This window comes from Lactuca serriola, chromosome 2 (assembly GCF_051521515.1).
Source record: "Lactuca serriola cultivar US96UC23 chromosome 2, Lser_US96UC23_V15, whole genome shotgun sequence".
In the NCBI taxonomy this organism is placed as follows: domain Eukaryota; kingdom Viridiplantae; phylum Streptophyta; class Magnoliopsida; order Asterales; family Asteraceae; genus Lactuca; species Lactuca serriola.
Window position 1 is genome coordinate 126652525 of NC_136409.1, and position 72089 is coordinate 126724613.

A 72089-nucleotide genomic window follows, 5' to 3' on the forward strand; every position below is an offset into this window, starting at 1 on the left:
GAAACATTGGACATCAAGTCTCTTGGGCCAAATTCTATTGGATTGATCAAACAAAACCGCAAGGGCAAATATACCTTTGAAGGAAAGTACCCTTTGGTAAAATTCGGTATGTTTATAGAATCCAGTGAAGCCTCTGCTTCTCATGAGTCATCTAACCATATGACTGTAGACGAGGATGTGATCACGGTGTCAGATCATGATGAAAACAGGGTTCCTCCGGTTGCAACTATAGCCGAGGAGCATGAGTTGACCTCTGTTCATGTTCAGAGTGATTATAGCAGAAGTGCGGATGCTGAAAATGATGATGAAGATTCTGAAGATGTTGATTCTCTTTTTGGAGGTAGTTTGTCTCCTCATGGTAATGACGATTTGGATATGAGTTTTATCGACAATCTGTACTTGTCTCGTGAAGATATGGAAACAATCTATAAGATTTTTGGTGATGAAGTTCAAGAAACAATGCCTCCAGTACTAAATCAGACTGCCGGTTCTTCAAATCCTATGGATACAATTTCAAGACTTCCTCCCCCGAATGTTGTGATTCCTACAAACTTGGCGTCTACGAGTGATTCACTTGAGACTTATATCTATGTGCCTGTGATTAAAAGAAGAAGATTAGATCCAAGGCCAGGGGTACGGATTCAGGACATAGTTCAACCCATTCAACCTGTGCTGACCACCTCAACTACAACTCCAACAACTACTACTGAACCTGATCTTGACCTACCTAGAACAACTTTTGAAGCTAGAAGTTCTTCAGCTCCTGAGCATGTATCCCCTAGAAGGCCTAAGCATGATATTGCCTCAGAAAGGCTTGCTAGGTTCTTGGTTGAAAACGAAGCAGATCTTCCTTCTAGCGGTAAAGGTGTATCTATAGGGGAAGGCAACTTGAAGGGGGATGATTCTTCTAATCCAGAGCTCCAGAAGGAGATTACTGTTCTCAAACAGCTGAATATAGAAAAGGATCTTCTAATTGAAGATCTTGATGCTTGACTCTCCGAGCTCGAAGCTGAAAATTCTTTAAAAACTGATCAAATATCTGCGCTTCAGCAAGAAAATGCTCAGAAAACCGAACAAATTTCTGATCTTCAAATTAATCTTGGTGCTCTTTCAGCCGACTACTTTGATCTGAAGAATAGACTTATTGCTGAATTTTGAGATATTTTTCAATCATCAGCTGAAGGCCCAAGTGTTTCTCAAGTTCCTACAACTGATCCAGCCACTTCTTCAACCTTTGAACAGACCGAAAACAGGCCAGTTAGAACCACAACGGTCATTGACCGTTTTGAGAAGGAACCGGTTCAAGCTCCACCCGGAATCACTATCAAGCGAGGAGGGAGAACAGTTACATCTCAGAAAAGAGGAGGTCTGCTTTTCATGAAAAATAATGATCAAAATGTTTGTGGTGATCATCCTCAATTAACCGTGACTGACCTTGAAAAGAAAAAGTTCCACCACAAATATGGAGATAGGTCAGGAGTCCATATGTGGGGTTATCACGATAAACTAAATTTTTGGCTGGTCAAGAGAGAGCAACACATTGGAGTACTACAAACATCAATATGACTTCTCTTCGCTTACCAAGGTGGATCTAACAGAGTTGTCTGCTGCTCCATTCTACAATCCCTCAAATAATTCACAGGCAACGACTTTCAAGCTTTTTCTAGAAAATCAGGTGAAAAGAGGATTTGATGGTATGAAGACTGCTGAATCATTCTTGAAAACCTCTAAACATGTGTCTGATCCTTCCACCAAGAAGAAAATCAAAACTGTCATGTGGCCTCCTACAAAGTAGTTGACAAAGATCCCTATCATTAAAAACTTCTGTGATGGATCTTTGCGCAACATGCTATACTGGGTTTATGATGAAGCAATGGCCTTAGTAGTCATCAAGTTCGAAAAAGGCTCATTTCGTTTAATTGAGAAGAAGGACCTTTTGCAATTTGGTAAGGAGGACATTCACACGTTGGCTGGTCATCAAATCATTTGTGAGCAAGAAGTTTTGGAGCCTGCTGCTAAAGAATTTACAAGCATGATCTCTGATATAATCAATAAGAGTATGTGGCTGGGTACGATGGGGAGATCAGATGTGTTGGTTATTGAGAAGGACTGAAATTATGCTAGCTTCAAACCAAGGGGGAGATTGAAAGGGCATTATTTTGTGGTTTGAGCTAGGCAATCATTTGTACAAGTCATGTTAGGTTTTTAGTCAAGTTTAGTGTGTTTTGTTGGTGTTTACGGCCAGCAGTATGTGTACGGCCGTAAACAGGTTTACGACCGTAAACCTGTTTACGGCCAACTGTTCCTTATATATAGGGTGTGTCAGTATTGTATCAGGGTTGTTGGCGAACGAGAGTCCATAGAGTGTACGGTTCCCAAGGTGTATCAAATGTTTATTTGATTAACAAAACGTGTGCATAGGGATGAGCATTTGAACCGCCGGAACCGGAACCGGAACCGGACTGGAACCCAACCAGAAACGGACCAAAACCGGAACCAGGATTGGTAACAAGGTCCGGTTACCGGTTCTCCATTTTTATGAAAACCGGTCCCGGTTCTAAAAACCGGAACCAGTTTGACTTTTTTTTTTCGTTTATAAAATACGCATAACTCACTCATATGAAGTTGGAATTATTTGATTTTTTTTCCAACATGTAATTTGGAGTTTGTAGTTCATTTTTACTATACAAACATATTTTTTGGTTAGATATTGCATCATACACATGTCCCAAAAGAAAGAATATCGATGCTGCGTTTTTTCTATTTCAACATTTTCTGTTTTTTTTTTTTAATCTGTCATATTTTTTTAAATGAGCATAACTTATTCATATGACATCGGAATTACTTAATTTTTTTCTAGCATGTAATTTGGTGTTTTTAGTTCATTTTAGACTATAAAAACACATATTTTGGTTAGATATTGAATCATTTATAGAGCTCGGAAGACAACATATCAATGATGCGTATTTTATGTTTCGACATTTGTTTTTTGAAATCTGTCCCGCTTTTAAAATGCGGATAACTCACTCATATGAAGTCGAAATTACTTGATTCTTTTTTCATCATGTAACTTAGTGTTTGTACTTCAATTTAGAATGTAAAAAGTAATAATTTGGTTAAATATTGAATCATTTACAAGCTCCGGAAGATAAAATATCATCTATAATATTTTGAACCGGTTCTATTTTGAAAAATAACCGAAAAACTGGGACCGGAACCGGAACCGACGCTAGAACCGGTGGTCCGGTTCCCGGTTCTTATAATATACGAAAATCAGTTCTGGTTCCGAACCGGTCCGGTTCTAAAGCTTATCCATACGTGTGCATGCTTGGATTGTTTCTGTTCTTCTACTACATTCTTACTTGATTGATTGGTGTTTGTTTGATAACTGCTGGATTCACTGTTTTGGTACTTACACACAATAAATAATTTTATTAACTTTATCAAACCAAACAAACCCGATTACCCGTTCCCGTTATCCTCACTTTACGTCCTAAAACATGTAACACAAGGGATCTAGTCTAAGGACTTTCATCGGGGTGACAACACTTCTTCGGGGGTTCCTCAGCAATTTATGTCAAATAAGGCAACCATGTGGGGGATGGAGTACTGCTGGTGAACACCAAATTCAAATAAACTCCTACAGGTTGCGAGCCTGCTAGCTTTCCACTAGATTGTCTAGAATAGTTCGTAGTTGTCATCTATACTCCGCTAGATGACTGGATCATCTTAACACATTGAGACCTTTCATCATTTTATCATACATCGTCTATTACATCTACCCATGTTTTACCCAACACATTTATTAGATATAAAATACATATACAGTTTAAATAATTTGAAACATGTATAAAAATCGTTCATCTAGCATAGATAACGAGTATATAGATAATATGCACACATAGCACGTAATTTATATAAAATACTTCATATCTATGTGTAAAATGAAAGGAACTATGTACTCACCTGTTAAGGTGGTGATTCCGAACTCAGACAGCGCTTCGCTTCTATTAATTTATTTTCTTTCGACGAAACCTAGTATCATTATCACTAGATTTTAGTCTAATATTCATTACGACTAAATATTGGTCTAGATTCATCATTAACTCTGAGTCTACTTCATGATCTATCAAGTAAGGAACAAGCAGGTAGGATCATATCGGAGTTAGGCTCCGTTTGGTATAAGAAGTATACTGTTTGGAAATCCCACTATAAGCACCTCACTAAATCACAGCCTAGACATCATCCCCGTAAGTGGATCAATCAGTATAACGACTTTGAATCACTGATAAATTTTATTTATAGGTTCATAATAACGATATTATAAGCTATATTTAAAGTAGGGCAGCATAACTTACTTAGCTAGGAGTTGGGCTCTGCAGGGGTAGAACTTCGTTGCTAAATCTTTCTAAGAAAGATTTTTGCAACGCTTCAGCACTCACCTTACTATACTAGAAACTACAAAAAGAGAAGCCGAATCACGAGGGACCGAAATGCTCGGGGGATAAGAAGAGAAAGACTCTTGAATCAAGAGAATGGTGTAAGAAATATGAGAGGCTAGAGGCTCTTATTTATAGAAATTGAATTTTCAAAAACTACCATCTATATTTACTTAAATGACAAAACACCCCTTTATAATAGTAGTTTTAAATAGATTTAATGATATTTGCATTAAACTAATGTCGAAAGTACTCAACACTAGTCTCATAACGACCGCATCGTCAAATACCTTTCTAACGATGTATATATATATATATATATATATATATATATGTGTGTGTGTGTGTGTGTGTGTGTGTTTGTGTATATGTATATATGGTTTATACTTTATTTTAATACGTAAATGTGCTATTAAAAATTATAACTCGTTCATACGAACTCCATTTTTGACGTTCAATATATCCATGCGTAGCTATCAACGATATCTACAACTTTCGTTTAGACTCCGTCGGCTAGTTTTGAATTTATATTTTTGTCCCTATTTTTATAAAATTGAATGATTTTGCTAAAATCATAACTATCCCATACGAACTCTGTTTTTAACATTCTTTTTCTCAAAATTCCTATTTTAAGGAGTACTACGATTTTCATTTTGGTCGTATTAGCTAAAAGTCAATCGTTCTCTTGGTAGCTTTTACGTCACACATTCCTTGTGCGTGACTGACTTTTATATTTTATAAAAATCATATCTAATTCATACGGAGTCGGATTTCTACAAAATTTATATTTTCGGGAATGAGAAGACGTGTACTTTCTAAATATTTAATATATATATATATATATATACACACGTTTTGGCGCACTTATTTTTACGATTTACGGACGATTCGGTTGATTTTTCCTATTTTATTATATTATAATAATCATGAAACACATAATATTCATATAATTCTTCTTTATTACCTCAAATAGGTTACAATTGTTGACCCTAACTATTACATCATCACATTAACGTTTAGCCTAGAAACATGGGTGTTACAACTTATGATACATGATCAACTAAGTTTATGGAAGAATCCATAAAGATTTAGCCCACTTAAATCATGGATCATAGATAATAAGCCCCAAGAGTATGGATTATGGTTTTACCCATGACTCTTGGATTCTTAACATATATATATATATATATATATATATATATATATATATATAGAGAGAGAGAGAGAGAGAGAGAGAGAGCATCCCATAGCTAAATTCGTGGCCAATATGATCTTAGAGTTCATAACCGATTTTATGTGCAAGAAACTCTCTTAAAAGTCATCCTTTGTCTAAGGTGTGTTTTGAACCATTTGAGGTGCAACATTTGGGGCACAAAGTTCTTAAAGGCCAAATACAACAAGTTATACAAGCTACATAAAGAGGTAAACTCCTAACTAGTATTCTTATGTTGTTTATGTCATTTGTATGCTAGTTGTAGGCTTAATGCTTTGGAAACAATATTGCATGTGTAATTAGAGAAAACATAGATCCAAAGCATTTAGGGTTGTATGTGCACCATATGATGTTGTAGTATACAAAACCCAACAGTGGTATCAGAGCCTAGGATTTTTTTTTATTATATTTGATGCTTGCTTAAGTTTCAAGGCTGGAAAAATCGATTTTTCTGCATTCTGTCTGATGAACTCGCCGAGTCCATGAACTGAATCGACGAGTCCACTTAGTAAAGCATGAAATCGGCGAGTTCAGTTCATGAACTCGTCTAGTAGGTGCTCTAGGGTGCAAATTTTCGATTTTTGGCTAGGAAATGGATAGGATCATTACCGTAAACTGTTTTTTGAATCATAAAATCTGTTTTTTTATATAGTAATGATCATGCTCATCCAATTAAATGATAATTTTCATAGTTTCAAGATTTGTATTAGTTTATATGATAGGCTAATTTCTTGCAAATAGGTGATGCAAATTATCTTGACTTATAAGTTTAACTAGATCATAGACAAATTGTTTGATTTTGTTAGTTAGAATACTTGTTCTAAATGATTTTAATGAAATTGATAAATTGTCCTCAAGTTATGGAAAATGAAAAGTCTTATTTTTAAGTCATTTTAAATGGTTTTAAAGTCTTCCATAACTTGTCCTCAAGTTATGGAACATGAAAAGTTTTTCATAAAAACCACATTAAACTCATAAGTTATGAAAACCAAAAGTTTTGACAAGTTTCAAAACTTGCCCTCAAGTTTCGGAATTTGTAAAGTCTCACTTTTGAATACTTTAGTTCCAAACCCTAGAGATTTAAAAGTTAAAATTCAACTCTTATATATATATATATATATATATGTATATATATATATATATATATATATATATATATATATATATATATATATATGACAAGTCAGTCTTACCGTTAGCAGGCCTCATTCACGAAGCCGATCTATAAGGGGGTATAAGGTTACTGCCTATAAAATGACAGTTTAATGGTTGTCCACTGTCACCCACCGCTTCCTTGACTGGTGGAGGGTCATTAGCCGAACGGGTAGGATAGGACATTAATTTTCATTAAAAGTATAATGATAATTATAATTTAACTAAACTTATAAATTCCCAATCTTAGTTACTTAGGAAAAATCTAAATTTGGTGCTAACCCATGAAATTGCACTTTGCACCTTGTTAAGTTGTTAGTGGAGCGTGTGTGGTTAACCTGCACACTAATTTGGGACTGACAATGCATGACAAAGGGTAGCTTGATGTTAATCATAGATTAGTGGAGTGTGTGTGGTTAACCGACACCTTGATTAGGTGATCTGTAACATTAAGAGTACCAAGCACATTTGCATGGTAATTCACACCTTGTTTGTGATCCTCGGTATCCCAATCACAAACTTGAAGGGCACAATCGACATTTAAACTTGCCATTGAAAAGTTCAATGAATCTCAAAGGATCTAGGAATTTCAATTCATTTAAAACTTAATAATTAATTTCATTTTTCATGGTGGAAATTGGTAAATCGTCATTTACCTATCTTCAAATATTTTGCAATTGGACTACGACATCCCTCTTCCGAATTGTAAAATATTGTGTTGGGTCCTAGTGTTAATATTTTATTTAGGTGTTATATTAAGGAATTAAATCAACTAAACTTGAATTTCTCCTGATTGGATGTCAAGTTCTGACAACTACGGTCTTCCTCATCCTTTTGGAAATGGATTTCATCATAAAGATGATTTTCCACAAGATGATCAAGGTGAAAGATTAATCCCTTTTTCGTGCTGATGTAGAAATTCACTTCCTCCAACTCTTCTAATAATTCTACTTGACCCACAAGTTTAAGGTCACTCAAGCCCTATTGGGTAGCAAAAACTAAGATGGAAGGTCTGTGTGTGCACTTGTCTTGGAGATGAAGTCGCACATTGACATGATGAGAATGTTGGGTGTCGTGGTTTCAAGGAAGTTGGCTGTTGACTTGGTTCTTCAATCACTTCCTAAGTTATATAGCGGGTTATATAAGGACTACCATATGGGAGATCATGACATGACCCTTATTGATATAACATATTTTCTTGTTGCTACTGAATCAACAATGATTTGGCGCATTGGTAAAGCAAATTTGATTGGAAGATCTACTTCCCAACCTTCCATAGACATTGGAAACATTGGAAGTCTAGAAAAGTCTTCTCTTCCCAATGGAAAGGGATTGGCCAAGGTCAAGTCATTTGACCAAATCGTAAAGAGAAAGGCTAAGTATGAGATAGTCGCATGTGCCATTTCCAAAGAATCCATATGTTTCTATTGCTAAAAGAAGGAGCATTAGTTGCGAAGCTGCCATATTTACCTAAAAGATCGCAAGGATGGTAAAGTTAAAAAGTTTGACTCTACTTCAAGTAAATCCATTATCTAACTCTATTATGTTCCTATTTGGAGATTCTTAATACATGATGTAACGTAATTACATTTTGATGTTTTGTAGAATCGAAGAAATGAAAGGAAACTTAAAGGAAGAGCAAGCTGATTCTAATCGTGAAGAGATGGATTTTGATCGCATGGTTCGATGATCAGAATTTTGAGCTACTACTTAAGAGTTATGATAGATTGCTTAGGAATAGATAACAACATATTTTCATATGTATTTACATTATAAGGATAAGTTTTCCTCAATTTTTATAAATAAAGAAAATTTTGAAATTTATCTTATTTTAAATTTTCCTTACAATGACATTTGTGAAAATTGTTGTTTATATGTTTCCATTGATAGCAATATTGGAAAATGGATTTGATTCTTTCGTTTGTGGTAGTGTCATAATTTACCAAAAAGGAAAACTTCTCATCACCCAAGTTTCAGTTGGATAGAAACTTGGAATCATGCAACTTGTATTGTGTGATGAAAGAGAATTTCATCTTTGGCAAATTAAGACTAATTCCTTATTCACATATTTTCTTAAACGTAAAGTTTAGTTAAATACCGCAGTGTATAGTTTAATACATAAAACTATATATTGAAAACCACTGGGAATTACCATCCAGTATAACAGTAGATATTTTTAATACATAAAAATATTGATTGAGAACCATGGGTATACTATCCCATACTAGATATAAAATAGCTTTTAATACACAAGACTATAGATTAAAAGCCATGGGAATACCATCCCGTACTAGATATAGATATAGATTCAAAACCATGGGATTACAATCCCGTATTAGATACAGATTCAAAACCGTGGGATTACCATCCCATACTAGATATAGATTCAAAACCATGGGATCACCATCCCGTACTAGATATAGATTCAAAACCAGGGGATTACCATCCCGTACTAGATATAGATATACATTCAAAAACCATGGGATTACCATCCCGTACAAGATATAGATTCAAAATAGATATAAAATCAAATCCATGAATAAACTTATATTAATACGTACTGTGAGTCGGGTAACCATGCTGATACGACACCGAGACCTCCTTGACGCTCGTTAGACGTCGGACGATATCCAAAATTTGTCACCCCAGGCGTGCCCGCCTAACTGTAGCTAGCAGTTTAGGTGTGGGATAGTCAGTCCCGAATAGATCTATTCACAAATTCCACACTCTCCCTCCAGAAGACTCAGGTTACACTTCCGGGGAGGATTTACTGATAACCCAAAAAGGGTAATGACGAATCTCACAAGCTAGTATTAAATTATTCACGGTGTTTTCAGACATTATCAAACATACTAATCGTTTTGAAACATAATACAGTGAAAACAGTTAAATATAATGAAATTATCTGGCTATATACTCTAAATTAAACAGAGATAAACTGAATCAGACATAGTTTATCTAATAACTTTACATAAATCTGTGCTCGTTAAACATGAACTAAAGATTCCAAATTATTCCCATAATAATTTGATTGTTACTTATACTTTAATTGTAATCCATGTACTTATGTTCAATAAAACATCCCTTATGCTTCGCATAATACATAAGGGGTAAAGATATATAAAAGTTAGCCAGATATTTATAGAAATACATCAGTTTTAGGTTTTGAAAACACTTAGTGTTTTGCTTGTATTCCCCCCTGAAAACATTGAAAAACACGGAAAAAGGTGTAAGGGTATGAACTCACCAGTCAAGAAACATGTCGGTTTGAATGCTAAGTGTCGGTTCGAGGCTTGATAACACGTGAGGTTCCTATGTAATATGAAATGATACATAATTGTATGTAATTAGACTTCGAACCACCAATTAGATAAGAGTAAACACTTCTAGACGTGAAAACACTTCAATTCAAGTGTTTGGAGTGACCCGGGTAGCATCTATGGACGAGTATGGCTTGGATATGGAGTTTACTCTTCAAGAGTAAACTCCTTAGGGAGTTTACGGCCCTAAGACCATGTCTACATGAGTTCACAGCCGTGAACTCATGGTTGATGGGTTTTAAGGTGCTAAATGGTCAAATAACACATGGGAAATGTTGCTAAGATTTAATCTAAGACATAGGAATGAATTTAACCACCAAAGAGGCCATCAATGGGAGTTTACGGCCATGAACTAGGAGTTTATGGCCGTAAGCTCCTAAGTACTCTTTCTTTTCATGCTTTGATAGCCCTAGATTAATCATATGTGATTCAAACCAAATTTGCAAGCCTTAGAATGAATTTAGGGCATCATTTGACTTGTTTATGTGAGTTTACGGCCCAGGAATTCATTCATGGGGGGTTTACGGTTGTGAACTCCTAAAGGGATGGTTTTCAACATGTTTAAGGCCTCTAAATTGATTGTGGTTGGTTCTAGACTTTAATCCAAGGCTATTGGTGTGTTTAAGTGGCATTTAAACACTCAAATTTGAGTTTACTCCCCATGAATATGAGTTTACGGACCAAGCATGTTCTTGGGTAGTAAACTCATGTTTACTCCTCAAAAGTTGGATTCAAGGTGTTCTAAGTCCATTTTATTAAGCCATTATGCCATATCTAAGCCCTAAAGGTGATTTGGAAGGGTTTTAAGGCTCAAAAACCCCTTTTATGTGTGTTTACGGCCCAAGCATGTTCCAGGGCCGTAAACACATGAATATGGTCCTTTTTCAAAGATTAAGTACGAATTTGAAGGCTAAGGATTCTAATCTATGAGTTAGGGAGTTACCTTGATGAATTGGAGCCTTAATTTTATGATTTTGGACCTTAAGTTTGGATTGAGGAGAGAGGTTAGAGAGAGAGAGTAGTGAGAGAGTGCAAAAGCTTCAAATGGAAGCTTAATCCAATTTAAATATGTTCCAAGTTTCGGACACGGTGGAATTCTGCCCGATAATGACGTTAGACATGACTTTTGGTCGCACCCGATTAAGTTGTCGTAACCCGATATGGTCGAAACTAAAATTTCTCTAATTATTAATTTAGAATATTTTCTTGAGTTATTATCGTGTTTGAACACCCATTAAGTCATAATAAACGCCCCAAATTTAATGACTTAATTTAATAACGAAACGGAAACAATTTGAAAACGACAAATTTTATTAACTGAACGGGTTTAAAATGATGGAAAGAATTTCGGGTTGTCACATTATCCCCCCGTTAGAGGGAATTTCGTCCCGAAATTCAAAGATTAAGATACTGTTCATGAATTGAAAAGAGATGTGGATGAATCTACTGATTCGGGTCTTCATGCTCCCAAGTGGAATCGGGTCTCCGCTTGACATTCCAACGAACCCTCATTATCGGGATGCGGCTTTGGTTCGTACGTTTGATCTCTCGATCCATGATCTCAACTTGTTATTCTATGGGGGTTTAGACTTTCGTTGATTTTGGAATTACTAGGGTTTCATTGGGCAGGCACTTCTAAAGATTCGAGACGAGGAAGACAGGATGGATACTACTAAGTCCTTGAGATAGTCGAAGTTTGTAGTTCACGGTTCTGATTCTGGCGGGGATTTCGAAAAGTCCGATGTAACACGGGTGAAGTTTTCTGCGCTTCCCAAAGCATATCATGCCTTTCTGGGATAAGACCTTCAACAGCTCATAAGCTCCAACAAGAGGGTACATCTTCATGTGGCAGGATAGTTAAGGGTTTGATGATTCTGAAAGAAATTTCTGGTTGGGTCTGCGATAATAGCCGATGGGACCCAAGAATTGACGGGTTTCTATGGGTATCTTAGGCGCCGACTAAGTCTCTATCGCTTTGATTTTTGGAAAGGTCCGCAGGTATGGCTGCTTTGCTTACTACATGACCAGGGAAAGTGGTTTAACCGAAGGGCACCACTAATAACTCGTAGTGACCATATCGAGCCTTGACCGCTGTCTTGGATACATCATCATCACGGAGGTTTGGCTACGAGGTAGTTCCAGGGATTAGATAGATACGAGACTTGACAAGACGTTCGGAAGGAATTTTCGGGATATCATCGGGAAGGACATCAGGGAAAGAGTTGCAGACTTCCCGTTTCCTGATGATCACATGGACGAGGAATGCATGACATTACTTTCGGGGAAAATTTTTATGTATTGATGTACCAAGTGATGCGAAGGTTGGATTTAGGTTCGTTGCCAAAGATCATGAGAATTCGGTTAGAGGAAAGATTTAGACGGATTACCTTTTCGAAACCAAGAATAACAGCATGAATGAGACCCAGTCATTACATGCCAATGATAGCATCAAAGCATTTAATGAAATGTTTGCCATTTGATCGAATGGAAAAGAATAATCATCCGGATTAAGGATACAACCTATGGGTATGTCGTTAGTGTTCTCTTTCTCACTGGTTAGCCAACTTGACGGTACACGTTTCGGTTACTAACGAAGGATTAAGTTTAGAAAGGTTTTTGAACGGATAGATAGCAAATTTCTTTCAGCACTAGAATCGAAAAAGATCACATGCATAAGATTCATTTAGGAGGAATATACCTGTGGCAACAGTGGGGTCGACGACTGCCTCATTTTATCCTATAGCTAGGACTCTCCCGGTGTTGCCAGATGTTACTTCCTTAGGGCAGTTTCACTTGAAGTGCCCAACTTCACCATAATTATAGCAGGCCTGATCGACACCCGCTCCGGAAGATTGATTTGTTGATTGGGCTGATTTTCTGCAGCTTCGAGCAAGGTGGCCCTTCTTGCCACAGTTGTTGTAGAGACGTTCACGACATGGGCCGAGAGTACGGTGATGGTAGTTTCACTTGTTGCACCAAGGAAGGGTACCGGTATATCCGCTGGTAAGAGTCTGAGTAGTGGATCCAACAGCAGAAACAACAGTAGGGGCAGTAGCAGCGTGGACTGCTACCGTTTGCTGTTTCTTAGAGGATCCTTGTGTACTTTGGGCCTTCCGCTTGTTCCAGAATTCCTTTTTACTTCCACCACTACTCTTAACCAGCTCAGGAGTGGTGGTCTCCTCATCAGGGTTATCTTCGTGATCGATCAGGGTTTGCGACAGACATTTAGCGTTGTCATAGGTGTCTGGCTTTGCAGCCAAGACATTTCCTTTGGTTGGCCGGGTCAACCCCCAGATGAACCTCTCAATCTTTTTACTCTCCGTGGTAACCATTCCTAGACAGAGTAGCACCAAGTCATCGAATCTAGAGGTATAGGCGACGATATCAGAACCCTTCATCTTCAGGTTCCAGAGTTCATGCTCTAGCTTCAGCATTTCACGCCGAGGGTAGTACTCTGCAAGCAGAAGTTCCTTCATGGCCTCCCAACCCATGGCATTGGCTACCGGTAGGGTTAGGCATTTGACTCGGCCGTTCCACCAAGTGAAGGCTTTATCAGTGAACGTACAAGCGGCGAACTTCACCTTATCAGACTCCGAACAAGCACAAATTTCAAATATTGATTCGATTTTCTCGAACCATCGGGTGAGGGAAATGACACCTCCAGTGCCATCAAAGGATGTGGATTTCACATTCATAAAATCTTTATAGGAACACTATTTCCGGTGTCCTTGGTTATCATCTTGGTTTTGGGGCTGGGGACCACCTCCTGGACCACCGGGGCCACCGGGGTTCATTTGAGACATGGCGGCCGCTGCTGCGGCAGTAACAGCTGCCTGGAACATCATAGGATCAAATTGAGGAGGAGGTGGTGGCGGAGGAGGATTATTGTTCTTTGAAATGGGTCTCTTTCTTGGAGGCATCTTGATCTAAAAAGATCAGGAAAGAGAGGATCATAAGTCCTCTGAATTAAATCAAGAGATATGGAACAGGGGATATCTCATTAAGACAGATATAGCATTCTATTAAGCGATAAAAACAGGAAAGAGTTATCAAAGTAGATAAACTATCGCTAAAGGAATGATTGAGGTGCAAGGCTGGAATGAGGATTTGTATAACGGATTTGGCTCGAGAAATACTCCCATAGTATTTCATGATTCGCTGTGACGACGACTCGTTGTTTGGGTATTGGGTAAGTTTTAGGCATGCCGCATACCACAGTCACTCCCAAGCACATGTTGGTCGTGTCTCGAATGAATATAGTTGGCCAGGCTATATTGATCCTAGACACGACTACATAACTGGCCAGGTTTAACTACGGCGTACAACACCCATTTACTTATGTTTTGTGTTGGGTCGTATTTTGTGTTGCGTCTATTGGGCTTGTTAGTTAGTTCAATATGTATCTCCGGTATGGGCCTGTCCATCCGTGAGTTTTGTAGGGTTTAGTATAAGTAGATGCTTGCATGCATCCTAGAATAAGACGATAGAAGAGGACGATTAGTAATGATTAGTGATTTATTGTTCAGCAAGTTTATCGTTCTTGTTTTGTAACCCTAGTATCCTCTATAGCGGAAGTTCTTAGTCGAGCTCTGCTGAGGATTGAGTAATCTAATCATTCGACACATCTTGATTCATACTTGGGTTATTTACTGTTTTTATATTCATCGCTTACCTGTTACAAAGATCTAATCGATCATCAAGTTAATTTATAACTTATCAATTGGTATCAGAGCAGGAGGCTGTGTAATTCATACACATCTTTTCTATGAAAGAGTATGCGATTAGGGTTATTCCGCATTAACTAATATTTATTGAGCCATCATTCCATAATTGACGTAACTCAGCATTTATTTGTTTTGCCCTAATATTATTCATTACAAGTCTGATCTTTCAAACAGGTTAAACGATCAAGCATGGACGAGTCACAATCAAATCCCATCAACATCTCAAACAACATTGGATCAATGACGAAGATTCCCATTCTTTAAACCCAGGATTACGAAGTCTGGGCACATCACTTCGAAGATTATGTCATCGGATCTGAAGACAATGGTTATCTTATCTGGGAAGCAATCGTATCCGGACCTTTTGCTCATTCAGCAACGTCAAAAATCATTAAAACTCAGAAATAGTATAATGATCTGTTAAAGGACGTAAAGGATGTCGCTCAAGACGAAAAGGAAAAGTTTCAGTGCAACATTAAAGCATTGAGACTGATTCGATTCGCTCTTCAGTCCGATACATTCAGGCTAGTGAGTTCATGCAGCACTACTAAAGAAATATGGGATAGGCTGCGAGAGATATATTCCATAGATGAAGATCTGGAGCATTCCATTCAGACCTTACTTTTGTATGAGTTTGGCGAATTTAAGCAGAATCCCGATGAAACTGTTACTCAGACGTTCGATCGCTTCAATCATCTTCTTAGTAAGATGATTAAACACGATATAGAAAGGAAGCTGATTGAACAAAAGGTTACCTTTTTAAATGGCCTTAGATCTGAGTGGAGAGCGGTTGTGTCCACTGTTAAAGCTCATGAGCAATTTAAATCTTATTCATTGGCAAAGCTGGTGGGGATTCTGAAATCCCAAGAAAAGATTGTGTTGCAAGAGAAAAATGTTTTCTCTGGTTTAGGGTCCTTGGCCCTCCTGTCTAAAAGCAAAAGTGTGGTAGAGGATGAAGATCTCAACTTAGAAGATTATGATCTTACCTCTGATGATTATGCAATGATGGTGTCAAATCCAAAGAGGCTCATTAAGAAAAGGTTCCCTACCAATAAGAACCGGAATTGGCAGGGAAGCTATAGTTCTGAAAAAGTGAGGGAGGAACCGAAGGCAGAAGAACCAAAGAAAGAGCCGAAAGCTGAAGGAGATTCTGGTGTGAACTGCTACTACTGTGGAGGGAAGAACCACTATGCCAAAGACTATGTCCTAAAGAAAATGGCAGAAAAGGATGAGGAAAATGATGAAGAAGCTGTGTTGATGAAAAAGCTTGAAGAGATCAAGAGAAAGAAAACTGCCACTAATCCTTCAATGAATGCTTTAATTGTGCAGGGTTCGGCAGTGGATGATGAGTTCGGTGGCGTGCAGGTCTGGTCAACCGACTCAGAGGATGATGAAGTCAGGAAGCCATCTCATGGAAAGGCGTATGTGGCTAGAGGTGAAGAAAGCAGTGGGAAGTGCTTGATGGTGAAAGATGTATCTCAAATGAGGGGATACAATACAGACGGTGGGAATGAAGACACGAAGGAGCGAGAGGACTTATGCTTCACAACAAAACCTCTCAACGTGCAGTTCAATGAGCTTGATGAATTAATCAAGAAGGTACAATCCGTTTTTGTTTCATTCAAAATCCCACAAAATTCATATGAAAAAGAATTAAAAAGCTTAAACTCAAGAATCTCAAGTCTAGATAGTAGTTTAACTCAAACACGGGTCACCAATTCTAACCTAACTGACCAAATAAGCAGGGTGTCATCAAAAAGTGAGGAACGAAGGATGTGGATAGAGCTGAAGGAGTCGGAGCTGATCAAATCCAAAGACGAAAACATTTATTTACAAAGAGACAATTTGAAACTTTTGAAACAAAGAAATGTTTTTTGTTTAATTGCTAAGCGTCTTTACTCTAACATCACTCAACTTCATTTGAACTGTGAAATAGGGAAGAAAATTCATCGCATGATTTTGCCCTTCCTTGAGTTTAAGGAGGATGAAATCGAAGCTGAAGCATACAATTGCGAAAGTGTAGTTTCGTCCGATGATGTGAATCCGACTTATATGTATGGTCTGGATAAAATTGAATCTTTTATAAAATCCAAGGACCATAAGAACATGCTGAAAAATCTTTTGGATGAAAACGACAAACTGAAACTAAGGACCGAAACCATACAAAAGTTTGACTCATTGAATGCCAACTTGAGCTCACAAAATAAAATTGATGTTGAAAACGCATCTGAGCTTAATGAGGATGATGATATGAGCGTAATTTTTGTAGAGGATGAAGTCGACTGTTCTGAGTTTGTCAAGAGCGAACCCGAAACCACAAAAATCTTATTTCTGAAAATTCTGTGGAGTTTGCTCGTTTGTCCCAAAATAAGTCCCCCATTCTTAAAGAAAAGGCTGTTGTATACCAAAAAATAAGGACGACTCCAAATCAGGTATATAAGGTCACAGGAGTAACCGAACATCAGACAGCCGAACTCACAGCCATTGTAAACAAAGATAATGCAGATGGTTGTGATGAGTTCTTCTGGTCTGCTCCTATAGACAATGCAGATGAAACTGTCGGTCTGTCAGAACGGACGTCCTTGAAAACCAAAGGCAGATATGTGCCAGAGCCACTAAACAAGCCTGACAACTTCGACGTGCCATGTACTAGTGGTACAAAAGAAGTTCCTGTAGAAGAAGTCGTTCCTGTAGAAGAAGTCACTCCTTCAAGTGAAACATCATCAGTTCAAAGTGAACCGGCTGACAAAAAGCAAAAGCAAAAGGCCAACATCCACCGACAGCCGAAGCAAGTGAAGGATCAAAAGCAGCAAAGGAATCTGAGATACAAGAAGAATCTCTCAGAGCGAAAACAGTTTTGGCGATCTCAAAACACCCATTTCTCTTATCATGACAGAAATTCAAAGTCAGAGAAAAGTGTTGTTAGGCCGTAAGAAAGTAATAACAACCGAAAGGCCAGGTTCAGTTCTGAAAGGAACAACAACCGAAGGGAAAGGTTCGGTTCAGAGAACACCAGCTACCGAAAGCATAGGTTCGGTTCTGAGAGCAAAAGCGACCAAAGTTCAAGGTTCGGTCCCACAAATGACCAAAAACAAAAGGGCCACCTAGAACCTCAAGTCAAGAAAACTTCTCAGTCTAAATTCTCTCGTTCTAATTCTTCTAATTCTTCTTAACCCCATTCTAAATCCAATTCTGTTCAAAGTCAAAATCCAAAATCTTCAACAGATTTGAAAGGAAAATCGAAGGTTTACTCAGTCAAGAATGATCAAAAGCATTCCAAGGTCCAAACACCTAAACCTGAATCCAAACCGACTGTGACAAATGTTAACAAAATTAAAGTTTTCACCATTAAAAAGAATGATGAAACAACTTTAATAAAAAGAACATATCTTGTTGACATCTCTCTTACTATTCCTGTTCCTGTGAAAGGCTCACGAGGACCCAAGAAACTTTGGGTTCCTAAATTTGCTTGATTTTTGCAGGTTATCAGTGACGAGCAGTTCGACGAAGAATGGTATATTGACAGTGGCTGCTCACATCACATGACAGGGAGGAAGGAAGAGCTGAGGGAATTCCGATCTCTTCCAAACGGCGGGAATGTCAAATTCGGGAACAACTCATTCGGCACAATAAAAGGTTATGGGATGATTACAAATGGAGACTTCACGATTAGAAAGGTTGCATATGTTGGAGGACTACAACATAACCTCATTAGTGTATCTCAACTTGTTGGAGGTACCGGTCTTAAAGTTTCATTTGATGATGAGGGTTCGGAAATAATAGAGAAGAAAACAAAAAGAGTGATTCTCAAATCGGAGCGCCAAGGCGAAATGTTTCCTCTTAACCTCAAACCTATCAAAGGAAATCCAGCTATCTGTCTATTATCCAAAGCACATTCTGACGAAAGCTGGTTGTGGCACCGAAGGCTCTCCCATCTCAACTTCAAGGATATCAACAAAATTGTCACCGGAGGTCACGTTCGGGGTCTTCCATTGCTCAAGTTCGATCAAGAACATTTGTGTGCTGTGTGTGAAATGGGGAAGCAGAGTCGTCAAAGTCACCCATCGATTATAAACACTAAAGTTGTTGAACCACTAGAGTTAATTCACATTGACTTGTGTGGTCCATCATCTATCGAAAGCATTGGCGGTAGCAAGTATATTGTTGTCATTGTTGATGACTTTTCATGTTTTACATGGGTGTTCTTTCTGAAGCACAAATCTGAGGCAACTCTTAAGCTAAAGATGTTTATCAAGCAGGTTGAAGTGCAGCTCAGGAAAGTCGTTCGCAACATCAGAAGCGACAATGGGCTGGAGTTCAAGAATAAAGAATTTGAAGACTTTTTAGCAGAAAAAGGAACCAGTCAAACCTTCTCAGCTCCCTATACCCCTCAACAAAACGGGATTGTCGAAAGACGAAACCGATCTTTGTGTGAGGCGGCCCGAACCATGCTAAGTTTCGCGTCTCTACCTCTATATTTCTGGGCTGATGCTATTGCTGCAACATGTTTTACGCAGAACATGTGCTATCTCAATAAGCGTTTCACTCTCACTCCTTATGAGATCATCAACAACAGGAAGCCAAACGTCAAATTCTTCCACGTATTCGGCTCACGATGCTTTATCTGCAATTCTAAAGAACATCATAACAAGTTCGACGTAAAAGCCGATGAAGGGATTTTTCTGGGATACTCTCTCACTTCGAAAGCATACAGGGTTTTAAACAAGCGTTCGAGGAAGATTGAAGAAACGTATTATGTGACTTTCGACAACAGCTATGTCAAGAAGCTGAAGGCCACGGAAGAAACAGTTGGAGAAATCTTCTCTCAAACAGGCCAAGTCACAGCCTCGATTGCAAATTTGTTTGAGCAGTTTGTGGAGTTGTTCGATGAACTGGAGAAGGCTACTCTCTCAGAAGCTAATGCAGCAGACCACAAAGTTAATCATTTGAAGCAAATCGTCGATGACGCTGCCAAGCGACTGGGTGAAGGAGAATCAGTTCCAACTGAACCTTCTCAGCATGGTGCTTCAGTTGAGGGGGAGAATCCATCTTCTTCAAAACAGACAAGTTCACAAGTTGAGGGGGAGAACTCTTCTCCAGCTGCACTCGAAAGCTCTACGGCACCCAAAGGTACTTTAGCTCCCGAAAGCTCTACTACACCCGAAGGTACTGTAGCTCCCGAAAGCTCTACTGCACCCGAAGGTACTGCAACACCCGAAAGCTCAACACCACCCGAAACTCCTGTAGCACCGGAAAGACATGATACACCTGAAAGCTCATCAGTCGAGGGGGAGAATGACGACATGTTTTATGACGATGACAGTCAATCTGAATTAGAAGAGATGGTAAATGCTGAATTAGATCCATCCTATGATCCAAATTACCCTCCTCTTGTCAAATAGACTAGAGATCATCCTGTTTCACAGGTTGTGGGTAATGTCTTTGAAAAGGTCCTGACCCGATCTCAACTGAAGGCAAAGCAAACATCTTTATTTTCAAAAGTAGAATTCTGTATGTTTAACTCTTTCGTCTCAAAAGTTGAACCAAAGACAGTAAACACTGCTCTTGATCACTCTGATTGGGTTCAAGCTATGCAAGACGAACTTAATGAGTTCGAAAGAAATAAAGTTTGGCGCCTCATTCCAACTCCTCAAGATGCCTCGATTGTTGGTCTCAAATGGGTCTTCAGAAATAAAATGGACAAGGAAGGCAATGTGATAAGAAACAAAGCTTGTCTAGTGGTGAAAGGATACTGCCAGGAGGAAGGAATAGACTATGAGGAAACTTTTGCTCCTGTAGCTAGGCTGGAATCGGTTCGAATATTTCTTGCCTATGTTGCACACAAGAACTTTGAGGTCTACCAAATGGACGTAAAGTGTGCATTTCTAAATGGAGAACTCGAAGAAACGGTGTACGTGGAGCAACCTCCGGGATTCGTCAATGAAAAATATCTCAATCACTGCTATATTCTGGACAAAGCGGTTTATGGACTGAAACAAGCACCCAGGGCCTGGTATGAAACGCTAACCAAGTTTTTAAAGATGTCCAAATTCAAACAAGGTTCGGTTGACCCAACCTTCTTTCGTAAGAAGGAAGGTAACCACCTTATGATTGTTCAAATCTATGTCGATGATATCATCTTTGGCTCAACGAATCCTAGCTTAACAGCTGAATTCAGAAAGCTGATGGAGACTAAATTTGAAATGAGCTCAATGGGTCCGATTAACTTTTTCCTTGGCTTAAATATTAGACAGGGACCCGAAGGCATCTTTATTAACCAAGAAGCTTACACCAAGACTCTCCTTGCTAAATTCGGCATGATGGGAGACTCAAAGGTTAAAGTTCCAATGGCGTTCGGCACCAAGCTCACTCCATCCTTGGACAAGCCAACAGTCGATATTACGCTATATCGCCAAATGATCGGTTCTTTAATGTACCTTACCGCTAGCAGGCCTGATATAATGTTTTCTGTTTGTTATTTTGCTAGATTTCAGGCGAATCCTCGTGAACCTCACATGCGTGCAGTGAAGAACATACTCCGGTATCTCAAACAAACTACCTCTCTCGGTTTATGGTATCCATCAAACTCAGGTTTCTTCGTTCAAGCCTACTCAGATGCAGACCTTGGAGGTTGTGGACTAGACAGGAAAAGCACCACTGGAGGCTGCCAATTCCTTGACGGGAAGTTGGTTAGCTGGCAATCAAAGAAACAGACTTGTGTATCTTTGTCTACAGCTGAAGCAGAATACATCGCAGCTGCCTCCTGTACATCTTAAGTGATTTGGATCCAAAGCCAGCTCCGGGACTATGGACTCAATATGAAAAAGATCCCACTATATTGCGACTCTGAAAGTGCAATTAGGATCTGTCATAACCCAACGTAACACTCCAAGACTAAGCACATAGCACTGAGGTATCACTTAATTAAGGATCATGTGGAAGATGGGAACGTCGAAATTCATTTTGTTCGAACCACTGATCAACTGGCTGACATCTTCACCAAAGCTCTTCCTGAAGCCTCGTTCAACAAAATTCTACAAGGGCTTGGAATGATGGAATCGGAGTCAGTACCAAAAATTACCTCTCAAGATCAAAAGTAAGAAGCGAAATAGACCGAACGTTTGGGTTCGGGTCTCTTGTATGCCGAAATAGACCGAACGCTCGGGTTCGGGTCTTTGTTCAGGCGTACCAAAATGAACCGAACGCTCGGGTTCGGTTGTATCATCTGATCTTCGCTTAACACTCAAAGGTAGTTTCCTTGGTTGTAAATCTTTTGTATTATTTTTCCAAATTCATTTATCTTATTGTCAAAGTTCTTTTCTATTTCAAGCTTATTTTTTTTGGCAACCGAAATAGACCGAACGTTCGGGTTCGGTTCCAAAATTTTTCTCACCCGAAATAGACCGAATGCTCGGGTTCGGTTCCAAAGTTTTTCTCAACCGAAATAGACCAAATGCACGGGTTCGGTTCCAACAATTTTTTGGTATTTTTTTTATGTCTAATTTTTTTATTTTCAAAATTTCAAATTTTTTTTTTATCTCTTCTTTCGTAAATTCAAAAACTCCAAAAATATTTTGTTATTTTTATTTATTTATTTTATTTTGGCTCTTATCTTTTTATGTCTACTTGTGGGTAATTTATTTCACTAGCTAAGTGTCCCTAGAAGCATGCTGTTGTATGTGTCCAAAGCCTCACTTGATTCTGATTAATACCCTTACTGACTTGGTATAAACAAACCTTGTCTTCCCAATTAGGCTCTCATAATTATTCTAATCATGAGCTACCTAAATCTCTTCTCACATGAGATAAGAGTTTTCTGCTTGGTCCTATTTTTACAGCAGAGGTACTTTGGTTTCTTTACACCACCTACATTACTTTTCTCCATCACATTCGCTTCACAAATGTAACCCTTGAGACTCTCAGACATTACCACTGAGGTTTATGGTTGCACAATTTCTGTGTTCATGATCTTAGCTTCGTGTCACTACGTGCTAGGTGAAACCCAAAATTCAATACCTATTATGCATTGACGGTGAACAATTAATTTGCTCTAGCTTTCACTAATGAATTGACGGACTTATTCATGGTGGTACAACATGAAATCTCTATTTTTCTTTTGAGTGATTCCTATGAAATTGTTAAATCCAATAACATTTCTTCCCTTGGGATCCAATTTTATTTTTTTTGGATTTCACATATATATTAGTTTACCTTGCCAATTAAATTATCTCCAACCTACTTGTTCAACAGACTACATCGGTCTCACAAGTACTTCATTCGATTTCTGTCTTATGTCAAGATTAGGAATTCTGAATCGAAGTGAAAGCCACCCTCATAAGCCTAATTAAAAGAAGCCTTTCAACACTTCTTAATAAGTGTCTGATCGTTATTCAACGGGAAACCACACAGACACTTTAAGGTCTCTCTTAACTTTGAAGGAAGAGATTTGTGCCCAGGATCCATTGTTTTGTGTCTTTATTGACATCACATAATCCCTCAAAAAGTGTTGCTTTATTTCTTTTTCTTTTACACACTCAGCACGAAAATCTTTTTGATTTTCCAAAATTCAGGTTTCATTAATTCTAAGGAATTTTAATTGGATTGGCTGTTATTAAAGGTTGTGGTTAACATTGATCCACGTGGTGATTTTATTCTAAAAGATGCCATTACACATTAAAGAGATACGATGACGACATGATTACTCAGGCGGGAGTCCAATCAATTTGATTTCAAACGTCGCAAGAGGGAAAAGCGTGCAAATAGGAACTGTTTCATCTCCAAACGGCACCTGATGGGAAGGCGTGTAATTAGGGCCTGACATTCTCTCTCATGCGTGATCATCGGCAACGCCAACTGTCACGCATCAGTCACCTCCAAAAAACCCTTCGTTTTTCAATCGAAGATTTGGGAAAGATTTTTCTCTCTCCTTTACCCTCAGTATAAAAGGCAATGTAAACCAGCGTTTACCTCTTTACTGCCCTATATTTCCAGAGAGCAAGAAATCCTTTAACCTTCACTGTTCATCATCTCTTCCACTTTCATACAGCAATGGCAGATTCTTCATCAGTTCACGCAACCTCTCACATCCTGCCCATTCGCCCATAGCAGAGTTTGATCATTGATCTCACTCCTCAGGTGTACGATGCGTTCATGTTTCCCATCATCGAATTCCTGAAGTACTCCTCCATCGCTCCTGCTCTTACCAGGGCTGAAGTTGTTCCAATGGAGTTCCTATCCCAAATCTTTGCCACAGCACACTACGACAAGGTCGTCGACAGGATTTTCTTCGATGTCTTTGAGCACAAGGCGCCGATTTCCAAACAAAGGTTTTGTATGCTGTAAGGGTTTGACGCTGAATCTTCGAGGGTTAATCCGGAAACCATTCCTATGGGTCATCTGTTCAACATGTTCTACAACATGGGGTACACTAAGGTGCTTACTATGGTGACGAAATTCAAGAAGTCGTGCCTACCCCCTCAGTAGAATGGGATGTTCACTATTCTATTCAAGGGCTTATCAGAAAGAAGTGCCGGATCCGATGGTGCAAGTCGTTTATTTCTCTCCATTATGTATGGGATCTACAATGGCATCAACATGGACTACGGGTCGGTCCTATGGCAACAACTTATCTAGAGTCTCTCTTCGACCTCTCGACACTCAGGGATCCATATGCCCGGTTCTAGACTATTGTCACGAAATGGGTGATGGACAAGTACCACGTCCCCATTGTCGCTGGTGCTCCAATGTCTTCGATTGGTACTTTCCATACCACGAAGATCATTGTGTCGGATGCTTCTAAGTTTCCCTTCAACGGGTCTATCCCAGAAACGATGTATGGTGATGTTCCTGCTGATAGCCGGATTATTAGAATGTACAAGGAGTTCAAACGTTCTGGTTCGAGGGATCTTACTCCAGAGATGCTAAAATCAATTCATGACGCTGACAAGCCTGCTCCTAGAGTAAAGAAGGCTGATAAGGGAAAACATGTGGTCAAGGGCGCAAAAGGCCCATCTCCCAAGAAGAGGAAAACCACCAGGGCTGCTCAATCTCCACAGCAGAAGAGGAGAAAACTCAACCGAAGCGCAAGCTAATCATCGCTTCATCCTCGAGCGAATCCGAGGAAGAGAGTTCTGATTCTGAAGGCTCTCCTCGTGGTAATACTCCACCACGATCTCCAACCCTTGAAGTTCATGTTTCTACTTCTCCTATATCTTCTCCACCTATTACCATTCCTATTTCTATTCCCCCCATAACTTCCACCACTCAAATACCACCCACTTCCATCCCAGTACCTCCACTAATCTTTACCGAAGCAACAACCACCACCACTGCAGATGTTAGAACCAACGTATCTGATACGGGGGTTCATACTGAAGCATCCAAGTCCACCTCAGCACCCGAACCCACACCAACACCCGAAAACACAACCCAACCCGAAACCACTACTACTACCGAACCACCAGTTTCACCACCACCATCTTTTCCTGCTCACGCATCAGAGGAAGAAGAACCACTCCTTGGTGGGGAGAATATGACTTTTGACTCGGTCTATTACAGTCCGTTTCAAGTTCAGAGTGATGACGATGACGATGCTCCTGTCACCAAAAGGCATCTCAAGGACCTACATGACAAAATCGATTCGCTCGTCGCCTCGTCTTCCACATCTCAATCTTCCATATTTGAAGCTGCAATTCAGAAAATTGTTGACGCTTTTTCCAAAGCTCAACAAGTTTCCTTTGATTCAGCCACTGCCGCCATAGATGACTCAACCAAAGCCTGTCAGGCGGCGACCGAAAAAGTCGATAAACTATTTACTGATGCCTCTTCCCTGTTGAAGTCTTTACAGGAAAGTGCTGAAGCCACCAAGACTATGCTGGAACCCATTAACAACCAGTTGGCTACATCAGTCGCTTCTGAGCTGAAGTCATTTGCTTCGCTTCGTCAAACCATTTCTGACGACAACTCAACTTTCAGAACAACAATTGAAGAACGTCTCTCCAAGCTTCAAGAAGACTTGGCAGCCGAGAACACTCTAATGGATGTTCTTGCAAGGAAAACTATTGCTCTGAAGGTCAGGAGTATTCAACTCTCCAACTCTCAATAGGAGACTGAGTCTCTTCGATCTGAAAGAGAGGTGGTTAAATCGTGTGTTTCGGATGTCCACTCTGCTATCTCAAACATCCTTGAAGCACATGATCCAATTCTCAATTATACTGTGAGGCGTCACCTTGTAGAGAAGCTCGCTCCCGCGCTCTCTCTACTCAGCAAAATCGAAGGACTACTTGATTTCGTGTCCATTCCGAAACAAGGGGGAGAAAAGGAAACTATGTCTCAACCACCTCCTACTTCAACAGCAACACACACAACCGAAACTCCTCCAATAGGCCAAGCCTCCGGTTCTAGTGTGAAAGGCAAAGGCAAAAAGATTGCTGAGGAGTGAAGATGATGATAAAGAGACAATTGCCGACATTCTGAAGCGGCAAGGTCGTGATAAAGAGGCTGACATCAGTGCTCGTGTGGCTAGAGAGGCTGAAGAAGCCAAAAGCAAACAGAAAGAAGCCCACGACCTTCTTGAGAGCAGGAAAACTCTTTTTCCTTCATGGACTCTTGAGAGGCTGATTAAAGAAGTCATTGACACACCAAGTGTCTTGTGGCTAGAACCTGTGATCTCCTTAGATCATTCTAACACTGTCGACTCACAGTTCGACATGCCACTGAACCGAAAGGCGTTTATCTTTCATGCCTTCTCCAACATTGCAGAGTTCCCTCATCCTCATCCACAGCTTGATCGGGACTTAATCGATTTTTATCTGAAGGCAGCTCAACCCTAATACCAGACTTGGAGTGCTCAGAAATTCGTCAATGTTCAGGTCCTAAAGCCGTACAGGGAAGGTAACTTCACCAATGTTCGGTTGAAGGTACTTCGGGGATCTGCCAAGACCGAACATGCTATCTCACTTGCAGATCTTCCCAACCTTAATCCCCATGATTGGATTATCTTGCACAACATCCTTCTTACAAACGAAGCTGAATATGGTCCGATCATCGATCATTTTAAGAGGATGCTTGTATGCTACATCATGGAAGTTGCTTTGATGGATCAAGAGATTGCGAGCGTGTTCAAGAAGAAACCAACCATATCTCATGTTGGATCTGCCAGTGATCTCAACATGATGAAAATGGGGAAGATTGACCCAAAGAGAAACTCTGTCATGTTTACCAGGAACGAAGGACAGAAATGTCTTTTCGCCTTGGCAGACAAACATCTCTACACCACTGCCTGTTTGGAACACGTTTTGGGGATCATCCATCGATGCAAGCAGAACACAGCGGATGATGTTAAGTACTTTGATGATATGATTCAATGGTACATTCGGTTCAGACAGACTATCCTGGCGCTGATCTCACGTCTGTTTGATACAACGAAGAAAGTTCCCGCTGCTGGCCCAAGCAAGAAGAAGAAGTAGTCTCGCTCCAATTTGATGCAAAGGGGGAGATTGTTGGGTCGTATTTTGTGTTGCATCTATTGGGCTCGTTAGTTAGTTCAATATGTATCTCCGGTATGGGCCTGTCCATCCGTGACTTTTGTAGGGTTTAGTATAAGTAGATGCTTGCATACATCCTAGAATAAGACGATAGAAGAGGACGATTAGTAACGATTAGTGATTTATTGTTCAGCAAGTTTATCGTTCTTGTTTTGTAACCCTAGTATCCTCTACAACGGAAGTTCTTATTCGAGCTCTGCTGAGGATTGAGTAATCTAATCATTCAACACATCTTGATTCATACTTGGGTTATTTACTGTTTTTATATTCATCGCTTACCTGTTACAAAGATCTAATCGATCATCAAGTTAATTTATAACTTATCATTTTGTTCTACTTGTAGTTACGGATTTCGATGGTTTGGTATACTTGTATACTTTTGAAAATACTTATATTTTAAGGTATACTTTTAGTTCAGAGCACTTAGGCCCCTTAGTGTTTACAGTCTTATACCATGTAAGGTTTGGTATACTAGTTCACAATAAACAAGGGCTCTGATACCAATCTGTCACACCCTGAAATCGAAGGCGGAAACGTTCTGGGGCGGAGGACATCATGTATATCGCAACCAATGTACATAGTAAGCATAGTAAACACAAAGCAATACATTACATAAAGTTATTACATTTTTTTGAAATCAAAGTGTTACAAGTGTTATATATATATATATATCATATGAACAAAAGTACAGACATGTCTTCTACGTACTCCGTCTTCGCCAAAAGGGTCGTTGGGTACCTATCTAATGTGGACCTGAGAATACAATCAGTTTGAAAATCAGCATAAAGCTGGTGAGTTCATAAGATGTTTGTTTTATGAAAATGAACAAATTTCCTTTGGTTTTCCGAAAAGTTTGTTACCCAAGAAAATCCCATGTTTTCTTAAACGTAAAGTTTAGTTAAATACCACAGTGTATAGTTTAATACATAAAACTATATATTGAAAACCATTGGGAATTACCATCCAGTATAATTGTAGATATTTTTAATACATAAAAAATATTGATTGAGAACCATGGGAATACTATCCCGTACTAGATATAAAATAGTTTTTAATACACAAGACTATATATATATATATATATATATATATATATATATATATATATCATATGAACAAAAGTACAGACGTGTCTTCTACGTACTCCGTCTTCGCCAAAAGGATCGTTGGGTACCTGTCTAATGTGGACCTGAGAATACAAGCAGTTAGAAAATCAGCATAAAGCTGGTGAGTTCATAAGATGTTTGTTTTCTAAAATGAACAAATTTCCTTTGGTTTTCCGAAAAGTTTGTTATCCAAGAAAATCCCATGTTTTCTTAAACGTAAAGTTTAGTTAAATACCACAATGTATAGTTTAATACATAAAACTATATATTGAAAACCACTGGGAATTACCATCCAGTATCATAGTAGATATTTTTAATACATAAAAAATATTGATTGAAAACCATGGGAATACTATCCCGTACTAGGTATAAAATAGTTTTTAATACACAAGACTATAGATTGAAAGCCATGGGAATACCATCCCGTACTAGATATGGATATAGATTCAAAACCATGGGATTACCATCCCGTACTAGATACATATTCAAAACCATGGGATTACCATCCCGTACTAGATATAGATTCAAAACTAGGGGATTACCATCCCATACTAGATATAGATATAGATTCAAAAACCATGGGATTACCATCCCGTACTAGATAAAGATTCAAAATAGATATAAAATCAAATCCGTGAATAAACTTATATTAATACGTATTGTGAGTCGGGTAACCATGCTGATACGACACTGAGACCTCCTTGACACTCGTCAGACGTCGGACGATATCCAGAATTTGTCACCCCAGGCGTGCTCGCCTAACTGTAGCTAGCAGTTTAGGTGTGGGATTGTCAGTCCCGAATAGATCTATTCACAAATTCCACGCTCTCCCTCCAGGAGACTCTGGTTACACTTCCGAAGAGGATTTACTGATAACCCAAAAAGGGTAATGACGAATCTCACAATCTAGTATTAAATTATTCATGGTGTTTTCAGACATTATCAAACATACTAATCGTTTTGAAACATAATACAGTGAAAACAGTTAAATATAATGAAATTATCTAGCTATATACTCTAAATTACACAGAGATAAGCTGAATCAGACATAGTATATCCTAATAAACAAAGATCATTTTGCCAATTCTCATCTTCTCAATTAAATTTGCCACATGTAATTTTGTAAATTTTTTAAATTAAATTTAAACACGCATGCCATTTTGTGGTTTTTTTGAATTAAATCAATTAATAGGACACATAATACTAAATTTATATATGTAAAGTATTAAATACATTTAATGTGATAATAAATACAAAGAATCTTAAAAAATATATATATATGATATATTAAAATACAATGAATATGATAAGAAATTTAATGAATATGACAAAACAATCATTGATATTATGGATGATCTTCTTAATAGTGATTCTATTTATTCATTAGAAATTAGAATATGTCTATTTATTTTGAAAATTTATTTTAAAAAATTCTTAATATTTAAACTTTGATATATTTTTTTAATCAACCCGTGTAATACACGGGTTTCACACCTAGTTTATCTAATAACTTTACATAAATCTGTGCTCGTTAAACATGAACTAAAGATCCCAAATTATTCCCATAATAATTTGATTGTTACTTATACTGTAATTGAAATCCATGTACTTATGTTCAATAAAACATCCCTTATGCTCCCCATAAAACATAACGGGTAAAGATATATAAAAGTTAGCCAGCTATTTATAGAAATACATCAGTTTTAGCTTTTGAAAACATTTATTGTTTTGCTTGTATTCCCCCCCTGAAAACATTGAAAAACACAAAAAAAGGTGTAGGGGTATGAACTCACCAGTCGAGGAACGTGTCGGTTTGAATGATAAGTGTCGGTTCGGGGCTTGATAACGCGTGAGGTTCCTATGTAATATGAAATGATACATAATTGTATCTAATTAGACTTCAAACCACTAATTAGATAAGAGTAAACACTTCTAGATGCGAAAATACTTCAATTCAAGTTTTTGGAGTGACCCGGGTGGCATCTATGGACGAGTATGGCTTGGATATGGAGTTTACTCTTCAAGAGTAAACTCCTTAGGGAGTTTACAGCCCTAAGACCATGTCTACATGAGTTCACGGCCATGAACTCATGGTTGATGGGTTTTAAGGTGCTAAATGGTCAAATAACACATGGGAAATGTTGCTAAGATTTAATCTAAGATATAGGAACGGATTTAACCACCAAAGAGGCCATCAATGGGAGTTTACGGCCGTGAACTAGGAATTTATAGCCCTAAGCTCCTAAGTACTCTTTCTTTTCATGCTTTGATGGCCCTAGATTAATCATACATGATTCAAACCAATTTTACAAGCCTTAGAATGAATTTAGGGCATCATTTGACTTGTCTATGTGAGTTTACGGGCCAGGAACCCATTCTTGGGGGGTTTATGGCTGTGAACTCCTAAAGGTAGGGTTTTCAACATGTTTAAGGCCTCTAAATCGATTATGGTTGGTTCTAGACTTCAATCCAAGGCTATTGGTGTGTTTAAGTGGCATTTAAACACTCAAATTTGAGTTTACTCCTCATAAATATGAGTTTACGGCCCAAGCATGTTCTTGGGCCGTAAACTCATGTTGACTCCTCAACTGTTGGATTCAAGGTGTTCTAACTCCGTTTCATTAAGCCATTATGCCATATCTAGGCCCCAAAGGTGATTTGGAAGGGTTTTAAGGCTCAAAAACCCCTTTTATGTGTGTTTACGGCCCAAGCATGTTCCAGGGCCGTAAACACATGAATATGGTTCTTTTTCAAAGATTAAGCACGAATTTGAAGGATAAGGATGCTAATCTATGAGTTAGGGGAGTTACCTTGATGAATTAGAGCCTTAATTTGATGATTTTAGACCTTAAGTTTGGATTGAGGAGAGAGGTTAGAGAGAGAGAGAGTAGTGAGAGAGTGCAAAAGCTTCAAACGGATGATTAATCCACTTTAAATATGTTCCAAGTTTGGGACACAGTGGAATTCTACCTGATACCGACGTTAGACGTGGCTTTTGGTCGCACCCGATTAAGTTGTCGTAACCCGATATGGTCGAAACTAAAATTTCTCTAATTATTAATTTAGAATATTTTCTTGAGTTATTATCGTGTTTGAACACCCATTAAGTCATAATAAACGCCCCAAATTTAATGACTTAATTTAATAACGAAACGGAAACAATTCGAAAACGACAAATTTTATTAACGGAACGGGTTTAAAATGACGGAAAGAATTTCGGGTTGTCACACCATATGAGTTTGGATTTGTCACTAACCTTGTCTTGTGATTATGGTTTGACTAATTGACATGGATAGGAGCACATACACTATAAAATCTAAGTGTCATAAGGTTTCTCTTCAATTCATGAACATGATTGTGAGGAAACTCTTTCACTAAGTAGATTTTAAGGAGATAACATTTGTGATATTTGCATTCTCAAATTCGATTATGATTACGACATACCTCTTCATAGTTCGAATTGTGAGAAATGGAAAAGGTCTAAACATTTGTGACTTATTGTTGTAAGTTCTAAAATTGTTTAGACACACATGTGAGCTATCTAAGAAAAGGTGTATGAATTTGAGAATCCTAGATAAAGTCTCATCGTAGCATCTCCTCTCAGAAATCTGAACTTTGGTAAGAAAGTCAATAAGTATTGATTTCTAGAAGTGCAACTGCTTTCTGAGTACATGTCAAAGCTAGTGGGAGCATAAGTGTTATGCTAATAAGAATTTAATTATTATGCTAGTGGGAGCACAATTATTACATTAAATGTTGCGAGTTAGCAATGTTAATTATAGAAAATAAAAGTTTTAACTTGCAAAGATGCAGGGTTTGAAAAATTGTTTTTCTATAATTAAGGGAGAGGAATTCATACTTCATTTCGAATCTAAAAGCTTAGATTGAAATTTTTTAATCAAATTTAGTGAAGGATATTTATGAATACTATGTTGGAATGGTTCAACATAAGGAAATTCTATATATATGGAGGTGTTAATTGCATTCTCAAATTCGATTATGATTATAGCATCCCTCTTCATAGTTCGAATGTGAGAACATGACAAATAGAAATATTATAGCAAAAGACTGTTCGAGTATCATGTCTTTATGTAAGAGATTATGAATCGTGTCCCATATGCTTCAGGTATAGGATCAATTGCGTATGCTATAATATTCTCGTGTTTGAATTTTTCCAAATGCCTAGGCCATTAAAAGGGAAAAGGGACTAGAACGAGATATGTCTAAAATGGTTAAGCAATTGTCGAGGACAATCTGATGTTTACCAAAGATTGGTTGCTTATGGACAGTTGGAAGTATATTTTGAATTTTGGAATGACCGTATTGACATACTCTGAGAAGAGGTAACTCTTGTTCAGAATTGATAGTCAAAATGGGAATATGGAAATGTTTTCATAAGTGGAAGTTATTCTTTAAAACTGTGTAAGATTAGAAAACTTCATGCAAGAAGGATGTTCAAAGGAAGGTACTTTGAATGTGAGACTTTGTTTCCATGGAATTTCTCTCCATTAGATTCCTTTGAAATCTATGTTGCCAAGTCTCTGTGACTTTGTGCATATTCATTACAAGAGGATCATTGTATATAAGTTTAGAATCTATCAGATTTTAGCAAACGGTAAGAATTTGGTATTCTTACATTTACGGTAAGGATTTGGAATTGTGAAATGAGTGTTATTGAAATGCTTTCAATTGATGTATGTCACAAAGAAAAGGACCATAGGTAAATATAGTGTGCATGCTTGGAGCATGGGATAACTATTGTTTAATTCAAGTATTAAGTTGATTACTCAAAACATTATACAATGAATAATGTGTAATCAATATGGTGATTAAATAAAAGGTGTTTTATTTATAATCATACGTTCTGAGACCGTATTGGATTCGATTATTCTAGTGTTTCACTTTGCATGTTTTTACTTCCTAAATAACTAGGTTATTCAAACTATGCACAATCGATCATGCTTTGGAAGTAGGTATTGAGGCAAGATTGTCATGAATCTGACTGTAGATTGTCAAGGTGTTTTAGACATAGCACAAGTTTGTTCAAGTGTTCATGAGTACTCTTGGAATAAGATTCGAGTATTGGATTAAACCCACACTCATCTGAATCACTTCATGGATTATATCATGAGTTCTTGTGAGACAATAATATCTTATATTCTTGAAACAAAGACATCTGAGTTGTAGTTTACAAGTCGGTTGCACATTGATATATGTAAATGCACCAGTAACTTGATGTTATAAAACATATTGTTGTGTGTAATTTGATGAGTAAGTACAAGCAAGAATTTGAGTAGAAGTTTATCCATTCCTTTTACCCTTAGAGGGATAAAAGCGATATCTGCGGGCCCCTCGATGATTTAGTGATGACAACCCTAAGTGCTTGGCCAAGTCTGGACTGACTTGATATGTTCAATTAGTCAGTCGTCGTAAATCGGAAATCATGAAACAACAAATGGATAGAGAGAATGATTATAACCCATGAATCATGTCCATACGATATCTAGAATGGAGGAATATATGATCCCTTATCTAATGGATGCGTCATTGACTAGGTCAGAGTTCAACAATGGCTTTTAAGAGCAATGATTGCTAGTTGGGTTGTGGAGTCGTACTTGTAATAATAGTTATTAGACTTATCCAAGTGGGAGACTGTTGGATTAGGTGTCTACGCCCAGAACTATAATTGATATGTAACTGACCTGAGGGTAGCATGGTACATTTGGGTTGCATATCACCACGACAATTTGATTGGATGGACTTTTGATAAGAAGTTATTTATGATTTATTAATATATTATATATTCTAATATATTAATATGAAATCATATGATTTAATTAGTATTGATCAATAATTAATTTGGAATTAAGTCTGTGATCAAAAGAGACTAATTAAATTAATGGGGACTAATTGTGTAAATTATTTATATATATGTTTTCGGCTTATGATACATGATGGACTATGTTTATCGAAGAATCCATAAAGAGTTAGGCCACTTAAATCATGGATCATGGATAATAAGCCCAAGAGTATGGATTAGGGTTTTACCAATGACTCTTGGATTCCTAACATATATACATACACACACACATACATATATATATATATATATAGAGAGAGAGAGAGAGAGCACCCCATAGCTAAAATCGTGACTAATATGATCTTAGAGTTCATAACCGATTTTATGTGCAAGAAACTCTGTCAAAAGTCATCCTTTTCTCTAAGGTGTGTTGTGAACCATTTGAGGTGCAACATTTGGGGAACTAAGTTCTTAAAGGCTAAATACAACAAGTTCTACAAGGTACATAAAGAGGTAAACTCGTAACTAGTATGTTTATGTTGTTTATGTCAATTGTATGCTAATTGTAGGCTTAATGATTTGGTAACAATATTACATGTATAATTAGAGAAAACATAGATCCAAAGCATTTAGGGTTGTATGTGCACCATAGGATGTTGAAGTATACGAAACCCAACAACATTCATTGGTGATTTGATGTCATCTTTCGACACAAAGCATTTGCCTTCAATTCTTTCCTCTTCATCAACCTCAATCTCGTCATCAATCTCCTTCATTTTCGCATACAATGCACCGTGTGTGGGATGGCACATTTCCTTATTATCTGATCCTGAAGACTAAATTTGATAAATTTCCTCTTCTTCATCATCTCCTCTAGCAATCAGGGAAACACCCTTTTTTTAGATCGAATCTCCTCAAGCTTCTCAGCATAATTAGATTCGTACTTAACTCTTTCCTTCTTCCCTTCTTTCTTTCTAAGCATACAATCTTTCGCTAAGGGATTGTAACCATTGCAGTAGTTACAAATATATCCAAAATCACCCTTCAACTTCAATTCCTTCTTCTTTTAATTTAAACTCCCCACCTATTTATTTTCCACCTTTACTACTTCCTTTTTAGATTTTCCAGTCAAAGATACACCCTTTTCCTTAAAATTATTCTTGAACTTCCCATTAAACTGCTTCTAAAAGAATTTCTTGAGCTTATTATTAGAGTAATATGCAACTGCTTCATCATCTGAGTTGTATAATATTCCTTCTTTGCTATCCTTAGCTTCTTCTTCGAATTCAGATTCATTTGCATCAATTTTCAACACCTATGCCAAAGGTCCTCCTATACTTAATTTACTTTCTTCAGCAATATCATTAATTCACTTTCATGAGCTTTCAAGACATTGTATAGATTTGCAATTGAGTAACCATGAAAGCTTTCTTGTGTCTTGATCATCAAACCGATATTTATCCATTCCTTTCTTAAACCCATGAGAAAGGTGAGATTAAACTCAAGTGATGAACGTGTTACTCCATAGCGAGAACTCTTGAAGATCAACTCATTCAATCGATCGTAGTATGATTCGACTGATTCTTTTTCCTTCTGCTTGAATTCTCCCAACTCTAACAAGCATTGTTTGACTAAACTCTTCTTTGTTTTCTCATTTCCTTGACATTTCTCCTTTTGTGTATCCCAAATTTGCTTTGCATTTTCACATCGTCGAATGTAATTATAGACTATTGGTCAAAGAGCACCACGTAATTCACACATACATTTCTTATCATTTTCTTACATCTTGCCTCTTCTTGTGATCATGTCCTCAGAAGTTGCAGACGTACCAACATCGACTAACACATCTTGAAAAAATGGTCTTCTTCATATGTCTTCAGCAATACCATTTAGATAATCCTCAATCCTTTCAGATAATTCCTCATAATACTCTAGGATCAACATCAATAGCTTTTTTGATGATTCGAGCAAGTGACAGAAATAGTGCTCATACTAAAATTCTCTATTGTTGTACGGATTTTGAAGAAACAGAATTTTTTATTCAAATAGAAATCTATGAACGAAATCAATCACAGATTGATCATAAATTAATCGATCTAACATGCATAATGCATAATCAATTCAATACAATCAATTGACACCAGTTTCCTGATTCAATTTGCAAAAGATTTTGAATCAAAAAGAGCGATTATGAGAAACTTCAATTGATTGAGAGAATCCTGGTCTGATACCAATTAATGTGGGTTAGAGATTGATTAAGAACACAACTAAATCAATAAAAGCTGTAAATGACACTAGAAAATAAGATTTATTTGGCTGTATTATATCTGAAGAGCACAAGAATATCAGAGTACAAATGCAAAATGACGCTCAGTTCATTTTTTTTCTACTCTATGTACTTACCCTATTTATAGGGTACAACAAACTCACAAAAAGTAAGAAGGACTAGACATCCAAGTGACGAAACTAAGATGCCTTGTAGAGTGTCGAAATCATACTACTTTCGACACTTTACAGACACAGAGTATATTTGACTTCTCACTATATACATTCGAACCAACACGTTGAACTCCTATTAACGAGATCTTCAATTCTCATTTAGCTTGTTTCTACTAAAATTCAACCGATCTAAACTTCAATTTCTAAGATGTATACTGCTTTGTTAAATCATATAAAAAATCATAACTTCCTCTAATAAAGTCATATTTAGACGTTCTCGATATGCACGCTCTCGGCTTGACGACTACTATGACTTTCGTTTCGACCACTTAGGCTAAAAAGTAATTTATAAAAAAAATATTTTTTTACGAGACGCAGATTCGTGCCGGTTTAATGGTCAAACTTCGAAGAAGCGTAACTTCTTCATATGAAGTTTGACTTCACTGTTCTTTATATGTACGGAATTCTTGTCACATACAATATAAATTTTGTTAAGATTTGTCCTCAATAATCTTCTATCAAAGAGTCATTTTTAATGTTTACTATCTCTAAGCTGACTATCCCAAATCTATGGGTGTTACAATTACAGACAGATAAAGAAAGCTTGTGTATATTGATGTTACATAGGGTTGATACAGACCCAAGGGTTTATGGACCTAGCACAGCCACATGTTGTTATATTTTTGTGTTTGGTGTACGTGGTAATTTAGGGAAGCTCACTAATATTTGTGCTTATTGATATGTTTTTTGTTTCAGGTACATCTGGTACAAAAGGGAAAGGCCCCATATGATGCACAACATCCTGTCCCTCATGATTTCTGCATTTTGTGATCACTGTTACTATGATATTTTGTAGTAGCTGTATTTTGGATGTTTTCGAGACATGTGATGTTTAGAATAATGAATTGAAAAATGAAATTTTTACTTATGGATTTTGGGTCATTTCAAGTTGGTATCAGAGCCTTGGATTGAGGTATTCGAGCACACTTTTGGGTGTGTCAGAACTCAAACTATGGAAATGATAATCCTTTCAAAAGAAAATTTAATTTCTAAAAACATTTCACCAAGTAAAAGGGGGATACGATGTGTGCAATTGGTCGAGATCAATTAACTAATTCCTAAAATACCCATACTTATGTGTTATGATTAGCATATTTGATATCTGAATTATATGCAAGCATAGGGATAGGGATGTCCTCTGGAATCATATGATAGAATTGACTAATTTGTTTGTTCCCTTATACCCTAAGGGAATTAGATGTCACATATTACATGGAATTGATATCAGCTCAGTTAATTGCTAAGTGTATGCTTTTAAATTTGTATACGATTAGGATCATATAACCCTAGAATGAACGATTTAGCCTCATTTCCTGTTCCTTGCTTGGTTTTAGACCTAGGCTAGAATCATCATTTAACAATCTATGTGATCCAGTTTTTTGTATAACTCGCATGCATAATGTAACCGACACTGTTGATTGAGATTCTTTGTATGGCAGAGGTGGTCAGATTGAGAATTCCTATGAGAGCCTAAGTAATGCCATAGCAGATTTTGTATGTTGTATAACATAGGATTGCTATACAAATTTTGTGTGGTGAATTAGAGGAGTCAGGATGGCTCTTGAGGAGAGTACATATAGGTTCGGGAGGTAGTATTGGTTCGGTACTACTAGAAGCACATGATCTGTACTCGGTTCAAGGACGAACCTACGGATTCTAAAGAGACATGTATGGTGAGAGTCCCCTCGAGTTTTATGTTGATCTTTTATATGTTAGTATTTTTATTTAAGTATGGTGGTGATCACTTTAGGAGGAGGTTCTTGCTCTAGTGTTGGTTCAGGTTTTAGCTTGAGAACATGGTTGATTGATGAGAGGCTACGTGAGCTCACTGCAGCCAAGGTCACTGCGGTATTGTGGATGCTACTCCTGTGATGTTTGGTACCATCAAGGAGGGGATTATGGAGCTTATAGATGAGCAGCTCTGAGCCTTCGATTCGAGATTACTGTGGGCCTATTAGGAGCATGAACTCCCTCATTTTGGGAGTTCAAGGCTTATGGAACTCTAGAGTTCTTCAGGGCTAAGGACCCCATTTCTAGCCAAAGTTGGATCCCTGACATAGAGAATCCTCGGCAGATGAATTTTTTCCTGAAGGGGGCAAAGGTAGGGTTTACATCATGCTTGCTGAGTGATCGATCACCTGATTGGTGGGGTGATTGTGACCGAGCCATGGGGACTGGGAGGTGGCCTCCAAGACTTGGGAGCAGTTTGTCACGAGGTTCAAAAGGGAGTTTTCACCAACGATCGAGGTGCAGCAGATAGCGAGGGAGTTTCAGGACCTTCGCCAGACTATTGAGACTATGGTGAAGATCACTACCACATTGTGAGAGAGGGATCTTTTAGTTCCACAGTATGTTATGCATGAGGAGATGAAGAAGACTAGATATCATGACATGTTGAGGGATGGAATTAGGGAGTTCATGACAAAACTTATGATTTGCATTCTAGGGGCCATCAAGGACACAATCACTACGGAAAGCGCGGGAAGTAGCATCGTGGGGAATGACGATCAGCCGGGTTAGGTTCTTACAGATGTGGTCAGTCTGGTCATATGAATAGGGATTGCCCTAGAGTGAATTGATTTGTATTCACTGGAACCAGACATGCCATAAAAAGGCCTATTGTTCGAGGTTGTTAGGAGGGGCAATGGCAGTATATGGATTACCAATTACTTCCAAGGCTAGACAGAGACACCTGTGGTGAAGAGCAAGGCATTTCGGTTGACTATCGATGAAGCTCGAGCAACATTGGATGTGGGTATCAGTACATAATTTCATTTTATCTTTGTCGCTTTCCTTATTTATGCTTGTATTGTATTTGATCGTGTATAGGGAATTTCTAAGTAAATAGTATGACTACTCATGTTCTATTTGATTCGGGTGCTACCCTATCCTTTGTCTCTCATGTGCTCAGTAAAAAGTTTAGTGATTCTCCTGGGTTTCTTGATTATTTGTTGGAGGTTGAGACTGATGATGATGATCAATGAGTGCTTTGAGGGTTCATCATGAGTATATCCTGAACCTGTTTAGCGAATGGTACTCTATTCATTTGGTGTTGATTCCTCTACGAGGGTCAAAGGTTAGTATTGGGATAGATTGGTTATGTCCCAATGGGGCCATGATTATTTGTGAGCGCCAACTAGTGAGAGTTCGAACCCCAAGTGGGGAAGAACTGATTATTCTTGGCGAGGGAGATTCACATGGACCGATTCTCTATTCATCTGCGAGGGCCAATAAATATCTTTAGCATGGTTATTCTAGATTTTTGGCTTATGTGGCAGATACTCGGGTTGGGGGGCACAACGATGTTGAGTGAGGTTCCCATTGTTCGGGATTTCGCCGATGTATTTCCTAAAGATTTTCCAGGAGTGCCTCCAGAGAGGCAGGTTAACTTTCAGAATGATTTAGTTTCTGGTGTGGCCCAATAGCCAAGGCATCATATCTCTTGGCACCATTAGAGATATAGGAGTTGTCTACGCAGCTTCAGGAGCTGCTAGACAAGGGATATATTCGGCGAAGTAGTTCACCTTGGGGAGCACCGATCATGTTTGTGAAGAAGATGGAAATCTCACACAGGATGTGTATTGACTATCAAGAGTTGAAAATTTTAATGGTGAAGAACCGTTACCCACTTCCAATGATTGATGACTTATTTGACAAACTTTAGGGTGCATCTTGCTTTTCCGAGATTGATTTGCGATCAGGATGCCATTAGATGAGGGTCAGAGACCGGGATGTTAAGTAGATGGTCTTCAGAACTCATTAAGGTCATTATGAGCTTGTGGTTATGCCTTTTGGGCTCACTAACCCGCCAACAACATTCATGGATCTTATGAATTAGGTATGTCGCCTGATGCTAGATCGACTGGTATTCGTGTTTATTGATGATATTTTGGTCTAAGCCAAGACCAGGGAGCAGCACGAGGATCACTTACCGGAGGTATTAGAGACTCTGAGGAGGGATAGGTTTTATGCTAAGTTCTCCAAATGCGATTTTTGGTTACGCAAGGTGCAGTTCTTGTGGCACATCGTCAACCATAAGGGTATATTGTTCGATTCAGCCTTGTTCGAGGCCGTAATGTGATAGGAGGTTCCGAGAACCCCATCAAATATTTGGAGTTACTTGGATATTGCATGATATTAGTGTTGGATTAGGTGTCTAAGCCCATAACTATAATTGGTATGTACTTGACCCGAGAGTAGCATGGTCCATTATGGGTTGCATATCACTAAGACAATTTGATAGGATGGATGCTTGAGTAAGAGGTTACTTATGATTTATTAATATATTATAAGTTCTAATATATTAATATGAAATCATATTATTTAATTAGTGTTGATCAAGAAGTAATTTGGAGTTAATTATGTGATCAAAAGAGACTAATTAAATATATGGGGATTGATTTCGTAAATCAATGATTCTTATAGTGTGGGCCAATTGTTATTTAGGATGCGCTAAACCAATATGGTAGTCCATGGAGGTTTAACCCATGGAGCCTAAGTAATATGAAAGGTCATGGGCATAAGGGTTTTCATGGATGTAACCCTAGACTTTGCACCACTATAAAAGGACTCCCTTAGCACCCAAAATTGACCACTAGAGTTCTTGGAGTTCATTAGAGCCGATTTTGGAGCTAGCAACATCTCTCTCAAGTTCTCCTTTGTCCTAGGTGTCTTGTGAACTGTTTGAGGCATCACACTTAGGGTGCTAAGTTCTTAAAGGCCAAATACAACAAGCTCTACAAGCTACATAAAGAGGTAAACTCCTAACTCGTATTTTATATTGTTTATGTCAATTGTATGCTAGTTGTAGGCTGAATGTTCTGGAAACGATGTTGCATGTATAATTAGAGAAAACATAGATCGAAATAATTTAGGGTTGTATGTGCACCATAGGATGTTGTAGTATACTTAAACCCAATAGTGGTATCAGAACCATATGTTGTTTTCTGTTATATTGATGCAAATGTTTGATTTTCAAAGTTGAAAAAAAAAACATGAAGTTTATCAAATTTTAAGATAATTACTTGATTTTATGAAAAACTAGTTATTTGTAAAATTTAAGTCATTTTACTACAAGAGTTGAATTAGGTCAACTTATTAAAAGATTGAATGATATGATTATTTTATTTGTTTTAAATGTTTGATCTAAATATTTTTAAGGAGTTACAAATTTTGTCATAAAAATTTAAAACTCAAAAGTCTTTTTTAAAAGTTATGATCTTAAGAGTTGTGAAGCTTCCATAAGTTATGGATGTGAAAAGTCTCATTCATTAACTCTTTAAGTTATGAATTCCAAGAGTCTTAAAAGGTTACAAAATTTGTTATCAGTGGATTTGAAGAGTTTCATAACTTGCCCTCAAGTTATGGAACTTGGAAAGTCTCTTTTATGGAATTCTAAAAGTTTTCAAGAGTTACAAAACTTGCACTCAAGTTTTGGAGTTTGAAAAGTTTTTTTTATGAGACATTGAATTCTAAAACTAAAGTTATTTGAAAAGTTTTCAAAAGTGTAACTCGTGGGTTCATAACTTAATAATAAATTAAATAGTTTTAATTTTGTTTTAGCATCTTGATGTTTTGAATAATTCATATTACATCTTTATGGACTTTATTAATAGTTAATTAAAGTGTTTAATTAAAAGAGAATTAATAATTCCATAATGACATGGTTTAAGTTTAATTAAATTAAGAGTATAGTTTAATTAATAGATTAAACCACGTAGTATTTTAAAAGTTTAAAATACATCCTTATACTATTATAATATTAAAAGTTTAATAATTATATATGTATAAGTAAAAAGCCGGTGTTACTGTTAGTAGGCCTCATTCACGAAGCTGGTCTATAAGGGGGTATAAGGTTACTGCCTATACAATGGCGGTTTAATGGGTGTCCACTCTCACCCACCGCTTCCTTCACTGGTGGAGGGTCGTTAGCCGAACGGGTAGGATAGGACATTAATTTTCATTAAAAGTATAATGAAAATACCAAGTAACTAAACACTTATAAATTCCAAATCTTAGTTACTTAGGAAAATGTGAATTTGGTGCAAACCAATGAAATTGCACTTTGCACCTTGTTAAGTCGTTAGTGGAGCGCATGTAGTTAACTGGCACACTAACCTGGGACTGACAGTGTGTGGCAAAGGGTAGCTTGATGTTAATCATAGATCAATGGTGTGACATCCCATTTTTTCAGGTAGCTTCAAGTTCATCCCTCGGATTTTAATTATGTCATCTCTGGCCCTTGGTTGGAAGGAAGTGGCAAGAAAGGACCATGCATGCAAAGGTGGCAGCTGGGTGTGTACGCCTAGCGTAAGCTGGAGTATGCCCAGATTAGGAGGTTAAATTGTCTCAAGTGTTGGAATACGTACGCCTAGCGTACAAGATGTATGCCCAACATACGCTCAGTTGCACAAAACCCTAATTTCAGGGTCAATCACTATATAAAGAGCATGATGACTGGAACCCTAGCCCCTTATCAGCCTCCCTAACCTCAGAAAAACCCTAGAACATCTCATCCCTTCATTCTTGTGTGATTTTAACATTGAGAAACCCATTTTGGTGATTTTTTAGCTTGGAATAGGAAAGAAGAAATTGGCAAGGAAGAACTTGGGAACTTAGAGCTCATAGATCTGGAATAGCATTATCATTTGAGACTCTATAGTTCATAAATTTCCTCAAGAAAGCTTAGATCTAGTGTGGTTTGATTTTGAAGTCATTTTGGTCCCAAGTATAGAAATTTTTGGCTCAAATCCCATTTCTGGACTTAGAGTTGCCACTCTCAGTTCAAAATGAGCCCCTAAGGCAGAAAGTTGCCAACTTGAATGTCTTATTGAATTCATGCATGAGTTAAGATCATTTCTATGAGAATGGAATGCTATTTTGGAGTTTGGGTTTATTAGGGTCATGCAAACTCACCTAGTCAGTGACTTTATGTATTAAGACGTTGAAAAGGGCTTGGATCTGTGATTGTAGCTTCTAGTTTGGAGTATTAAGCACTTAATGGGAAAGTGACTTAACAGGGGAGTACAATGAGCGTAAATGCATGTACGCCCAACGTACTCACCATTTAGCTAGTACGCCCAACGTACATAGGAGTACACCCAGTGTACTCACAAATACGGGCCTTGCGGATTTTGGGCCTCGGTTTAGGCCATGTAGGGGATTTTAGTCTTTTGGGGGTTTGGGCCCAATTTAGCAAATTGGGCCGTTAGTGGGCCACCACTGGGTTTGGAAAGCCTACCTAGTGTTGGGCTTTGGTTTTGGTATTGGGCCTTGGCCCAAATTAGAGAAAAGACAAAACTGACAATATGGACCATTTAGTCAAGATTGATAGCCATATGTTGACTCAGTATTCGTTATGTTGAATAGTTCGGGATTTTCAGTGAAACGACACTTCAGGAGTCGATACTTCAGTTCAGACCGACATTGCGAGGTGAGTTATCCTCACTGTAATCAAGGGTCTAAAGAACGAAGGTCGGCCCTTTGATTTGTTATTGGGATTATTATGGTTGTGATATGTTAGCTTGGTATCCTGGTAGATAGGATGGTTATATGCTAATATGATCTGTTAGATCAGTATTCTGGTAGATCGAATGTGGTTATGCTTAGTGACCTATAGTTGGTCTGACTCTCTGCATGCTAGTTATTATTCCAGTTAGGTAGATCTGTATGACTACCTGTAATATTATGTGATTATTTGTATGCGCATTAGTTGTGTTGTCTTTCGAAATCTTATGTGGAGTGGGTTGAGGTGATACTGCTCCGTGCAGTAACCAACAAACCCAAGAGAATTCCAAATACGGGCTGAGGGGGACTCGTACTGTGGGATCAGGAGCATTCCAGATACGAGCTGAGGGAGACTCGTACTATGGGCTCGGTGGCAATCCAGATGTGAGATGTGGGCCCAGAAGGAAATCCAGACTCACACTGTGGGCCCAGGGGTAATCCAGACTATAAAGCTTTGGACCCAGTACATGCTGTTATTTGTATGTGTGATACGTTAAGAGTATCGATATGTTGGCATTCCAATCCAATGGTTGAGGGCTTGGGGTCTTCCATCCCGATGGATGATTAGACCCATAGTATGTTGTTTGTTATTGTATGTGTATTGTTGTGTGTATGGGTATTTTGGGGGTAACTCACTAAGCCTTCGAGCTTACAGTTTCAGTTTATTGTTTCAGGTTTAACGGATGACCACGGGAAGGCGAAGGCGTGACCATACGCTTCCTCAACTTATGATTATGATTTCAGGGAACTCTAATTTTTAAACCATTATTAAAAACAAATTGTAGTAACTGAATGGTTTTATATGATTTAAAAAGTTTTAATTTGGATCGAATTTTATGGATGTTACAAATGGAGCGTTTGTGGTTAACCGACACATTGATTAGGTGATCTCTAACATTAAGTGTACCAAGCCAATTTGCATGGTTATTCACACCTTGTTTGTGATCCTTGGCATCCCAGTCACAAACTTGAAGGGCACAATCGAGATTTAAACATGCCCTAGAAAAGTTCAATGAATCTCAAAAGATCTAGGAATTTCAATTTATTTAAAACTTAATAATCAATTTTGTTTTTCATGATGGAAATTTGTAAATCGTCATTTACCTACCTTCAAATATTTTGCAATTGGATTACGGCATCCCACTTCCGAATTGTAAAATATTGTGTTGGGTCCTAGCCTTAATATTTCATTTTAGGTGCTATATTAAGGATTAAATCAACTTAATTGAATTTCTCCCATATAGATGTCTAGTTCTAAAAACTATGGTCTTCCCAAATCTTATGGAAAAAGCCTTCCATATAAAGATGATATTCCACAAGACGATCGATGTGAAAGATTAATCCCTTCTTCGTGTTTTAGTGTAACTTCTCTTCCTCAACCTCTTCCAATTATTCTCCCAAACCCACAAGCTCAAAGATTTTAAATGTTCAATGTCACGCAAGCCCTATTGGCAAGAAAACATGATGATGGAAAGTCTATATGTGCTCACATCTTTTAGATGAAGTTGCATATTGACAGGCTAGGATTGTTGCATGTCGAAGTCTCGAGGAAGCTGGCTGTTGACTTGGTTCTTCAGTCTCTCCCTGAGTCATATGGCGGGTTCATTAAGGACTACTATATGACAGACAATGACATGACCCTTATTGATCTAAGATATTTGCTTCTTTTTTCTAAATCAACAATGATTTGGCGCACTGGTAAAGCAAATTTGATTGGAAGATCTACTTCACAAGTTTCCATGGACAACAGTGACAATCCAGAAATGATTTCTTCGCCTAGGAGAGAGAAATTGGCTAAAGTCAAAAAGTTTGAACTTAAGAGAAAGGCCGGCTTTGGAATTGTGTCATGTGCCGATGCGAAAGAAGCCATTTGTTTCTATTGCCAAGAAAAGGGACATTGGTTGCGAAGCTGCCGAAACAACCTGAAGGATCATAAGGATGGTAAAGTTAGAGTGTATGACTCTGCTTCAGTTAAGTCCACTATCTAACTCTATTAAGTTCGTAAGTTGAGATTCTTAATACATCATGTAATGTAATTACATTTTGATGTTTTGTATAATCAAAGAAAAGAAAGGAAGCTTAAAGGAAGAGTAAGCTTATTCTGGTCGTGAAGAGATGGATTTCGATCGCATGGTTCGAGGATCAGAATTTTGAGCTGCTGCATAAAAGTTATGATAAATTGCTTAGGAATAGATAACAACATAGTTTTTCATATGTATTTGCATTAGGACACGGTTTTGGAACTTTATAAATAAAATAATTTTTTTTAAGTCTCCTTACAATGGCTTTTGTGAAAATTATTGTTTATATGTTTCTTTTGATAGCAATATTGGAAAATGGATTTCATTCTTTTGTTTGTGGTAGTGTCAATATTTACCAAATAGGGAAAGATTCTCATCATCTAAGTTTCAGTTCGATCGAAACTTGGAATCATGCAACTTGTATTGTGTGATGAATGAGAACTTCATCTTTGGGAAATTAAGACTAATTCCTTGTTCACGTGTATATGTGAGTCAACTGAAGGACTAGGGGATCGGGTACACTTGGTTGTGCGCAGTTCAGTTCCAACATAAGACTATTCATTATGATTTACAAAATTTTAGTAAATATGGTTATACTTACACGATTAAGTGTAATTCTGAGTCATTGAAAAAAAAGTTTCAGCGTGTAGCAGAACGAATAAGAAGAATCAAATTAGGCTGAAAGATAAAAGTTTCTGCAATCTGAAAAGAAGGGAGAGTACTTTAGTATCGTGTTTTATGATTATCTTAGTGATTTTGAAACCAAATCACAATTGATTCTCTAAGGATATATTAGTGCATTTGTATGGCGAACAAGAGGAATCGTGAATTATTGAAATGGTTAAATCAAGAAGATAAATCATATTTTCGTTCCAAAATCAGGTCTTAGAGTCATACTCCAAGATTGTAACTTGAGTGACAGGGTCTTAACAATGGTTTATAATAGTCATCAAATGTAGAGTTAAATGTTTCTTACTATTGTACATTTGAAATTGCTAATTTGTGATGTTTTGGATAAAACAAAGACCAACTAAGACCAATTGTGTGAAGTGTTTGTCTTGATAAGAAACCACACTAACTCTTGAAAATTTGTTTGTCAAGTAATTCCTTTGACAAAGAGAAACATATATGTCAAGAGGTCTGTGAGAGTCTTAAAGATCTTGAAAAGGTTCGAAAACTTCTCAAGAGTAAACTTATTGTTAATCACTAGCTCACGACTTGAGGTTTATAACCTATCGTGCTGACATATTCTTGTTTCTGTGCCTATTCCAGTTAAAGTTTACTATGCATGTGAGTTCTATGAGTTCTTGATTGTTTTCATAACAACTGGGAAGCAATGGCAGGCCCTTGTGCTGCCAGGTGGCAAGAAATTAAGATTGAACAAGTTCAGTCCATATGAGTTTGGATTTGTCACTAACCTTGTCTTGTGATTATGGTTTTGACAAATTCACATGGATAGGAACACATACACCATAAAATCTAAGTGTCATGAGGTTTCTCTTCAATTCATGAAAATGATTACGAGGAAACGCTTTCACTAAGTAAATTTTAAGGAGATAACATCTGTGATATTTGCATTCTAAAATTCGATTATGATTATGGCATCCCAATTCATAGTTCAAATTGTGAGAAATGGAAAAGGTTTAAACATTTGAGGCTTATTGTTGTAAGTTCTAAAATTGTTTAGACACACATGTGAGCTATCTAAGGAAAGGTGTATGAGTTTGAGAAGCCTAGATAAAGTCTTATCGAAGCATCTCGTATCAGAAATCTGAACTTTGGTAAGGAAGTCAATAAGTATTGATTTCTAGAAGTCCAACTGATTTATGGGTACATGTCAAAGCTAGTGGGAACATAGGTGTTATGCTAGTAAGATATTAATTATTATGCTAGTGGGAGCATAATGATTATGATAAGTGTTGCAAGTTAGCAATGTTAATTATAAAAACAAAAGTTTCTAATCGCAAAGTTGCAGGGTTTGAAAAGTTGTTTTGCTATAATTAAGGGAGAGGAATTCAGACTTCATTTCAATTCTAAAAGATTAGATTGATATTTTAATCAAGTTTAGTCAAAGGATATATTGGAATGTTATGTTGAAAAGATTTGACATAAGGAAATTGATGTGAATATTATTCTCTTAGATCGATAGATTCAGCAGATAATAAATAACGATAACAAGAATGGAAAATGATAAACACAATAATGAATCAAACGAGTGTCGAATGATTAATATGCACTATCTCAGAAGAATTCAATGTGAATTGCTACTATAGAGATAGGCGAGGGTTACAATACTTTATAAACAAAGTAAAGATCTAGAAGCGTAATTAATATAATGCATGCATGCACTATATATATATATATATATATATATATATATATATATATATATATATATAAACCCTAAAATTAAACATGGTTGGACAGGCCCAAACCGAGAGTACATAATGGACCGAACTATCAAGGCCTAATGGCGCAACTCCTTAGACTCAACAATCCCCCCTTTTGCGCCAATTGAGGCGAGAGATCACTTCGGTTGAGTAAGAGCAGATGACTTCACAGTCTTGAACAACTTCAGTACGATGACAAGCAAAGTTTGTGGAAAGTTAATGTACCACCGAAGCATATCTAAGAACAACTTCTTGTCTGCATCAGTGTTCTGATCACACCGTTATATGATTTCAAGAATATGATCCAAGCACGCGGTGGAGAACAGGTGTTTGTCTACAAGAGCGAATGGGGATTTTTGACCTTCACCCCTGGTGAACAAAACGGTATGAAACTATGAATCGATTTTCCCCTTTATTATGACAGACATGTCGCTTGCTTTCCCAATGGACTTTACACTGGGCTTCTTTCTGATGGCAGATGTGACCTCTTGATCCATTTTTGCGACTTCAAGAATATAGCATATAGGCATTCGCTTGATATGGTCAATGATAGGCCCATATTCTTGTTGATTGGTCAGCAAGATATTGTTCAGAAGGATCCAATCATGAGGATTCAAATTTGGTAGATCAGCAAGGGAGATCGTATGGACCGAACCTTCAGATCCTCGAGTCACCTTGAACTTGACGTTGATGAACTTTCCTGTTGAAGTAGGTTTCAACACCTTGAGATTGGTGATCTTCTGATTACTCCATGTCAGGTATTGCGGTTGAGAGAAAAAAAGATAATATTCGAGCAAGTATCGATCAACCTTTGGATCAGGAGAAGGGATGCCGACCGTTGAATCAAAGCAGTGAAAGATGAATGCCTTTCGAGTGATTGGCATGTCAAACTGAGCATCTTTGGAGTTTTCAAGACCAAAGGAAAGAACCGGTTCAAGCCAGTGTGCGCTTGGAGAGTCGATCGCCTCTTTCAGAAGTCTTTCGATCGTCTATAGAGGGAATAAGGATTTCCTTCGTTCCAAAGCTTCGTTTTGTTGTCTTTCCTTCTCCATAGCAATCCCTGCGATACATATTTTCTCTTCAAGCTCTCGATAATTCTGCTTGATTTTGCGATCTTTGATTTTTGAAGCTTTTTGTTCTATATTTTCAAGAAAATATTATGTTTCATCCTCATCATCATCACCAATTATCCTATTACCTTTGTCCTTCATACTGCCTGAAGCTTCCTTACCCTTCGGTTCAATAGTGACTTTCGGTTGAATGATAGGTTTTCTTATAGGATGTGGTTGAGATTGATCGTTGCTATTATCTCCCCTTGTTTCAGAAAGACCATACGCTCCGGAACAACCCCAATCCTGCTCAAAATATCCATAGTAGGTCTCAATTTCTCAGCAAGGTGGCGTCGAACCGTAATAGTAAGAGAGGAGTCATGAGCTTCAAGTAGATGCAGAAGAATAGAATGTACGTCGCCAATGCTGCTTTTGATGACAGCTCGCTCTGTCTTGAGATCAACATTCTGCTTTCGGACCTGGGTGAGTTGTAGAGCTTGAGTTTGACCTGAGTAATTTTGAGATCTAACTCATCCATGACCTTATTTTCCATCGCGAGATCATTTTCTAGTTTGTCAAGACGAGAGGAGATAGATGATAGAAGAACATCCTGTTCAGCTTTGAGAGAAGCACTCACCACCTCAAATTTTTGTTGCTCTCCTTGAAGTGACTTGGAATAAGAGTCAATAGCAGAATTGACTTTGTTGGCATTGGACTCAGCATCTCCCTTAAGAGAGTCCAGAAAAATCTTGGCATTGTCAATCACATGGGCCACCTCTGCAGTTGCATTCTTGCAAGATAAAGTAGAGGCATCCACATCCCTGGTTTCCATCTGGATGGACTCATCATGATTTTTAATTGAAGTTTCAATTAGGGCTTTAACAGCAGCATCAGAATTAGCAGAGGTTGAGTAAGTGGAAGATGAAGTGAGCAACCTGTCAAGCTTCTCATTGAGATCCTTGAGGTGTCGCTTGGTGATGGGAGCATCTTCATCATCATCACTGAGAACACGATATAGGCTGTAGTAAACAGAGTCAAACTCCATTTTGGCTCCGCCAAGAACTGTATCAGATTCGGTTGAGGGAGGTGATGATAATGGTTTTGAAGTAACAGAGATACATTGACAATAACCGGAGGTTTGGTTGTAGTTGTTGTGGTTTTTGCTTGTGTGATGATTGGAGGGGGAATAGGAGCAATTAAAGTTGTTGTTGTAGTTGAAGTAGGTTGAGAAGAAACCAGTGGGGGGAGCGGTGCAATGGAAATAGGTACTGTAGTATGAGATGGAGAAGGAGGAGGAGTTAGAAGAGATTCATTCAAAGGTACCTCAAGAGATGGAGAACGAGGAGATGTATTTCCTCTTGGTGAGCTTTCAAGATGAACATCCTCGCCTTCATTGGACTTCGGTTGTTCTTGATCCGATGGAACATAATCTGAATCACTAGATGAGGCAGCCTTCGATTTCTTAGCCATTTTTTTAATCTTTCGCTTCTTGTCGACAGAAGAAGGTCCTTTCTCTGCCTTGCGCTTTTTGGGCGAGGTTACATGGGATGATTGCCCTTCTGCATCCTTCTTTTTATGATCTGATTTCTTTCCCCTCTTTTCTAGTTTATCAACCATCTCCAATGCACTTTGCATTTATGGAGTCAGTTGCCTCGGTCCTGTTGGTGTCAATTTCCTATAATCAGCCATAACATTGCTCTCAGCTATTACACACCTGTACTTCGATTCAGGGATGGAACCGACAAACATGAACTTTGTAGGATCAGATACGATGATTTTTGTTGTGCGGAAGGTCGCAATAGAAGATTTCAATGCGTCCTCCATGACCGGAATTTGAAAGTGCTTCATAGCTCTGCGAGTAATTAATATCCAGAATCTTCCACAAGAGTATTCGGGGTGTTTGGAAGAAGAATTGAGACTCTGCACCAATTGAGACCAAACCAAGGATCCATAATCTAGATTGATCCCAAGGTAAAGACCATAAAGAATGGTCGTAAATCCCTTGTTGTCACCATCAGACCCAACAACCCGTTCTGCTAATTCTTTGAATAGAAGGGTGAATAGGCCATTCCACTGAGAAGGAAAACAAGACTTCTTGAATTTCGTCACCGTGGTAAGCACATCGGTGTAACCCATATCATAGAACATTGTAAATAGTTGGGTAGTGGTGATGAAATCAGGAGAGATGAAGGAGGCATCTGAAACAAGCCCTAACAGAGAACAAAAACGGGCTTTTGAAACTGAGGACTTGTGATTAAAGATCTCAAAGTAGATCCTCTCCTTGTGTTTATCATAGGAAGCAGATGAATAAACTTGAGATAGCAGCGACATTGGTACCGATTCAACCTGGGTTAAAGCAATAACCAGTGTTGAATATTTGAGGCATTCAACCACGTGCAGCATGTAAGGATCATAAAGGAATGGATTCAGTTCGATAATCAAGTTTTGGTTTGGTTTGATGGTCAGAAGAGAAGAGGAAGCGGTCTGTTTCATGAATAGATGAGGAGTCCGCCATTGTTGTAGGAACGAAGAAGATGAGCAGTAGAAAATCGCATGTTGTATTCTTGAGTAATTTGGGAAGTAGTAAAGAGATAAAAGGGGTGTAAGAGAGCATTATATACCATCCCTAAGAGAGAGAAAGTATCAACATTAATGATGATACGATCATCTGAATCGATGCCTGAAAAAGCACGACTTGACAGCTCGGTTTCCCTAGAAATATGTCACCAGGTGTGGGATTAGGAACCGTTTCGAATTCACGCGCCCTTTGCAAATCTTATCCAATGACTCGGTTTGAAATCTTATCTTGTTACCGCCTCTTCTACTTCAAAACGTTTGAAATTCGTGTACCAACTGTGACTCACCCTTCGCTTCATATAATGCTAGTAAGGTGCGCTTATGAGCGTTTGATATGAAAAATTGCCATTATTGCCAAGAACAAGAATTGGGAAAATCATAAATACCTTCATGCAAGAATGTGCCAATATATAAGAAGTAAAGAAAAATATTTTTGTGGGATTTAAGTGATGTCTATTGAGTCACAAAACAGTGGATCCCAGGCATAAATCACTTTCTTCAAAGTCAAGAGAGACTTAGAAATGTCTGTGTGGTTTCCTGTTGAAATACGATCAAATGTTTATTAAGAAACATTGAAAGGCATCTTTTCATATGTAAGCTATAACGTGTGGCTTCGCTTCAACCGAACTTCAGGACTTGACATAAGACCAAAAGTTGGATGAAGTACTTGTGAGACCGATGTGGCCTTTAAGACAAGTAGGTTTGAAGTATTTTCAGTGACTTGGTGATTGTTATAGAAATCTCAAAAAAAAAAGTAAACTGGATCTTTTGGGAAGAAACGCCTTGGTGTTTAGACAATTTCATAAAGATCGCACACAAATTAAAAAGAGAATTCTTGGTACCAACCACAAAATTGGTTTTGTGTAAAACATGAGTGAAAACTAGAACATTTAATTGTTCACCGTCAATTCATTATTGGTGTTGGATTTTGGGTTTCACTTAGTACGTGGTGAAACAAAACTAAGATCATCAACACAGATGTTGTGTAACCATAAACCTCAGTTTTAAAGGCTGAGAGTCTCAAGGGTTACTATCATGAAATGAAATGAGATGGAGAAATAATAAGTGGTGGTTAAAGAAGCGAAAGTACCTCTTCTGTTTAAATAGACCAAGCAGACAACTCTTAACTCGATATGAGAAGAGTAAGGTAGCTCATGACTTGAATGATATTATTAGCCTTGTTGGGAAGAAATGATTGGTATATCTCAAATCATGAAGGCTTCACTCAAATTCTTGGAGGCTTCGGTCGACATGCAGCATCGTGCTTCTAGGGACACTTAGCTAGTACATAGTTAGACAGTTTATACCTACCCTAGCTCCATCATGAGATTTTTTCTGTGATACAGAATTAAAAAATATTTTAGATTTCAAGAGGTTTTTAAAATAGAAATAAAAAACAGAAAAGAAAATATTTTTGTGTTTTAGGAATTTTCTGAAAAAGAAATAAAAATAGAAAAGAAACTATTTTTGTGTTTTATGAATTTAATGATACAACAAAAGATATACATAATATACAAAGGATATATCAGTTCCAAACCAGAAGATGAAACAATCGCTTGCTTTAGAGAAAAATTAGAATAAGCGAAATAGACCGAGCCTTCAGTTCATTTTCGGTTCCCAAAAAATTAGGAGTCGAAATAGACCGAGCGTTCGGCTCATTTCGGTTGTAAAAAAAACTTAAAGAAAGCGAAAGTGAAAGATATACTTAATGAAACGAGTGTGGTTTTGGAACTGATTCAGCTTCCATCATTCCTAATCCTTGTAGTATTTTATTGAATGATGCTTCAGGCAAGGCCATAGTAAAGATGTCAGCCAATTGATCAGTGGACCGAACGAAGTGATTTTCAACATTCCCGTCTTCTACGTGATCCTTGATAAAGTGATATCGGAGTGCTATGTGTTTTGTCTTGGAATGTTGCACTGGATTACGACAAATCCTAATGGCGCTTTCAGAGTCCCAATGAAGTGAAATCTTCTTCATGTTAAGGCCATAATCTCTTAGTTGACTTCGGATCTAAATGACCTGAGAAGTGCAAGATGATACAACGATATATTTAGCTTCGGTTGTAGAGAGAGAAACACATGTTTGTTTCTTGGGCTACCAACTGACAAGTTTACCATCGAGAAATTGACATCTGCCAGTAGTGCTCTTTCAGTCCAGACCACATCCTACAAGATCAGAATCAGAGAATGCTTGCATGAAGAATCCTGATTTAGCGGGATACCATAGACCGAGAGAAGAGGTTCGCTTCAAATATCTGAAGATATTCTTAACAGCCACCATATGTGGACGGCCTGGATTAGCTTGGAACCTAGCACAATAACAGACATAAAACATTATGTCTGGGTGACTAGCTATTAGATACATAAGCAAGCCTATCATTTGTTGATAAAGAGTCAGATCAACAGCCGGTTACTCCAAGGATGGTGTTAACTTTGTTCCAAACGCCATGGGCACCTTTACTTTGGAATCACCCATCATACCAAACTTTGCTAGCAGTGTCTTCATGTAGGCCTCCTGATTGATAAATATGCCATCGGGTCCCTATCTAATATTCAAGCTAAGAAAAAAGTTAATCGGACCCATTGAGCTCATCTCAAACTTAGTCTCCATCAACTTCCTAAATTCAGCTGTTAGGCTAGGATTCGTGGAATCGAAGATGATGTCATCGACATAAATTTGAACGATCATTAAATGGTCACCCTCTTTCTTACGAAAGAAGGTTGGGTCAATCGGAACTTGTTTAAATTTTGAAATTTTTAGAAACCGAGTAAGGGTTTCATACCAAGCTCTAGGAGCTTGTTTTAACCCATATACGACTTTATCTAGAATATAGCAATTATCAGGGTACCTTTCGTTCAAGAAACCTGGTGGTTTCTTAACATATACGGTCTCCTCTAGTTCCCCATTCAGGAATGCACACTTGACATCCATTTGAAACACCTCGAAGTTTTTATGTCCCGCATATTCCAGAAAGATTCGAACGGATTCTAACCTTGCCACAGCAGCGAAGGTTTCTACATTGTCAATACCTTCTTCCTGACAATATCCCTTCACAACCAATCTCACTTTATTACGAATCACATTCCCTTCTTTGTATATTTTATTTCTGAAAACCCATTTTAGGACAACGACGGATGCATCCTTTGGTGTGGGAATAAGTCTCCAAACTCGATTTCGCTCGAACTCATGGAGTTCGTCTTGCACTGCCTATACCCAATCTGACTGATCGAGTGTAATGTTAACCGTTTTTGGTTCTATCTTTGAGATGAACGAGTTAAACATGCAAAATTCAACCTTAGAAAACAAAGCAGTTCGCTTCGCTTTTACTTGAGTTGAATCGGGATCTTTTGGCTCAACTTTATCCCAGTTTTACCAAGGGAGCAACCCCATTTTTCACCTTGAATTGGTCAAAATATGCGGACTTTCTTACTTTTCATGGAGAATTAGACCCAGTAACTAGAGGTCTATGTCTAACTGATACGACACACCATCATTTAGCTATTGCAATTCTTTTTCTGATAGCGGGTCACATGTATAGGACCATCTGGGGCATTGGTCATGGTCTAAAAGATATTTTAGAAGCTCATAAAGGTCCATTTACGGGCCAGGGCCATAAAGGCCTATATGAGATCCTAACAACGTCATGGCATGCTCAATTATCTCTCCGAGTACGACCACCCTCAGATGCTTCACCAATTACTTGAGTTTTAGGATGATCTCTTGTCCATTCAGCGGGAGGAGAGTAGCTCGGATCACAGGCTGGATCCAATTCAGCATTAATTTCCTTTTCCAATTCCGATTGAAAATCCAAATCATCATTTGTATTATGGTTCTCCCCTTCGAATGATGAGACGACTTCAACATCAAGATCAGAATGCTCCCCCTCGAAAGAGACGTCTTGAGACTTAGTTGGTGATTGATTTTCCTCTTGAAAATATGAGTCAGGGTTTTATGATGTCTATGAACCCTCCCCCTAGAATATGGAAATTTCTTTTGGAGGTTCGCTTGGACCTGGATGTTCGGTTGGTTCATGATGTTCTCTTTCCATTTCTTTTGTTGCTTCATCTATAACTTTCTTCAAGTTGTATAACTTATTGTCAGTTGCCTTTGTCTCGGAGTTTATTGCTCTCTATGGTTCATCAAATAGCAACATTTATTCGTTAAATAGATTGGAAATAGGGACCGAGACTTGACCTGAAGTTGGAAAGATTCCGTATGTTGGATCGTTGTTGGATTGAAGTTTCTTCACATAATCATCATCAAAGGTGACATAATAGGTTTCTTCAATTTTCTTTGAATGCTTGTTCAAAACCCTATATGCCTTTAAGGTTAGTGAGTAACCAAGGAAGATCCCTTCATCTGCCTTTATGTCAAACTTGTTCCGGTTCTATTTTGAATTGAAAACAAAGTATCTTGAACCGAACACATGGAAGAGCTTGATGTTTGGTTTGCGATTATTCCGGATCTCATATGGAGTGATGGAAAAGCGCTTGTTGAGGAAGGATTGGTTCTGGGTATAGCATGCAGCAACTATAGCATTAGCCCATAAGTACAAGGGTAAAGAAGAGAAGCTAAGCATGGTTCGGGCTGCTTCACACAAAGTGCGGTTTCTCCTTTCAACAATTTTGTTCTATTATGGAGTATAGGGAGCTGAGAAATTGTGAGTTACTCCCTTATCAACCAGAAATTCTTCGAATTCTTGATTCTTGAATTCCAGCCCGTTGTCACTCCTGCTATTTCTAACCAACTTTCACATTTGAAGCTCCACTTGCTATATAAACGCTTTGAGCTCAGGGGTCACCTCTAATTTCTGTTAAAAAAAGAACACCCAAGCGAAACTTGAAAAGTCATCTACAATAACCAGGATGTACTTACTACCACCGATACTTTCAATTGCAGAAGGACCACACAAGTCGATGTGTAGTAGTTCCAGTGGTTCAATAATCTTTGTGTTAAGAAGAGTAGGATGGCTCTTTCGGCTTTGCTGTCCCATTTCACATGCAGCACACAAGTGTTCCTTATCAAATTTGAGAAGAGGAAGTCCTCGTACATGATCACTGATAACCAGCTTGTTGATGTCCTTAAAGTTGAGATGTGAGAGCCTTCGGTGCTAGAGCCATCTTTCGTCAGATTTCACTTTTGTCAAAAGACATATGGCTGGCTTTCCTCGAATACGGTTAAGATTTAAAGGATACATCTCTCCTTTTTGTTTGAATTTCAATAGGACAGTCTTCGTCTTCTTTTCGACAATCTCAGAACCTTCATCATCGAATGAAACTTTTAACCCAGTTCCCACGACTAGTTGAGAAACACTGATGAGATTGTGTTGTAGCCCTTCAATGTATGTAACCTTCCTGATTGAGAAATCTCCATTTGTGATCACCCCATAGCCTTTGATTATGCCATATGAATTATTCCCGTATTTAACACAACCACCATCCTTGAGGGACCGACACTCCCTTAGCTCTTCCTTCCTTCCTGTCATGTGACGTGAGCAGCCACTGTCAATGTACTATTCATCATCAAACTGCTCGTCACTTATAACCTGCAAAAATTAAGCAGATTTAGGAACCCAAAGTTTCTTGGGTCCTCGTGAGCCTTTTACTGCAAATGGAATTGCAACAGAAAGATCAACCATATATGTTCTCTTTATTAACGTGGTTTCATCTTTTCGTTTAATGGTAAAAACTTTGATTTTTGTTATTTTCTTGATTTGGTTTGCCTAAAACTGACTTTTTGTTTTTGCTTAGATTTACACTTGAGGCTGTCTTTGGATTCCTAGGGTTATCTAACGTCTTCTTGACATGAATTTTAGGATGAGATACTAGCTCTCCCTTTCCTTTGATGTCCATGACGAAATTAGGCTTCGGTTGTTGATTGACTTTTGGACCTAAGTTGGGTTTTCGGTTCATATTTTGAGAGAAAAACTTTGAGACACACTTGAACAGAAAAATGGTTAGAACAAGTATATAGCGGAATAGTTAATCTCGAAGGATCTGGTAGCTCAATAGTAATATTAATAGTTAGAAGTTAGTGAGTTAGATGCGGAAAGTAAAGTAATGTAAATGACAGCCATTGTTATACCAAGAATACACGTAAGTTGATTCATAACTTGGAATGGATTCAAACCAATGTTAGTAAGTGAGATCAAACTTAGTGAAGAAGTCACAAGGACTTGCTCCGAAGAGAGATTATGATCATATATGATAGTAAGAAATGAGAGAGGAGAAGATTTATGAGATATGTAGTAAAGATACTTGAAGATGCGTATTTGATTCAGAACAAGTGAGCTATATTTATAGAGACACAAACATTACGAAGGATAACTTTTAGAAGTAGCCATGCAAGACATACTGGAAAATAGAGAGCATAAAGAAAAGACAAAATAGACTAAGTATAAAGGCTTGCTGTCTTCTAACTTCGGATGACTGCGGTAGATGCTTTCATTGCGGTAACAAGTTGGCTGTGGTTCTAGGAAAGTTCAAGAGGGTCACTTTCAGTGTTCTAACAATTTCCCCTTAAGTGACCTCTTTAACTTTTATCACTTATCAAGACGAAGATTCTTGATTAGAATCCACCAAAACTTCCTGACACTTTCTAACCAAGTGATCCTCCTTAGAATTTCAAACTTTACTTCCGGAGTGGTATATTTTGACTTTTCAGCTGCGGTCCGATAGATGTCAAGCTGCTTCTTTCTTAGACGATGAATAGCAGAGGTAGGGATGAAATATTTGACATTATCGGTTTTTCTTTTGAAGATGACTCGGAGTTCACGGAAGTTGGATGCACCTAAGGGTCTTTCTTCAAAGCCTTCGGAGGGCATCGGTGCTGGATCAAGTGGAGGTAACTCATGCTTCTTCGCAATTATAGGATAGATATTTGCATCGATTTTAGCAAAATCGCATACAATATCCATCAGAAAGCTATGGACTCTATCAAGTGTAATTTGCATCTTCGGATATTTTTCTGCCTTGCCCTGGAACACTCTTGCAATTTGGAAAATCTCCTCTAGATTCATGCAAGGAAAATCAACTCGGTTCTGGACATAATCTTGTTCCCATCGGGTCAGAGTGTATTGGAAAAACTCTGCCTTCATAAATTTTTTGGCTCTGTAGTTTACCACTGCGGATGGTCGATCATTTGACCAAATGTGCTCAAAGGGAGAAGCATGCTTTGCATAGAATTGAGAAAGTCTCCCAAATTCCATAGGCAATCGTTTGGGATCTGTAAGGCTTTGATCAAATGGCTCAAACATAGTGAAATATGTGGCATTGGGTGAGTTGGGGATATCCCAGTAACCATCAGTAAGGGGCTCAACATATGTAAGATGAGGAACGTAATCTTCATCCAGCAGTCTTCGGTGTGGATTAACCCAAGAATTGATCAGAGTTTCATCCATGACTGTATCAAATCTGCATAGCCTCCAGATCTCTTCACCAAGTTTGGCTGCCCTCCAGTCTTTCTTCCTTTGGGCGGTGGTGGGAGAATCTGTTGAGCTTGGAGATGACATATGCACCTCAAGACGTTTGAAGTGTGGGGGAGTTTTAGGTTTCTCCAGAATGTGAGGCGCAGTGTGAGATGATGGTTGCGGTGAGGGAATTTTGCCAGTGATGATGGGTGGAGTTTGATGTGGTAAAGTTAATTGCTGAGATTGATGATCGTGATCTGATTGATGAGATTGATGGCCTTGATCTTTTTCACTTCCTTCTCTTGAGGAAGTCCAAACTGGAGCTTCCTCAAGCCATGTCCGAAGGCCATCAATTTTTGGGAAGGGCTCCTGAAATTGAGCCTCGATAGCGTCTGTGAGTTGTTGATTAGTTGGAGAGGAGGATTTGAACTGGTGATGAATCTCCTTAGCGAGTTGAAGAATTTCAGGGCCATGGAAGTTGGTTGTTAAGGATTGTTGAAGGCGGTTGATGGTGGAGTGAAGAACCAAGATGGTATACTCATAAGCGGTATGAGTTTCAGCTATTATTTTTTGAGACTGAGAGGCTCGGTCTTTGATAGTGGTTTGAAGATCATTTTTTATTGCAGTGACTTCGGAGATAAGGCGTTCAGTGGCTTCCATGAAGTCTTTGTGGTCTGCTTTGCGATTGTTGTCGAGGGATCGGATTCCCATTTCGACCTTTAAATATATGCGCTTCGTAGCCAGTCGTTCTCTTGCTTCTAGTCTTTCTATCCTCTCAATCAATGATTGAGGTCTAGGAACATCCTCTGGTTGCGCTTGAGTTGGATTGAACGCAGCCAGGATTTGATCGACTTTCGCCTGGTGAGATAGAAAATCTTTTCTGGTGACTGCGTTCTTTTTCTTCTTCTTTGGCTTTGAGGTGGAGTGGTGAGAACCACTTGATTCTTCACCTTCATCGAACATCATGAGGTCGTCATTAGAAGGAGAGGGTTTGTTTACTTCTTATACCTCATCATCATCAAGACCGAAGGTAGGAGCTGAGCTGATTGCTATTTCAGGACCTTCGTCTTGTGACGTTTCAAGAACCGTAGTGGGAGGAATTTGGATGGTATGTTGGACTGCGGATGCTGCTTGAGCTTTGAGGAGTAAATCGGCCTTCTGAGACATCCAGTTTTGAATATGAAGAATTCCTGCTACAGTATAGGCATTGTTGATTGCATCAGCCCAATACTTAGAAACCACCTGAAGTTCTCATTCCTTTTGCTGCTGCTGTTTGATTTGTTGATCCTTTCGGGCTTGGAATGCCCTTCGAAGGCAACATATTTCTTGATTTCAGCATCAGTAATTGGTTGATACCGAATCCAAGAATCACTTGAATCATCTCCGTCAATTCTTTGAGTACGCACCAAGGTGTCCCTTGGGTTCACGGATCCTTGCACATGTGTGCTCACCGTGCCTAAACCACCTGTAAATGATGGAAGCAGAGTAGGATTTCCGGAGCTTCCTTAGTCTCCGTGACCCGTGGTCACATTTGGCGTCGACTCCGTTCTGGCATGAGCGAAAGAAATGCCCTGTGGATGGATTGGTGTTTGAAGTGTTTGGGAGATGTTCAAGAGGACGGAGTCTAACTCCTCGGGAGAAAAAAACATGCAGTCGGGAAGCCCTGGAGACCTTAGGGCGATGTCCAGATTTATCTACTTGAGATAGAACTGGGGGGCTGTCTCCACGTTCAGATGATGATGATGATGAAACAAGCTCACATGGTGAGCTTGAGTGGTATTCGATGGTGGTATTAAATGGAGCTGCGGCAATCCTAAGGACTACCTTAGCCTGTGGAGAGGTTGAGGTATCAGTCCGGTCACGCATTTGGATAGAGGTAGTGGTGGTTTTTCTTTTCTTGAGGATTTATATTGGTTGTCTATCTTCCTCAGAATCACTGCCAGATACAGTGGTGGGTTTGGTTTTGCGTTTCTTAGTGGGTGCTGTTGGTTTGGGAGCATCCTTCTGTGGTTTTTTTCTTTCCTTTTGGATGCTAACGTATTTCTTCTTTGAGAAAGATTGGATAGAGTAGTGGCAGAGGGCACTGTGGTACCCTCAGGGATAATGGTTGCGGATGGAAGAGGCGGGGTAGAAGGGTATGGGGCAATACCCTCAATGGCCTCAACATGGTCTGAGACATCAGCAGTCTTAGGACCAAGAGTAAAGAGAATATGGGTGGGAAGCCGGTGTATTGGTCCAAAAAGAGATTGATCAGATGAAGGATTGTACCTTTTGAGATCTTTTGTAGCGAAAAGGTTGATGTCGTTGCCCATGGGGATGGCTGCATCGGCATGAAGATCCAGGATGCATAGTGACCATAACCTAGCAAAGGCGAGTTCTATTGGGTTTTCCTTGCGGTGTTTTTTAGGGATGAATTGAAGGAAGTCATCCCATAGAATTTGCCCATAATTCACATCATGCCCTGTGAATATGCTCCAAACCAATTCAAGGAGCTTAAGCCCCATATTGTCGGTTCCTCCGATTCTGCCGGATAGGCTTCGGATGATGAAGTGGCACACATATTGCCACACTGCGGGTAGTTGATTTTTCTTGAATTCGCTGATACCCTTGATTCTTTTCTGGTATCCCATTTGGTATAGTGCAGCATTAATATCCGCCGTTGATGGAGAGAAGAACTTGATCGACGGATGAACCAGTAGATTGATGGACCTTAGAAACTTCTCCTTGGTCAGAATGACCAATGCGTCATTCACAAGATGGAGATGCACTGCTTAAGGGTTTTGGAGTGGTCGATATGCCGAGAATGCACCCTTGAACAAGGTGGAAATTGGTATGATTTCCGTAAATGCATCAAAGGGTCCAAACAGAGGGTGATTCTTGAGGAACTTGATCATGAGCTTGATGGGAGCATTGTATGAAGGATGATCTTTAAATACAGCTCTAAAATTGCTGGAGGCGATTGATGGAGAGTCTGAACCTGTTGGATTTGCAGAACCTGAAGCCTTGGATTGCTTCTTGGATGCACTGGATTTCACCATTGTGAGAAAAGAGAAACAAAATTCTTGAGAGTTATGGAGGTTTTTTGAAAGTTGAGAGACAATCGATATTCAGAAAGCGTAAAGGATTGATGGAGAGGAAGATGGGTTTATAAAGGGGGTGAAAAAGGTTTTACCCTAGGTAAACGGTAAGAAGAGGATAAAACGACGATTGGGTTTTATTGGGGGAAACGATGAATGATGGATTGAATCTCAACCACAGATATTAAAAACGGGTTGAAAAAGATTTTGGGAGATATCCAAAAAGGGTTTGCATTTAATGTAAAGACGGACGCATGTTTATACGTCAGGTAATCGTGGAGGTGATGGGAGAGGAAGTGGTAACCGATGGGACGTGTTTGGGAGATGAGACGTGTTTGGGAGAGGAAAGAAAAAATTAAGGATTTGGATGGAAATATGCTCTTTTTTTCATCATCCCTAAAATAGGTCTGATAATAGTTTTTTTCTTTTTTTTTTCTTTTTTTTTTAAAGAGAGGATGACAGTGTCAATGAGAATGTTTTATTTTATTTAATGAAGGATCATTAAATAGCACACAAAGTTTTTTTTAAGTTGAAAAACAGCAGTTGAGAAATTATCACAAAGATCACGGATGAATAACTTCATTGCGGTTGGAGATGTCATTGCAGATGAACAAAGGAAAGACTACAGTGAGGAGCTGAGAGGAAAACACTTTAAACAAAAATTAGTAACAACAGACCATTAGTACCCCTGAGCGATACGTATGACATATAGTTACAGTACCTAGACTGCAGTACCAAAACAATCCATCATATGTAATTCTCAGTTAGAACTGCAACGGAGACCAAGGATGGTCTGCGGTAGCTAACAACTCAAAAAGAATTGCGGGTCTGGATTCATCATTCCCAACATTTGTAGGAATACATTGAGTTTTGTAGAGTCAAGTGCTTTTGTAAAAACATCAGTAATCTCTTCATGAGTAGGAACAAAGTTGAGTTCAATATTACCTTTCAGAATATGATCTTTGATGAAATGATACCATAACTCAATATATTTTGTCTTGGAGTGCTGAATACGATTGTGAGAGATTGCTATGGCACTTTCAGAGTCACACTAAATTGGTATCCGCAACATTCTGTACCCATAGTCTAGTAATTGTGTCTTCATCCAAAGGACTTGGACATAGTAGCTGGCTGCGGCAACGTATTCTGTTTATGCGGTAGATAAAGATACACAACTTTGTTTTCTCAAGGACCAGCTGACAAGTCTTCCTCCTAAAAATTGGCAACCACCAGATGTACTTTTTCGATCAAGTTTGCATCCGACATGATCTGCATCAGTAAATGCTTGAAGACTGAAGTCATTGCCTGCGGGGTACCATAGACCCATAGATTTGCTACCTTTTAGATACCTCACAATTTGTTTGGTTGCGGTCATGTGTGACACTTTTGGATCATCCTGGAACCTTGCACACACACCGGTTGCGAAGACAATGTTAGTTATGCTAGCGGTGAGGGACCTTAGCGAACCAATGATACCTCTATAAGTCTTGTGATCCACATATTTTCCAGAGGGATCAGCAGAGATCTTATATCTGAAGGCCATAGGGACCTTAGCAGAAGAACAGTTGTCCATTGAGTATTTCTTCAGAAGTTCAGTAGTGTATTTCTCTTGATGAATGAATATTCCTTGCTGAATTTGTTTGACTTGGAGACCTAGAAAGAAGTTAATCTCTCTATTCATGCTTGTTTGAAATTCGTTTTTCATGATCTTAGCAAATTCATCCACCATTCCTTGATCAGATGACCCAAAGATGATATTATCCACATATATTTTTACAAGCATAAGGTGAGTCCCGTTTGCTTTTCTAAATAATGTGGGATCAATCACTCCTCTTTTGTACCCTGAAGAGACTAAGAATTCAGAAAGAGTTTCATACCAAGCTCTAGGGGCTTGTTTCAGACCGTAGACAGCTTTCTGAAGCTTGTAACAATGACAGGGAACTCGATACTATCAAATCCGGGAGGTTGTTGAAGATAAACCTCTTGTTTTAATTCCCCATTGAGAAAAACACTCTTAACGTCCATTTGGTGCACTTTGATGTTTTTGTGAGAGGCATATGCTAAGAATATTCTGATTGCTTCCATTCTAGCTACCGGAGCATATGTCTCATCGTAGTCAACACCTTCCAGTCGGCTATAACCTTTAGCAACTAGCCTTGCCTTATTCCTGATGACTGCTCCAGATTCATCTAGCTTGTTCTTGAAAACCAATCTGGTACCAACAATAGTATGACCTTGTGGGATGGGAACAAGTTGCCACACTTTGTTTCTTTCAAATTCTTCCAGTTCTTCTTGCATTGCAGAAATCCAATCTAGTTCCAATAAGGCTTCTTTGATAGACCGAGGCTCGACTGCGGACATAAATGTTGCATAATGACAATGATCAGATAAATCTTTGGCAGATCGAGTTTGTATACCTGCGGATGGATTCCCAATAATTTGACCTGGTGGGTGATCCTTCGTCCATACATGTAGGCGAGGCATCAAATGATCAGCAGCTGCGGTAGAAGGAATGTTTTCAATATCAGAGGTTGCTTCAGGTGAGGAAGGAAGTTCCCCCTGGATTTGAGAACAGCCTACTGAGTCATCCTGACTTGTTGGAGTGAGAGAGACATTTTCTTTGATAGGTTCCCCCTGGATTGTTGAAAGGAGTCTATCTGGAATCTGAGAGGGTTCCCCCTGGACTGCTGATGGGAGAGTGAGAATTCTTGGATTGGTTCTAGTATCAATATTCTCTATGAGTTCATCATCTGAATCCGGGGATACATTTGATGGAAATGCTTCTCTGCTGGCAGGAACTTGAACAACGTCAAGTACTGGAAGCTCGATGGTTGCGGCTAGATCTGGATTAGAGCTTTCCCCCTCAACCAGAGAGGTGGAAGTATTGAGAGAAACTTCTTCGGATGTAGATGGTGCAGAGATGTCAGCATGTTGTTGTTGAGCAATGGGAGATATAAGAACTTCTGATAGTTTTTCCGTTTCAACCGGTTCAAAGAGATCATCATAATTGATTTCTACTAGGTTTAAGGGGCCAGAAGATGCAGGAATGTCACATTCCATGATTGCAGTGGTTTCGGTGGATGAAGGGGCATCACGGATGTGAGAATCATCGAATTTCACATCGAAGCTTTCAATGATCAGCCTTGTACGTCTGATAAGCACTTGATAAGCAACCTTGTTAGTGGAGTAACCAAGGAAGATGCCCTCATCAGACTTTGGTGCAGATTTATTAAGCTGATCTCTGTTGTTGATGACGACACATCTACACCCAAAGATATGAAAGAAACGAACATTTGGCTTGCGGTTGTTAAGACCTTCGTATGGTGTTTTGTTGAGACGTTTGCACACAATGCTTCGGTTCTGGACAAAGCACGCAGTTGCTACAGCTTCAGCCCAGAAGTAGAGAGGAAGATGGGCGAAGTTAAGCATGCATCTAGCTGCTTCTACTAATGTGCGGTTTCTTCGTTCGATGACACCATTTTGTTGCAGAGTGTAGGGTGCTGAGAAGTTTCGAGAAGTACCCTTGGACTCCAAGAAACTATTGAGAAGATGATTAGTGAACTTAGTTCCATTATCACTGTGGATGCGTCTGACTGGAAGCTTGATCTGAAGTTCTATTTCTTTGATGAAGTTGATAAAGATCTGCGGTTACTCTGATTTGATTATGAGGAAGAAGACCCATGTAAAGTGAGTGAAGTCATCAACAATAACCAGTATGTATTTTTCGTGGTGGAGACTGGCTACAGTTGAAGGACCGCAGAGATCAATGTGTAATAGTTCCAGAGGCTCTGAAATTGACGAATCCATTATCAGAGGGTGACTTGCTTTGACTTGTTTTCCACATTCACAAGCTGGACAGAGAGTATCGTTGTTGAATTTGAGAATAGGGAGACCGCAGACTAGTTCTCCAGTGACTAGATTGTTGATGTATCTGAAGTGGAGATGAGCTAGCTTGCGGTGCCATAGCCAGCTGACTTCAGATACAACTTTAGAAAGAAAACACAGCTGCGGTTTACCAATGATGAGAGAAATATCCATAGGATACATTGTTCCTTCGGAGCGAGACTTGATTCAGCAAGTGCTTTGGTCACCCGTCATTATGTAACAGAATTGATCATCAAATTCCACTCGATGACCTGCTTTACATAGTTGGCCAACACTGATTAGATTGTGTTTAAGACTTTCTACATAAGCAACCTTCTGATGGAAAAGTTCCCCGTGGTGAGAACACCGTAGCCTCGTATGATGCCATTTGCATTGTTTCCAAAGGTGACATTTCCACCATTGCATATAGGCATGAAATCCCGAAGGTATTCTAACCTTTCGGTCATGTGCAAGGAGCAGGCACTGTCGATCAACCATTCTTCTTCTTGATCCTCCTTGCACAATGCCTACAAAGTTAAGTGGTTAATTTGGGCACCCAAGTGAGTTTGGAGCCCGAGGTCACATACGATGTGTTAATCGATGCATGATGCAAGGTGGCAGGGACAGGTTTTAAGTCAACTTTCAAACCTAGTCCTGGGTGTTTGAAGATCTTTAGAGTTTTGTGAGATTGTGAGTAATTATTAGGATTGACCCTGAAATCCTGGGTGTTGGAAATTTTTTGAACTCTTTCACATTGACATTGACAAGAGAACTTTTTGTCATTTTTCCTGGCCTTTGACCTGGTCTGATGTTTTGAAGATAAAGTATGTTTTTGTCTATTCCGAGGATTGTCAGATTTGACCTTTTTGTTTTTGTGTTTTGAAAAGGTGTTTTGTGCTGGTCTGGCAGGTGTGAAGATACGTGCTGACCTTGTGTGATGTGATTTCTTAAACGTTTGAAATGACTTTTTGGGTGCCGGAGTTGGCAAAATTCCTTTCCATTTTTGGGACTATGATACTAAAATGGTTGGAATAGGTAAGATACCTTTCCTTTTTGGGTCATAATAGAATAGATTTGAAATCCATTTGAACAAAAAGACTTATCCTCATGTTTGGATTGTTTTTGAGTATTGTCAGAAAGAGTGAACTCCTTTCTTTTTGTTTTCTTCGAAACATTTTTCTTGAAATAATAATTTGAAAACTTCCCAGGACTTTTTGATTTGGGACATTTCATAGATTTCTTAACTTTTGAGCAAATTTCTCGTTGCTTGCCACGAGAACGAAATTCTTCTTTAAAAACTCTTTTTGCTTCGGTCTTAAGAGAACCGCAGTCAGTGATATTTAATTGCGGTTTCCTAGAATCTTTAGAGGATTTTGAAAAATAGTGACTCAATTCATCCGAACTTGAGAAATTAGGACTTTGAGAACATTGACCAAATTCAAAATTTTCAATTGGTAATTCATGATTAATTGGCTCAATGATTACAGAACTCTTGACTTCAATCAGTGGAGTAATGTTTGGGACTACCGCAGAGTAAGTCTTGGTGAATACTTCTTTGGGACAATTGATATTAGGTAATGGGACAGATTGCAGCATGTGACTGCAGTCAGAGACACTGCGGTCGGACTGTAAGGATGGGAAGTCTAAAGAGACTTCAGGACTTTCAATAACAATTTCCTCATCAACTATGGATGATGTGTGAGAATCTTTGTTGTTGACATGAGTAGAAGATTCAGGGAGAATTTCTTCTATAACACTATTATTACTCAAATCATGAAGTTTTCCAAAGTGGGCTTGGATATCCTCAGGAAATGTTTTGTTATTGATTGGAAATAAGAAATTGCGGTTTGGTGTGACATAGGGACGTTCCGGTGTGAACCGAGGTGATGAGTCCGTTGCGGTTGGGTAACCATTGGACCAACCCCAGTTAAAAGTGTTATCAACATTCCCATTATTGACAAGATTCTCAATGGCCTCAGTTTCATTAAACAGCTTTTCAATTAAAAGATTTAAATGTACAATTTCATTTTGTGCTAGATCTCTTTGATTTAAGGCTATTTATACTTGAGTTTCACTAACCATTCTAGCATCCTTTTCTAACATTAAATCCTTCTCTAACATTGCCATTTTGAGTCTCTTATTGTCCAAACGTCCTCTAACATGGAACATCTCCTGCAAAGCGATGTTCTTCTCATCTAGGGCTTTATTGTAGTCTATAAGGACGGCAGCACAAGTGTCATTGAGTGTGTCTATGAAAGTTGACAATCATGCATGTTGTAATTTAAAGTTTGAATCATGAGTTTTACCTGTTCCACAATGCTGAGAGTTCCATTTTTAGCCATAGAGCAATGGTTCTTCTTTGGATTGGATGAGCCATCTTCATTAGCAGTTGCTACCATACAGATCTTGCCTTTTCCTTTGCTAAGGACTTCTTCATCTTCATCTCCTGATGACCACACTTGATGATTCCTTTTCACTTGAGCAACGTAGGCCTTTCCCTTTTCTTTATCTTCCAGTCCTTGAGCCATTCGAAGGTAGAAGGCTCTATCTTTTACTACATTTTCCTTGCAATCTTTGGCAAAATAGTTTTCCTTGTTGCATTTGTGACATATGATGACATCACTCTTGTCTTCTATAGAGATACCAGAGTCAGTTGATTGGGACTGTGGTGGTACTTCTTTTGATTGTGTCTGTTGAGACTGCGGTGGGGGGAGAGGGTTTTTAGTGGAACGAAAGTGATTGTTCTGAAAGTTATGGTTGAAAGGCGGTCGATTGAATTGTTGGTTTTTGCAAAATGAAGATGGTAAGCGATTGAATTTCTGACTAATAAGAGCAATGGCATTCTGAGAGTCTTCTTCGTCGTCATATTCTGAGTCAGCTTCACATGACTGCGGTGGAGAGTCATATAAGGTGGGATAGGTTTGAGTGTGAGGTGATTGGGCTACTAATGTGAGTAGTCCTCCGAAGTCTGAGCAATCCTTGAGTACAGTGGACTCTTGAGCTTGCAATTCTCCATAAAGCTTATAGAGAGATAAGGAGTGAATTTTCCTGTCACCTTGTACAATCATTTTGGCTGTTGTCCAGTGTCTTCCTAAGCCATTAAGAAGCTGCAGATTTGTTTCATGATTGTTGCGGATGGTACCCGCATTGGACAGTTTTGTGACAATCAAGTTGAACCGTTTAAATGAATCTTCCAAACTTTCACCGGAGTGGGCTTTGAAATTAATGAATTCGTTGAGTGCTGTAGTGAGCTTCTTGTCTTGAGCCTGCTCTGAACCTTCATACAAGTTTTTTAGAACATCCCAAATCTCCTTTGCTGATTTGCAATTTATGATGATGTCGAAGTTGCCAGGAGCAACTCGACAAGAGATTTCATAAAAGGCAATAGCATCACTTTCCATTTTGTCTAGATCATCTTTTGTGGGACGATTCAAGGCTGGTTGACCTCCTCCAAGTCTTGATGTGGCTCCATCAGTTTGAACAGGGGTAAGGACTGGAACATGGGGTCCTTCTTCTACAGATCTCCAGACGTCTCTACCAAGTCGTCTGAGATATCTCACCATCCTTTGAGACCAGTGGTGATACTCATTTGCAACCAGTATTGGGGCTCGATTGGAACCACCAACACTGTTGGAAACATTCAGTGATGACGATTGTGCCATTAGAAATTTTGTTTAGAAATGAGCTTCAGTGGTATAGAGGGCTCTTTGAAAAATCAGAGTTCCGATATTCAAAAAGAAACCACTCTGGCTCTGATACCAATTGTTGAGAGAAAAACTTTGAGACACACTTGAATAAAAAAATGGTTAGAACAAGTATATAGCGGAATAGTTAATCTCGAAGGATCTGTTAGCTCAACAATAATATTAATAGTTAGAAGTTAGTGAGTTAGATGCGGAAAGTAAAGTAATATAAATGAAAGCAATTGTTATATCAAGAATACACGTAAGTTGATTCATAACTTGGAATGCATTCAAACCAATGTTAGTAAGTGAGATCAAACTTAGTGAAGAAGTCACAAGGACTTGCTCCAAAGAGAGATTATGATCAGATATGATAGTAAGAAATGAGAGAGGAGAAGATTTCTGAGATATGTAGTAAAGATACTTGAAGATGCGTATTTGATTCAAAACAAGTGAGCTCTATTTATAGAGACACAAACATTACAAAGGATAACTTTTAGAAGTAGCCATGCAAGACATACTGGAAAATAGAAAGCATAAAGAAAAGACAAAATAGACTAAGTACAAAGGCTTGCTGTCTTCTGACTTCGGATGACTGCGGTAGATGCTTTCATTGCGGTAGCATGTTGGCTGTGGTTCCAGGAAAGTTCAAGAGGGTCACTTTCAGTGTTCTAACATCATATTCCTACCTGATTCAACACCGAAACTGTCTCTTCGGTTTTTTGGTTTGCAAGACTGATAGTGAATGCATGAAGCATTGTTCGTCTAAGGCTTGCTTTCGTCTGTGGATTCAATACTTTGTGAACGTAATTAACATTTTGGGAATAACAGAACTGCTTGCTCTCTTTTAGATTCTTCTGATATCTTCTGTTCCTTGGACGTGCTTGCTCAACAAGTTGGTTTTGAGATTTGTGAATATATGCTCTGTTTCGGTTTGTCTTCACAAGATTTGCTTGGCGCTGATCCTCCAGATGCTTTTTCTGTTTCGACTGGAATATCTTTAGTGCCACTCATACTAGGCTTATCAAAGCTTGACGGCTTGTTGAAAGGTTCAACCACATATCTACCATTGACTCTCCACGAGGTTTGCTCCGACAGACCTACTGTTTCGTCTGCATTGTCAATGGGGGCTGACCAGAAAAAGTTGTCATACCCATCAGCGTTGTATTCATAAACCAAGGAAGTCAGTTCAGCTGTTTTGTTTTTGGTAACTCTAGTGGCAGTGTAAACTTGATTAGGTATCGTTTGCGCCTTTTTGAACACCACTGTTTTTTCTTTAAGGACTTTGGACTTGTCCTTTGACATACGAGCAAAAGCAACTAAGTTTTCAGATATAAGAGGTTTAGCCTGTTTGGGTTCGCTTTTGAGGAATTCAGAGGAGTCAACCTCATCCTCTACATAAATTTCACTCATATCGGTGTCCTCATCAAATCCAGAAGAATTTTCCACATTTATTTCGTTTTATGAACTTAATTTGGTACCCATCGAGTCAAATTTTTGCATGGTTTCGGTCTTTATGTTTAATTTGTCATTTTCATCCTACAAATTCCTAAGCATGTCCTTATGGTCTTTGGACTTTATAAAGGACTCAATTTTGTCCAGACCTATCATGTAAGCATCCGAAATCCCATCTGATGATACAATTGATTCACAATTGTAGCAATCTACATCCACTTCATCCTCCTTAAATTCAAGAAATGGCAAGATCATTT